Source organism: Triturus cristatus, chromosome 7, assembly GCF_964204655.1.
Source record: "Triturus cristatus chromosome 7, aTriCri1.1, whole genome shotgun sequence".
Lineage (NCBI taxonomy): Eukaryota > Metazoa > Chordata > Amphibia > Caudata > Salamandridae > Triturus > Triturus cristatus.
The window spans coordinates 155,494,940-155,567,028 of record NC_140590.1 but is presented as its reverse complement, the minus strand read 5'-3'; the positions used below and the strand labels follow the sequence as shown (position 1 = coordinate 155,567,028).

Here is a 72,089-nt window from a genome sequence, read left to right as displayed (position 1 = left end):
AGCACGCCACAGCTGAAGAGGTCTAAGGGCAACAGAATCCGAAAGATAATGGATTCCGAATTCCCTGTGCACCAAATCCGTTGATGCTGAGATGGGCAAGCAAAGTAATCTTTTTAGGAACAGGTTTTCCTCCACTTGTAAACTCCCAGTCAATACATACCCCCAGACACCTGCTCCATAAAGGGCAATTGAGAGACACCTCATCTGGTAAATTTTCAACATATCTCCAAGGCGCCTATCCCCAATTTTGGAAGCGAATGTAAACACCCCGTGGGCACATTTCGCCATTCTGGTCCTAACATGGGTGACTTCGCTGGACCAGCTACCTGTCTTGGAGAAAGTGATACCTAGATAGTTAAAAGTGTCTACCGTCTGGACCCTATGCCCTTCGATAAAAAAGGGATGCGGTTTTTTACGACCCTTACCACATTCCATAACAAATGTTTTTGATTTATTAATCACCAGCTTCCTTTCCCTAATGAACAGGGAGAACCCGTCCATTAGGCGTTGTAAGCCGACAGGGGTCCTGGAAAGAAGGACGGCATCGTCCGCGTAAAGTAGGACTGGGACGTGAAAGTCAAGTATTTTTGGTGCGTCTGCCACAACGGTCTTTAGAACAGAGTCAACCTCATTGATAAAGAGTGTGAAAAGCAGGGGGGCGAGCACACACCCTTGTCTAATTCCGCCCCTAACAGTAAACTTTGGGGTACATTCCCCCCCTGGGCCATATCGGACGCTAGAGCTAAGATTGGCATAAAGTCTAGCCAGGAAGTAAACAATACCCTCCGGTGCCCCCATTTCAAGTAGTTTCTCCCATAGGATCTTGTGATTAACCATATCGAAGGCACTGCTTAAATCTGCAAAGCAGAGGAAAAGGGTACCTTTCTTGGCCATGGTATATTTCCCTATAAGTAGTTCTAGGTTGAGACACTGTTCTACTGTGCCTCGACCCTTCCTAAAACCATATTGGGAATTAGCCAAGATGTTATTTGATTCGGCCCATTCTTCTAATCTAACAAGAAGTACCCGACTCATAATTTTCACGGAGGAATCTAAGAGGGAGATTGGGCGGTAGTTCTTAGCATCCCTCTTCTCCCCCTTTTTATAGATAGGAATTATGATAGATTCCTTCCAAGTAGGCGGGGCACCGTAGCAAACAGCTGCATTAAATACTTTAGTCAGTAACGGGCCCCAGATCTCTGGTTCTTTTTTATAGACGTCGACCGGCACCCCATCTGGCCCCTGGGCCTTCCCTCCTTTGCTAGCGATGATACAATTCTGGACCTCGGTAGGGGAGATGTCTAAGGGAATGGATGGCCAGTCTCCTCCTCCTACGTCCAAGGGTTTAGCTGAGTCAAAGATCAAGGAAAAGTGAGAGACCCAACTTTCCGCACTAACGTTAGCCGACAGTACAGGTGTCTCCTCATTCTTTAGGAAAGGGCAGTTGACTGTTGCCCCAAATAAAGAAGAATCAGAGGTTTCGGCGGCCTGGTCTAACTTGTCCCATGCCTCTTGCCTTAGTTCGGCCTTTCTTTCGGAAACTGCAGCCCGGTAAGTAGCCCTAAGCTGCCTGATCAAGGGTGTGTCCCTTTGTTTAGCTGCCAGTGCCTCTTTAAGGCTCTTAAGGGTGGCGGTACTGGCATGGTCGAACCACCCCCTTTGCTGGCTTAGGTTGCCCTTAAGTTGCTTGGTGAGTTTAGCTTCTATGCTAAGATTAATGTTAATAAACTTGTACAAGATTACGTCTGTCAGCTCTTTGCTCACTAGGATAGCAACAATTTAATTTACACAATTGGTAATAATGGAGTTGGACAACAGGTCTGCCTTATCCCCCTTCCACCTGATTCTAATTCCATTGGGTCGATGTGGTTCAATGTTATCAACTATACATGGTTTGGGGCCTTGATTGGCCTTCCAGAGCACCGTCTCCATGGTCAGGCAGTTATGATCACTGATTAAGTTATCAACTACCGAAGGGGCTGTACACCATGGGTTAAGACTAGAAGAGATGCAGATGAAGTCAATAACAGTACTAGCATTTCTACCCGTAAAAGTAGGGAGGGTTTCACCGGAGGCACCCCTCCCATTTCCCAAAATCTCCATGTCATATGTCATCAGGATTTTGTTTAATGAGTCACCATATGGGTTATGAGGGAAATGGGAGACTCCCTCCCCCCGACAATTTACGAAGCCACAGACCCTATGAGCAGAAGATGGGCAAGCAGAAGTATTAAAATCCCCCAACCAAATAAAATCAAAAGCGATATCATTTCCCGTTACAATATTTACCAAAGCAGACTCCAAGGCAAACACTACCTGTTGCCTAGTATTATCAAATACATTGTTATAAAAATTGATTAAAAGGATATTTCTATCCTGCTCCTGACAAAGCCATAGGATCTGGGAATGGGCCCCAATCAAAACATGTTTCTTTACAGTAAGTGGGACATCAACTGAGATCAGTGTCAGAAGGCCACCCTTGGCTCTTCCCGAATTTGAAGCCACTGCCGGTAATTGATAAGAAACAAAACCATTGTAATTAATGGGGTCCAGACTCCAGGTTTCCTGAAAACATATTATGTTAAAAAGATTAATAAAATCAAACCAACCTAAACACTCATCCTTATGTAATAGTCCCGCAACATTCCAACAGGCAATAAAACACGAGCCAAAGTTAGCTGGTTGAGTGAGCTTATTCGGTGCAGTCCAATCCCTACCATTAATAACTGGTCTATCGTATTCGAGATCCGCTACGGAATCTATATGGCTAACACCAGTACCAGTGATATTGGTTGGCTCCTCACTAACTGGTACCCCAGGGACCGTACTAAAACTACACTTTCCCAAGAGAACGTCCTCAAACCCTGAAACAACTGGGTGGGATTCCAGTCAATCATTACAGTCAAGCCCACTCAGTAGCTGGAATCTATTAAACGTGGGGATAGCGGGGGCGGCACACAAGTTCTGGTCTCTAGGCCTACACCGATGGCGCTCATCGTCAGATTGGGTAACATGGTCTCTATAAAAGTACCCAAGGGGCCGCAAAGAAATACCTTGGTCACTTGCAGGGAGAGATGCGGCTTTGATTAGTACAGTAGAAGTAAGTTGAGGGTTTCGAAAATTAATGACTATGCAATCCCCCTCACAGGTCTTGCGTGATTTGCCAACCCAATTAGTTCTCCTGGTACTTAATATATCCCTTGATAAGGCTACAGGGAAGCCACACTGTCGGTGAAGCCAGTCCACAGTCTTATTCTTTAATGACGAGTGGGATTCTCCATAGCCATGGTTACCGCCAGGCCCCTTAACAGGGGGGACGTTACTCAGGACGGCTACAAAGGGTGCACAGGTCGGTGGCAAATCCGGCTGGGGGCTACCATGGCTGTAAATATTTACGTCATGGCCCATCGGTTTCCCTGATGCTATATTAGATGGTGATTTAGTAGAACCCGGCCGCTGGGGGGGTGTATTGGAGACTACAGATGGAGTTCCATGAACATTCCCAGAACTAAGGTTAGAATTTCTACTCCCAGCCGTCAATGAAACTGAATTAGATGTGGTTAAAGGTATCTCAACGGGCCCCTGAAAGTTATCGCTAGTATTGGCTCCAGGGTTAGCCTTAAAGAGTGAGTCCAATAGGCCTCCCAATCTGGCTACTTCATCAGTAATTGTAGCAAGTTTAGTCAGAAGGGGTTTAACTAGTAGATCAAACTTGGCATCTATAACATTTATTAGCAAATTAAGTTGCTCATCATCAAGAGTGACCTTAGTTCCATCCAATAGCACTGGTTGAACTCGTTGATTTTTAAGCGGTACGGGGTCATTTTTCTTGGCAGGACGATTCCCTCCTCGCTTGGGCTGGGTGGTTTTACTGTTATTCCTACATGTACGTGATAGTCGTTGGCGTCCAGAGGCCGTCAAACTAGGGGTTGGTGAATCAGGTGTAACAACTTGGACAGATTCCGGGTCGTTAGAGGGCTCTGGGGTACCACTATCCATACTTATAGTAACCGTTGGAGCTCCCTGAATTGTACAGTCCGTAAGATCTAAGGATGTACTAGCATCCTGATTGGTACTAGGCTGAGGGGCCGAACGATTGAGCGGGTGGGAACTCGTACTTTGTGACCCCGGCCGTCCTAAAGACTTCCTGCGTTCTTGGTTGATTTTGTCAACCATCTTGACCAGATAGTTATCCATGGTTGTGGTCGTGGCTGCTGGCTTAGCTTTAGGCATAATGGCTAAGACCGGAACCAAAACCTCACTACAGATCTCTCCGCTACAAACAACAGACTAAAAGCTTTCACTGAGTATATCTGCCTATCCCAGATAAATTAACACGTGCAACCACCAAACGCCTTAATAATCAAACCAGATGTCAGTGGTAGCTAGTCAGGACTACCCACAGTAAGGTAACAAAATAATATCGAACAATAAGCCGGTCAGCGGCCCCCTCCTACCCCCCCTGTCCCGGACTGTCCGCCCTTTGTCCGGGCTTCGTCCTGGGCGTCCCGCGGCGCGTCCCGTGCTGCGGCACCCTGTTATATTAATAGGAGAAAAGGGCCAATGGGCGTGGAGGCGGGCCGCGACTCAGGTGCGGGCAGTCAGGCAAGCATGCACGGCCTCCTGGGAACCGTAGTCCGTTCCACGGCCTCTCACTCCCTTGGCAGCGGCGATGGCTCCAACGAGCAGCTTCTCCCGGTGTGTCAGGGCTCCGAGTGACAATTGCCCCAACAGCGAAGCGGGACCCGCGCCAGCGGGTTCCGCGAGCAGTTTTCAAAGGTTGTAGCATGGAGGCGGGCCGCGACTCAGGTGCGGGCAGTCAGGCAAGCATGCACGGCCTCCTGGGAACCGTAGTCCGTTCCACGGCCTCTCACTCCCTTGGCAGCGGCGATGGCTCCAACGAGCAGCTTCTCCCGGTGTGTCAGGGCTCCGAGTGACAATTGCCCCAACAGCAAAGCGGGACCCGCGCCAGCGGGTTCCGCGAGCAGTTTTCAAAGGTTGTGGCGTGGAGGCGGGCCGCGACTCAGGTGCGGGCAGTCAGGCAAGCATGCACGGCCTCCTGGGAACCGTAGTCCGTTCCACGGCCTCTCACTCCCTTGGCAGCGGCGATGGCTCCAACGAGCAGCTTCTCCCGGTGTGTCAGGGCTCCGAGTGACAATTGCCCCAACAGCGAAGCGGGACCCGCGCCAGCGGGTTCCGCGAGCAGTTTTCAAAGGTTGTGGCGTGGAGGCGGGCCGCGACTCGGGTGCGGGCAGTCAGGCAAGTATGCACGGCCTCCTGGGAACCGTAGTCCGTTCCACGGCCTCTCACTCCCTTGGCAGCGGCGATGGCTCCAACGAGCAGCTTCTCCCGGTGTGTCAGGGCTCCGAGTGACAATTGCCCCAACAGCGAAGCGGGACCCGCGCCAGCGGGTTCCGCGAGCAGTTTTCAAAGGTTGTGGCGTGGAGGCGGGTCGCGACACAGGTGCGGGCAGTCAGGCAAGCATGCACGGCCTCCTGGGAACCGTAGTCCGTTCCACGGCCTCTCACTCCCTTGGCAGCGGCGATGGCTCCAACGAGCAGCTTCTCCCGGTGTGTCAGGGCTCCGAGTGACAATTGCCCCAACAGCGAAGCGGGACCCGCGCCAGCGGGTTCCGCGAGCAGTTTTCAAAGGTTGTGGCGTGGAGGCGGGCCGCGACTCAGGTGCGGGCAGTCAGGCAAGCATGCACGGCCTCCTGGGAACCGTAGTCCGTTCCACGGCCTCTCACTCCCTTGGCAGCGGCGATGGCTCCAACGAGCAGCTTCTCCCGGTGTGTCAGCACTCCGAGTGACAATTGCCCCAACAGCGAAGCGGGACTGGAACAATTATCTATCAAACATCCGAATTTTGGATCTACTGATAGCAGTGGCATTTCAACAAATTACTAAATATTGGAAATACTCATTCAAGCTATCCTTTCAAGCTTGGTGGTATGCAGTTTGCCATAACCACAGACTAGATTCAGCTTATGTGTATCTTATTTCTCTGGGTTGCAACGTATATGGTAATAGTCCCCAGTTACAACGTTTATTAATCTTCATGCAAGACATTCTTCCACACGTACTCCCATGGAGAAAGCAGTTTTAAAGCCTCCTTGACATTCCATACTTTACAATAATGACTATCTGGAATATAATGTTATAATTTTATATATGCTACTTGACCTTTTACGTATCCTTGTGTATCTTCTTTTTTCTCTTCCTTGATGTTATAACCACAACTTTATATATGATCTTATGTTACATTGTTCAAATTATATATTAATATTCTTTTTGAATAAACTTACTTTTTAAAACTAAATAAACACTTTCTAGCACTTGGAAACCTATAGCGCCACATTTGGTCGTGCTAGACCGAGATAAAGTTTCAAGCTGACCACGATGGAGCCCTGCTCGGAAACCCCTTGCTGTAGGCCTTGGTCAAAACTTTATCATCGGACTTAGAAACTTTTCTGTAGCTTTTTGTGCCTTGGTCCCTCGATGCTCTTCACCAGACCGGATTTTGTAAGGGTTTGCCTGCTTGCTTTTCAGGGAGCAGTCCGTCAGTCTCTGGAAGTCAAACCTCCAGAGCTTTTCATCGGGATGAACCTGGAGTCCTGGTTGAAGGTGGCCGGCTTGGCTCTCGCTGTTGAGTCGGTCCCCTTATGGACCTTTTCCAAAGTTGCTCCAAACTTCTGGAACATCTTCTTGAAGTTCCTCTTGAGGGTCCAAAGCGTCCAAAACACAATCCAAGAGTCTGGAAGCTCCAAGATGGTTCTTGAAAGTTTGGGACCACAATTCCCACTATGCACCTAGACAAAACCCTTACAAATCCACTGGACATATTCCAGGCAGTTGATTGTTGGTGTTGATCATCCAAGTGAGCTCTGTTTACCTGCAGCTTGCAGGGAGTCCACTTTTTGATCCTTCTGAAGCAATGTACACCCACAGGGCTGTAGTTCCAGATAATGCAGCAGGCACAGTCATTCAAAAAGCAGGGCCTGATGGTGAAAATCATGTTTCTAGCTTGGCAAACCTTCCTCTTCTCTTAGTTTCAAGAAGCAGATCTGAGAGGCTCTGTTCCTCTCACATATGTATTCAGTGTTCTCTGGGGTCAAGCAGGAGAGCACTCCTGTCCAATGAGGTGCAAGGCAACACTCTAGAGCATGACTGCTTCCTCCAAAGTGTGGCATAATCTTTTCGCAGAAAGCACTATTCTTCCAAAATGCAGTATGGCTGAAATCTCAGAAAAGGAGTAAGAACTAGTAAAACCAACCTACAGTATGGCTAATTTCCATGGCTCTACTTCCCCTAACATCTGCAGATTCCTTCCTTAAGCCTCCCATCTGTCAGAGGAGAGGGGGGAGTAGCTGGACCTGGCATTCTCTGCCTTTCCTAAACCTCCTTTGAAGATTCATGCTTTACGACGCCTCCCCCCTGCTCTGGCATTCCTGTGTAGCAGAGCTCTCTCCAACAGATAGCATCTCTCGGGGTGAGACAACTATCACTTCATCAAAAAAACCTGGTGTAATATTGTACCCTTTACTTAATGTTTATAGCTGTTTCTTTAAGAGCCTTAGTTATTGGTTAAACAGCACCATAGCAATGGAATGTATGTGTGTGGTCAGCAAGTCAGTTGCACTTGACTGGATCAAGCTGATGGATGGGACATTTCCTTTTCCTGAATAAACTTATCTTTGTTCATCATCCTGGAGAATATTCTTGATTTTACAATGGTGACGATGGTCTGAAACTACCCTACGCATCCAGCATTTCTCTTTTATGGATTTGTCTCAACATGAATTCACATTCAGAAAATCAACGGTTTCCACCTCTGTCCTGCAAAGAAATTAACTACTCTCATGTGAGTATTTTTTTTTTTTAAACAACTCTGTGAGCATCGCCACATGCCTCACTCTGACAAACTATAATTTGACGTTTAAGGGTTGGGAGGCTTCGATGTGCGCTCTCTTTGAGTTTGTGGAAAACATTTAGCCACTGTATTTCTTGGCTCTTCCAAGTTTTTCTTTGTTTTTTTTTATAATTATTGTAGTGACAGCAACATTTCATGAAAGCTGGTCAGTTTTTGTAGTGACAGCAACATTTCAGGAAAGCTGGTCAGTTCTATGCTCTTAATGGCATTCTGATCTACTGCTTTTGAACTATTCTTCCGTGGAGTGGTTCACTTCATTTGAAACTGGCAAGATTAGAGACAGTGTTTAAATGAGAAGCTATTTATAGCTTTGTTCAACATCCAAACACGTTTGAAACCTAACATTTCTGTCTGAACTTAATGTGCAGTCAAACAAGGTGCCAAGCTGTCGAGGATTATTAATAGATCTTAAAATAAACAAAGGTGTGCCTACTGCGAGCTCCAAGGAAAGATATTATAAGTGACAAGAGCGACCAGCGCCTGAGTTAAACATCTCTTTTACTTGTACTCGTAGCGTAATAGGTGGAAATTATACTGTTCTTTAAATGTGAGTCTTAGATCAAGCGTGAAGAAGGGCTGTTAATTATTGCTCTTCGTAAAAAAAATAAAGCTCATCAGGATCGTGCGTGAGAAGCCCATTGAGAAGTGTTTTGACGAGGTTCATAGATAAACAAAGCGCGCATTGCAATGAATCTACTGGTTCAACTGTCGGCTTGGATTTGCTCGAGATGACATTGGAAATTCTGCTGTTAATTGCTCTTCGTGAAAAAAAACAAAGCGCATCAGGATTGTGTGTGTGAAGTCTATTGTGAAGAGTTTTGCGGATGTACATAAATAAACAAGGCGCGCATTGCCCTTAGTCTACTGGTTCAACTGTCGGCTTCAATTTTGCTCGAGATAACATCAAAAATCAACATGATGCCTCACCCGTTGTGGTCTCGCGCCTGAATTCCACAGATTCCATTTGTGCAGCTGTAACCACCGATCCCATTTGTGCAGCTGTAAGAACGAACTTCTTCAGAGTTCTTTCACGCTGTCTTCGGTGAACTCCACGTTCCACTGCGCTACGTGTGCTTGCTTGAGGTCACGTAAGCACCATTTTTAATTTTTTTTAAAAACTTTATTAAAGTGAGGGAAGTCAAACCAGACAGACTGTCAACCTTGAGGCGTTTTCAAGAATACGTCTTCAAGCAAAGAACATCAAAACTTTGAAACTGTTTGTAGGTGTGGGTCCTCTATATTATTCAACAGCGACAAGAACACTTTCAAGTAAGAGATGTTATCTTAAAGGAATAAAGGACTTGACCTCTTTAAAGACTTAAAGAATGCATTTCGCTTTGGAACCACTCGTAGGATCGCTTCATGTATTGTTAATCTATAGCGCCACCTAGTGTTTCTTTGTAATAACTTTTTCCATAATTCCTTTAAAGCATCCTTAATAATTTTCCTTTTTCAGGTGGCTTTTCGGTCCAGGATTGTGGTGCTTTCTAATATTATTTTTGTTTTCAGAGAGTTATGCAACATTCCTGTAAGTTTTATTTCTTGGTGGGTTTATAAATAACAATTTCATTTATTTTCAGGTGAGAGTGTTAGCATCCACAGTTAAAGTTCTTGAACGGTTGCATTTTACCTAGTACATGTGGATTAGATATTTAACTACACGGAACGGTTTCACAACTCTCTTTGGGTTGTAAATATCTTTACGTAATTGAGTTTGCTGATTTTTGCTTATCTGCTCTAAGCCTTGTAAATTCATATTTATTACCTTTTAGCTTGTAAGAATGCAGAATGTTGCCACACCACCTTTTTTCCTTTCTTCGCTAGGAGATCCACCCATAAAGTGGCAAAAGTGGAAAAAGGTGTTTGAAAGGTACGCCAAGGTGTGTGGCACCAATTTAAGTGCAGAACGAAGAACTGCACTTTTGCTGCACTGTTTAGGGTCCGAAGGGCAGGAAGTGTTTGATCACCTTCCAGACATAAATGACCACACATTGAATGAATATCAAATATGTATTCTATAGTTGGACAGACATTACTTACCTAAAGTGAGCACCATCCTTGAGAGATATCATTTTGGGCGTAGAACCCAAAATGATGGTGAAAGCGTAGAGAACTATATCACGTCTTTAAGGAAATTGGGATCTTCTTGTAAATTTGATGCCTTACTTGAAGAGAGAATTGGGAACCAATTTATGCTTGGTTGCAACATACAGAAAGTAAGAGATGATATCTGGCAAAAAGATGATCCCACTCTAGATTAAGTGATTAACATAGCTAAGCAGATTGAACACTCATTAAAGTGCGTTGAAATAATTACTAAACAGGAAAATAAAAGCAATGTCGTACATGAAGTTAAGACCTCTTCTAATGGTAAAGTCTCCAAGAAAAATATCAAACCGAGCAGTGGTGGTTCAACTTTGAGTAAAAAGTCTAGTGTTCAAGGGAAATGCTTCCGTTGTGGAAATTTTGGTCACCTAGCCAATGACAAAAAATGTCCTGCCTTGAAGGCCACTTGTAGTAATTGTAAGAAAATTGGGCATTTCACATCTGTCTGTCATGCAAAAAAGAAAAAGGTAAAAGTGAGTTCAGTGTCTCCACAAAATATGTCAGATAGCGATTCGAACTCGGATGTTGACTGTGGACAAATAGTATCCCAAGTATCTGACAGTGATAAGAAAGGGCCATTTGATGATATAATTGTGGATGGGATGTCTACTCGGGTATTATTTGACTCAGGAACAAAAATAACTATTGTATCTAGATACTTTTACACTCACTATCTAGAAGTTAAAGTAATAATTTTGAAAGCGGATATCAAACCTTATGCATATTTTGGAGAACCCATCAAACACATTGGGTATTTCCAAGGTGTGATTGAATATAAAGGAAGATTAGCTTCTGGGAAGGTTTATGTTTCTCACAGAGGAGACAGCATCTTAAGCTGGTTCCACCAACGAGATTTAGGTGTTATGCTAGATCCCAACAGTAATCCCCCCATTTTACTAAAAGAGAGGGTGAATGTGAATGAGATTAATGGGCGTGAAAATTATATTTCGTACACTGAACATCTCAAAAGCTTGTTTCCCAGTGATTTTAAAGACAAGCTAGGTTGCTTGCAAGATTACACTCACAAAATGAAATTACTTCCTGACGCTGAACCCGTTGCTAGTAAAGTTCGAGGGGTACCTTTCTCAGTGCGGGTGGAGATGAAAAGTCAATTAGATAAGTTGAAAGATGAAGGCATCATCGAAGAGGTCGAAGGCATGCAATGGTTGGCCCCAGTGGTCGCAGCCAGGAAATCTGATGGTAGTCTGCGCTTATGCATAGACTTACGCTCCCTTAACAAACAGGTTGTGGTGGACAGATATCCCCTCCCGAAAATCTCGGACATGCTCATCTTACTAAAGGATGCCAAGATTTTCTCCACAGTAGATCTAAAGTCAGTCTATCATCAGATAAAGTTAGATGAGAGTTCCAGAGATCTAACCGCATTCATCACCCCATTTGGCACGTTCAGGTTCCTTAGACTGCCTTTCGGTTTAGTCTCTGCAGCATCAGTTTTTCAGAGGGCTTTTGAGAAAGTGTTGCAGAATCTAAGTGGTGTTAAGATATATCAGGATGACGTTCTGATCTTTGCTCGTAACATTGAGGAACATGACAAGATTTTGAAAGAAGTTTTAAGAAGATTCTATGAAAACAATCTTACGGTTAAATTAAAGAAATGTACATTTAGAAAATCGTCCATTGATTATTTACGTCATACCATTTCTGGCAAAGGTGTAGAACCTAAGCGTGAATTGATTGAAACTATTCAGAATTTAGCCTCTCCTACTAATAAGGAAGAAGTTATGAAAATTCTGGGCATGACAGAGTACTACAGCAAGTTTGTAGAAGGGTTTGCTGAGAGAACAGTTAATATTCGGAAATTGTTGTGCAAAGGAGTTGATTTTCATTGGTCTGAGTGGTGTGAGGATTAATTCATTAACTTGAAAAAAATAAGGATGTTCCCTTTCAACACATGCGGGAGGCAAATGAAGAGAGAGAGGCAATTGCCAGGAAGCAGAATTTTGATTCCAAGAAGTCTGTTAAATCAACCATTGTTAAGGTAGGAGATTTGGTTATGATAAGGGCACCCGTGGGTAAGAAAAGTTCTGGACTTTTTTCAAAACCCCACAAAGTGGTCAGGGTTTTAAGAAATGCGATAAAGACTGAAGACTCTTGCATATGGAATTTAAATAGGGTGGTTGTTTTGAAAAATAAAGCACTTTTTGATAGAAAAAATTTCAAAAACAAGGTGGACACAGGTGAGCCAGATTCCACACCTACTCCTATTCAAAGGCAAAGCAGGAAAAGATGTGTAACTTCTGAATTCAAAGATTTTGATATGGATTTTTGAGATATGTTACCTCTTTAATATTTAGTTTTTTTTGTTGTTTGTTTTTATTGTATGGGAGGAAGGTGTGTAATATTGTGCCCTTTACTTAATGTTTATAGTTGTTTCTTTAAGAGCCTTAGTTATTGTTTAAGTAGCACCATAGCGATGGAATGTATGTTTGTGGTCAGCAAGTCAGTTGCACCTGACTAGATCAAGCTGATGGATGGGACATTTCCTTCTCCTGAATAAACTTATCTTTGTTCATCATCCTGGAGAATATTCTTGATTTTACACCTGGCTAATCCTGTTAACTCTGACCAATCAGAGAAGACCACAGGAAGGCAGAATGTCGGCTTACAGACAAGAAAGTCTTATTCCTTATTTTCTGTATTGTTTAGGATAAATTCAACAATAGCATATTGTTTGATTCATCAATACCATTCTCCTAAGTCCATAAATGATTTATAGCAATATTTATGCATTTATAAACTATTGCAATATTATCCTATGTGGTTGGGGATCCACAATGAGGAAATAAAATATACAACACTAAGGCATATACAATAAATGTATAAGGACTCTTCTTATAGTTACATCACCCCTACCACTTGGACACCTAGGGAAGACCTTTGAGGTTCTGAATATGCAAAACTAATGTAGATCCACTCTACAGTGCCCATAGCACCAAAGTTGATTTTGGGAGGCACTTTACTACGACGGGGGAAGTGAAATATGTAATTTCTCTATCCCCAGGGAATATAAAACATATTTTATAAGGGCCATCCTTATAATGACATGTCCTGCCACCCCTGGGACACCCAGGAGAGAGCTTGGGAGTTCCTAATATGCCACATTATTGTAGATTATCACTTGTTATTTTCCCCTACCACCAAAGTTGAGTTTGGGCACAATTTACATTTAAAAGCGTTGCTGCAACACAAGGCTGCTTTTAAAATGGCCTCTGACTCTCAGCAGTGCACACATGCAAGTGCAACAAATGCTGCAGGCCTCTAAACTGCCATGTCCTATTATATACTAGGGACTTAACTGTATTTTAACCCCCCTTGTCCTATTATCTACCAGGGATTTATAGGGTAGGTCATGCCAATCTTAGCAGTGCCCTAACAGATAGTGTACCCTAATGCATGTGAGTGTTTTCATTGTGTTTTCAACATAGCACTGGGCCTGGTTATACAGTCAGAGTCAGTTACCACCAGTATCAGTCAGCAAAAAATGGGTGTGCACAAGGCACACAGGATAACGACTTGGCATTTAAAACTACTTGCAAAGCTGTACTCTCCTTTATTACACATAAGTCACCCATAGGTAGTCCACAGGTCAGGGTGCTGTGTAAGTAAAAGGTAGGACGTGTACTTTTAAGTTTTGCATGTCCTGGTAGTGACAAACAGCTGGATTCATTATATTGTACTGTGAGGCCTACTCCTCTCATAGGTTAACATTGGTAATTCCTTAATATGTATTCAAGCTGTAAATCCTGATCAGAAAGGAGTAGCTGCATCGTGTTCTATATCTTTTAACTCCAATGATAAATGCTCTTTATTGGTAACGTTTGATTTACCATTACTATTTTAGAAATGGCACTTTTAGAAAGTGGACATTTCTCTGCTCTTACTGCTCTGTGTGCTTGCAATACATGTCTGGGGTGGGTGACAGCTACACTTTGTGCATTCCCTCTACACAGCCACAGACACAGGGGGCCCGATTCACAGAATTAACTTAAGACAAAATCCTAAACTTACTACTTTTGGTATTCACAGAATGCACTTACTACTTTTGGTATTCACAGAATGGATTTACGACTACTAACTTTATGTCCGCACTCGGGCCGGAAATTCCGTCACGGAGGCGGAGCTTCTGGCCCGGAGGCAGGGCTTCCGGCCCAGAGGCGTTGCTTCCGACCCCGAGGCGGAGCTTCTGGCCCGCCGGTGGCAGAGATTTAGCCATGGCCGAAATCTCCACCTCTGGGCTGGAAGCTCCGCCTCTGGGCCGGAAGCCCCGCCTCCGGGCCGGAAGCTCCGCCTCCGGGCCGGCATTTCCGGCCCGAGTGAGGACGTAAAGTTAGTAGTCGTAAATCCATTCTGTGAATACCAAAAGTAGTAAGTGCATTCTGTGAATACCAAAAGTTGTAAGTGCATTCTGTGAATACCAAAAGTAGTAAGTTTAGGATTTTGTCTAAAGTTAATTCTGTGAATCGGGCCCAGGAAGCTTAGTCTGTCTGAGTACTCATCTGCATCCATCTACATTCTGGTGGCTCTTCTTGGGCATGAAAGGAGGGATGGGCTGACACTCACATTTAAATATGTAGTAGACTGACCACACAAAAGGACAGATTACCCCCCACAGACAGGTTGGAGCCAGAGCTGAGGAAGAAAGGATACTTGTGTACTTTAAAAACCCTTCTTTGAAATCACCTCTATTTCAAAAGTACATTTGGGTATAAGTACTGGGTCTCTGACGACATCAAATCAGTCACTTCTGGACCTACAACTGGACTCTGTCAGAAGAACTGCAGTGGTGCATTAAAGACTGACATTCTGCTACACTGCTGACCTGGAAGTCATGCTATTCTCTTCTGCTTCCCTGATGCCTGTTGCTCTCTGACTCTTCTGAAGAGAGCTGGACTGTGCCTTGCACTGAAGCAACCTTCAAGGACTTGTTGGTTTGCCTTCTATTGCTTGAGATACAGGATATCAAAGACTTTACCCCTGCGCCTGTCCCTGGTTCACTGGAAGTGGATCCAGATACTCGCATCAATGAAATTAACGTATCTCCAGTCTGTATGTAGCAGAACAGGTGCATCGACACGGTTGCAGGAGTAGAATCAGTGCATCGCTGTTGGAACCAATGCATCACCTTGAGAGTCCCTTGCATCGGACCTGCACATCGTCACCACGGCAGTGTGGAGAGATCAAAGCATCCTTTGACTGCATGGAGAAACCTGGTGCATCACACTTTGGAATCAACGCAGCTTGGATCTGCCCTTCGTCAATGCAATTGACGCATCACAACCACTACAGGATCGACATTGATGCATTGCTCGACGCATCACTTGACTGTGCCCAGCATCTCACTGTTGCAACCACGATAAGGTACTTTGCTCAGAGGGGCCTGCGTGAGTCCTGTAGCCATCCTGCGCTCCATAGCCATCGGCCCAATCTATTGACTTTGCCCCGGTCCCGCGTGGCTGGCTAACCCCCGTAGGGGCTTATAGTTCCTAAGCTGTAGAACTCTTTTTATTCTTTATAAATTCATAACTCAACTTCTTCTTATTGGATTTTTGTCATTTTGGTCTTGATTTATTTACAAAATCATTGTCAATTTTCTAAACTTTTGTGGAGTCTTTTTGTGTTGTTTTCATAGTGTTACTGTGTGTGTGTGTTGCAAAGATACTTTACACATTGCCTCTTTGGTTAAGCCTGATTGCTCTGTTTCAAGCTACCAGAGGGTGAGCACAAGTAAACTTTTAGAGCCTAATTTACTATATTTTGACGCATGGCAGTGCAGCAAGCCTTCCTGCTGCACTGCTGTGCATCAAAATAAAATGGCAGGAATGCGCTGTATCTACAAGATAAAGCGCATTCCTGCCCTTCTCCGCTATGCCAGTGCACAAACAGCAGACGTGCACCAACGCAGACACCCTTGCGTCATGTAACAAGGGTGACTGCATTGAAGGGATGATTGCCTCTGTGCAGGAAGGGAGACCTTGTAAAATATGAATATATATTTTAATGTTAAAATATCTGTAGTCATTTGTTTAAATATAATTAACTTTTTAAACTTGTCCATGTAGTTTGCCCTTATGGAGATTTATGCCCTAGTGCAGAGATCTCTACCTATGTGTGAAAAGTTGCTACTAGTAACACTGCTAAATTTGGCTCCACCTTCTGGTTTAGGGGGTGGGGACATCAAAGTCTAAACGCTGGATTAACTTTCAATTTTGAAATGGTGATTAGCCAAAAGTAGTGAAGTTATTCCAAATCATTAGTGTAAAGTTACGTGTGAGTAAATCTGCATGTGTACCTTTACCGTTGTGATTAAAGCCTGTAAGCTTGTGTGTTGCCTTTTGTAGTGTGCAAGTAGTACTGCACTAGCACTACTGTAAGTACTACGAATACAGTTTGTGAATCAGGCTGAATAAAATCAGTATATTTACCAATCTAAAAGCATATTAATAATTCTGTACAATCTAAAACATGTCCACAAATTCTGACCTAAACATGTGTATAAGCATCATGTAATCATTCTGCATCTATTCTTTAAATAGCGAGTTCTTAGATATTTCCTCTGCCTTCAGATTAAGATGCGACAAATATATGAAGCATGCGTTATATCTTGGGGAGGAGAGCAACATAAACTACTAATCCACTTTTATTTTATTTTATCATTCAGATCATAATTCCAATCAATTGAGAGGACCTTCATTCAAAAATGTATACAAACACATCTGATCTCTGGTGGCAAATTTGTCATAGAATACTCTTGCATAATACATTCATGAGCCCCTTGACTCACTACAAAACGAGATGACATTCATCAATAATTACTTATGTCCTGATGAAAATTAGATTTAATAGTTATAACGATTTCTTAATATGTAAGTGAGATGTTTCAGCTTGTACATTGTCCAGTAGAGTAATGTCATCTTTAGTTGCTATCAGAAACACTGATTGTCTTTTGTCTATTTTGATAGCTTGTCAATAAATGGAGCATATTCTAAAAAGGTTCATATAATTGATACCAACGTATCAACCTCACAGTCCTACGTAAGAGTGCCCAAAGTCTTTTTTTTGTCCAGTTAGTCCTATGCCCTAATGTAATGCCTTTCCTCACTAGAATACAAGAAATGCCACCAAAGTATTCCCTTAATTTTAGTAAGTTAATTAATTATTCATTGAATTAAAAGACTGACTTTCTGAGCCATATAGCAAAGTGCAGTACTCATAACATCATTTACAGTTTCTTTGCAATACCCTATTTGTGCCATTGCTCCAGAAAAAGGCAAGACCACCAATATATGTATTTACACATTTGGTGCCCATGAGGGTTTTGAAGAATGTAAACATTCCCCGATATACATAGTATTTAACATGAATTTACTTTTTGCAGTATTTACTTTTAGACTATTTGTTATTGTATAATCACCCAAGCAATCTCTTGTCTATGGGTGCCATATCTAAAATGATATCTATATACATCTAACTATCTGAGGGATGTGTCATCAGTTGGGGTTTCAGGATGAGTAATGCTCATGTGCCATAGGGAGGGGAATTGGAAGGAGAGCTAATAGACATCCTTGAGTTAGTCCACTCAGTGGGGGGGCATGCTTGGTAGAAATATTTGCTGAAACGGCCATACGGCAGTAACATATATTTGTCAAAAAAGCATGCACGTTACTTTAAAAACTACAATTAAAGTGATGTTATGTTTCATTGTGTTGGTCTCCTCAAGGGACATGGAAAGCTCTATTTAAATAAATATGCAATACAAAGAAAATGGTTGAAAGGCCAAATATAAAGCGCACTGAAATTCAGCACTTATTGTGAGCTACATAAACAATATATTGGTCCCTGACTAGGCTCTGACATGACATCACTGATAACATCCCAAAAAAAATCATTGATGACATCACTTATGAAATCACATGACATCGCTTATGACACAATCAATGATATCGCATATGTCACTCCCACTAGCTGTTTAGCAAAATATGTCAATTCTATTCATTGAAAAGCTCTACAAATGTCTTGAAGAGACCCTAATTATTTGTTAATAATATAAAAGATACTATACAATATATTCCAAGGATGAAAGTACAACACTGAAAATAATAAAATAAAAAGACACAAATGTAAAGTCTACGAAAAAAAATGTTCTGAATCAATTTCACGCCACTGATCATGCCGTCACATACATATATATTCATTTTTGCCCCATCAGCCACTCTGGTAGTTGACGATGTTGTTTCTGAGTCCAATATTCACGTATATGACTAATGCGATCCAGCCGACTGTAATGGCGATTCCAAGCCCGAGAGCCACATTGTTGAGCGTCAGTGCCGTGCGGGAACTGCGATGCGCCTTAGCAGCGTCACCACGATTATTGGCCTCTCGTGTCTGTAAGACAGAACATACAGTAGAGTTAGTTCTAAAGAAGCCACGGGGGACTTGACGTGATGTATGTGCATGCAGCCATGTCCCAGATGCATTCAGCAATCTACCAGCATCCCTGCATAGACGTCCATTCCTCTTATGAAACAAAAGAAATATGAGTTATCTCAATAAACTTTCCAACCAAGACAACATTTGGGAATATGACTATGTCAGACCTCCCATCTGTGATACTTTAAGTAGTGATTTGATTAACCAATTAACTTGTGGCCACATAGCAGTGAACCCCTTGGGAACACCTTGGGACAGATTTACAAGCCCCCTGCGCAATTGGCGTCACTTTTCCCATGTTAAAAGTGACGCAAAAGTGGCGCAAGGGGCTTGTAAATCTGCCCCCTTGTTTGGGGACATTGACTAAGAAGCTAGGATTGGGTGAATGCATCACACATAACTTGAACTACTTGTCACTTGTTCCACCCAGCAACCTCCTGCTTTGGTTGTATCGCAACAGAAGAAGGAATGTATGCCCCATGGAGAGGGAAGGGCGATAAACACTGCTGACCTCAACCATGGTGACTGAGGTTTGTGTCCACTCGTGTCCTACTGTCTGTCCTACGCTGGCTCTGCAAACTAGGCCAAGTACAGTCTTTTCCACTGTAACTCTCAGGGTGTTAGTGAGGGCGTGTAGTCACTGATTTCTCAGGAAGGCACAGAACTCAAAGGACACAAAGACACAATACGGTATTGTACAGGCTAGTGGTTGTTTTTAAGGAACAGAAAGTACTTGTAATCTCACAGCAGAGCTCAATACTGCACAGTTCAATGGATAAAACATACAGGGCTGCATATGTTCCGCTCCGTGGGGCTGCACTCCAAACCCTTCCCTGCCTGGTTATGATCTTTACCTGTTATTGACAAGATTTACACTATTACTGTCCCGCCTTTCGATAGCTCTAGGATAGATTGAGCTCAGGTGCAGTTAGCTCAAATTATGTTAATGATTCCAACAGGCAGCGCAGTTCCAGAGTTCATTGTTCCTTTATCACCGAAATAAAAGTCTTTATTGGGTGCGGAGGATCAACCCACACACATTCATGTCTCTACTCTGCTGTCAGATTATGCCCTGTGGTTTACCTTGCAAGATCATTCTTAACATGCTGGGTCTTTGACTAATGCAGCCTCCTGTCTTTGTGCAGTGGCAGCATCCTTTTTGGGCAGCATCAGAAGATGAACTTGGACAGGTGAGCCTTTGTGGAAGTGCCTAGCTCATCAGTGGCGGCTCTTTAGGTCAGCTCTGGGCAGGCACTCAACAAAGGAAGTTGCAGCTCCCAGGCCACTCTTTCTTTTGGGGATCACTTCGAGTAGTGGCAGCCCCTCAGCTGATCGGGCTCTCCGCTTAGTGGTAATCCAGCCCATCACATTTCATCAGTGCTGGCAGCACCAGATAAATGGACCAACCACAGCTGCTGGGTGATAGACTTAGGGCCGGCTTTAGCGCTGGTGGCACCCAGTGAGACAATGTTTGCTGGCTCCACCCAGTGACCACCTCTGCCACGGATTCCCTCACTACCACCCTTTAACAGTGCCCCTCAAGTTTCCATAACCACTCTCTCTAAGATGCCTTTAGTTTGTTTTATAGCGCTGCCGCCACTCATAACAGTGTAGGGTTTCAGAGCACTTTACATCACACACACTACAAAGAGACAATCAATCATAGGTGTGTAAATCAGTGTTTGGGACATGTTACAGAAGACAGAGGACTAGGTTAGGAGTAACGTCATCCATACTGGTAGGCAAGAGAGTTTAGCAATGCTTGGTCTGGAGAAGAACAAACTAAGAATTTAAAATGTAACACCATGATTGGGATTTCTCTTTTGAAAATTAGAATTGATTTCTATCCAAATGAACCCTTTTTCCAACATCCAAAAATCATAACGCTCTAATCTATACCATGCAATTTGCATGCAGCTCTTTGATGATAGTTGATAGATCACTGTTCTACGTTATAACTTATAAACTGCAAGTAACAAAGGATCTCTCGGACAAAAGCAGTAACCCACTGCCCTATTTACATTACATTATATGCACTTTGTGATCTGAATGGTACACCTTCTTTGCAGGAGGCATAATTACCCTCTGCGCAAGCCTTACCATTAGTCAAAACGTCCACTAGAAAGCCACCGGAGATATCTTGGCATTTGTATTGTTGCCTGAGAATTGCTGGAGCCAGGAACATGGCAGCAGGTGCTTTTAAAACCATAATATACTTCAAAAACGACGCCCCCACATTAAGTCAGCACCTGCCGCAGTCACACCGGTCGCACCACCCTACAGCCGGCACTGATAATCCTTCTGGTTTAAACTTGACACAGCTTAGTCCATGATCTGTTCATAGGGGTCAGGGAGGCACCTTTACAGCACAGGGCCTATATTGGCATTCTCTGTTAGGTTGCCTCCTTTTTTCTGAGGTTCCCCCTTACCAGGAACACACACAGGCCTAACTTCCTGGACAGAGTCTCCTCTTGTAGGGCCAAGCACATTCATATTCTCTGTCAGCAGACAGGCAAGCTTCTATGATTTTCAGGCAGACTTCCAGTAGAAAGTGATTATGTCAGGTGATGTTCCTTCACCTCTGGAACACTAGCTTTCAGGCAGTAAATAGCCATAGTTACTCAGCCATGGGTCGTGAACATTCCATAAAGAGTGAAGGTCTAAGAGTGTGTCCCTGCTGCAGGTTAGGTGGACAGTGGGGCCAAAATAAGCCATGATGCCAGGTTCATATGCAGTTGGACACTCAGGACAGAGGTACAAACCCTTAACCCTATGAAAAGGGCATTTGCTTCACCAAAAGACAGGATGATTGTAGAGTTTTGGGAAGACATAGCAAAGGTGTTGTAATTAAGCAATAAATGCATGGTCCCAAGAATTTCCTGTAATCAGCGTCTCCACTACTCCACAACATCTAAGCAGTCTTGCCTCAGCTGAGCCTTGTCAACATTCGGAGGCAAGCTAACAGGCAATTGTCAGAATGTTCCACAGTTCTAAAGGGACAGAGGAAAGGAATATACTATTATAAAACAACTACATTACAACACATCTTCCCCCCCAAAGGTTTTTACAAAACATAAATCCCGACCCCATGTATTACCAGGACACGACCTAGAAAGGATAAAACACAGATATGCACTGGATCAAAATACACAAATAAGGGGGAAGGATGGGGAAAAACAGTTGGCTGGTAATAATGGATAATCCCCTAACCGCTGATCATTAGCTCATAGCATAATCTTTCTGCCAAACCAGTGTTCTGATTTGCCTTCTCGAGGTTGTCCTTATGGGGGCATCACACAAACCCTTTGACTAGATGAGCCGACACTAGAGTGTACTGCTGTAGCATTATGTTTCACCAGTCTGTTTATGCTCCAGCAGAACCCATTTTCCATTAGGGCAACATTCTATTTGGTGATAGCAATACACATAGGTTCAAAATACTTAAAATCCATTTCACCTATACACAATGTTTTTCCACATACACCCAGTCACCAGCTTTCTAAGGTTGATGTTTAGTGCCTTGTTTATTATCATAATAACTCTTATATTTTACTTGGTGTTGGGCAATATCATTATTGTCTAGAGTAGAGTTGTGCTCATTTCTGACAACCCCTCCCAACCAACTGGGAAATGGTTTAGTGCCTGGTTTTCGGGACTTCAGTGCGGAGAACGGTGATACCTTAGTGACAGAATTTGGAGTGGTATGGTATACCCATATCATATCTTGAATAGCATCCTCCACCTATAATTGGTAAATGCTAGCAATTGGATGCACTCTTTGACCATACAATTAACCCTCTCCACCAGGCTGTTGGTGCGAAGAAAATATAAGGCAGTCTTGAAATCCTTAATGTTAAGATGAGAGAGGATATCTGCCATTGTGTGTGAAGTTGATTGGACCGCATTATCAATAACTAGAGTAGCTGGTATTCCTTCTGTAGAAAACGTGTCTCTTAAAAATGCAATCAGGGTCTCAGTGGTTACTTCATGAACCATTCTGGTGACCACCCAATGAGAATGGTAATTGACTAAAACATTTTACCACACCACTGCGATTAATAGGACCAATTATGTCTAGTGCTAGTTTTCCTCATGATTTATCAGGAATGGCTACAGGAGATAAGGTCCACGCAGAGAAACAAACCACCTCACCCATGGTGCTTAACATCTCATGAATGCAGGGAAGAGGATGTCTCTCTTTCCTGATGCTTCTGTTAGGGTTGTGTAAGTCTACACATACTCTAATATCCTTACTCTGGTGCTTCTTGGCGATAACAATGGGGACCAACCAATCTGAGCTTTTAATAGGTTGAATGATACCAAGTGCTTTCAATCTGTTAAGCTCTTTTTCTAAGGGTTCCTTCGTAAGATGAGGTATTGGTCTGGCTTTCTGTATGGCAGGTGTGTACCCTGGCTTTAATTTTATTTTATATTGAAAATCTTTTAATAAGCCCAATTTGTCACTGAAAATTTCTGGAAATTTCTTCCCAATCTGCTCACCATTTATAGATCGGTTTACGATCAAAACTTGTTCAGGGTTGTTAGGATCCAACTTGATTCCAAGCTCTTTCTGATGCTGCCAAGCTAGCAAATTGAATCTCTCTTTAAACGTACAACTTATCCACATTAGACAGATCCTTGAAAGTTATGAGGGACTTGAACATACCCTTGAGAGGAATGGGATCCTTATTGTAACCACTGGGGGCAATATCTGGATCAAGTAACTTAACCTCTTTAGCATCCATCTACTTATTAAACTCCGTGACATTTATAAAACTAAAAGATGAGCATGAATCTGCGAAAACTTTCACAGGATTACCATCAAGGTGAATATCACATTCAAGGTAATTGAAAGAATGGATTACCCCTTCATCATTCACTTGTAAAATCATTTTCCTTACAGCTTGGGTATTATCTTCAACCTTTTTGTCATCTATAGTTTGTCATTTCTCTCTATTTTCCTGCACACTCTCGCAAAGCAACCCTTCTTGTTACATTTACTGCAGGTAGCCGTCCTAGTCTGGCAATTTGTGGAATTAGCCAAATGATTATTACCACCGCAACAGTAACATCTCAGCCTGTTCTCTTCGTCAGTCTTGGATTTGGGAATACTAGTATTCTTGATTTTATACACCTCATCTGCAGAAGCTTCCCCACAAATCTCAGATACTTTTTCAGACATAGTGGTGGAACGGATCTCTTTCAAGCAAAATGCTGCATGTTCAATAGACTTATCGATCTCTAAAGCTTCCTGTAAATTGGGTTACTTCTGTAGTAGCTTCTCTTGAATTCTAATATTGTTGATACAGAGCACAATGTGATCCCTAATAAGAGAGTTGTTCAATTTCCCAAAACTGCACAAACTACTCAAACCCCTGAGAGCAGCTACCTAATTTTGTATGCTTATTTGTTTACCTTGAGTGCAGCAGAAAAATGTATGACACTCAAGAACTGTGTAAATTGTGTCACCAAATTGCTTTCTTAACTTAAGATATGTGATTTTATAAACATAGGGTTCATCACCCTCATCATCTTCCTCCCTCTCTGGCTCAGAGAGAGATTCATAACTTTTCCTGCCATACATGCCCAAATTATGTGTTGCTTTCTTATCGGGCAGAATTTCTCACCCCTAATTGCTATTGAGTTAGACTCAAAAATATTAACCAATTCCTTCCATGGAACATTCGGTTTTCTTACCTCATTCAAAAAAGGAACAGGCTGGGACATACTTGCAGCTGCCATCATAGAAGCTCAAAAATAAAAAAAATGAAAATACCTGTAAAGCACCAGTCCACTGAAGAACTATTCAGAAAGAAGTACCACAATACAATACCGATTGTACAGTGTACTGCATAAAGAATTAACCACTTAACCCTTTAAGACTGACTAGAAAACTGCTAAGATTTTAGATTGCTTATAGCTGTCTGTCATCGTGAAAATGACAGACTAGACTTTAACAGCTTTACTCCAAAAACGATAAGATAGAAAATGCCCAGAAGAAGATCAGAGTCTGTAGGTTGAAGTGTACCAATATTTTAAAACAAAGAAAATGAAGGTGTGTGTGACACTGTGATAATAAATGGCTGAAATACCTCACGAGAGAGAAAAAGAATCTGCCGTCCCAACGGTAAAAGCATGGGAACATTTTATTACGACCTTCAGTGGGAAATTTGCGATTAGGATAGGGACCAAACCAAGACAATCGGAATATGAGCTAACAAAAGTGAAATGCAGCCCAGAATCAAAGAGTCTAACATGCACCATAAATCAAACACTGAGACAACTTTGAAAAACACCAGGGAACTTGGACTTGCAGTCGACCATTCGGCATATGAAGGTATTACTGACAAGGAGGAAGTGGAGGAAAATAAGATTAAAGAATGATGAACTGTGTGCCAAGTTACTGCACGATGCCAAGCAAAAACACAGCGCTAAGTTTTGGCAAACGATCCACAAGATAGAGTGACTGAACCATCCAGGAATAAGCTCCAATATAACAGAGGCCGCTTGGGTAGATTATCTCTCTGCCCACTTCAACAACAATAGGCAAAAGGAGGCAGAATCGAACAAGGAAACGAGTATTGCGACAATGGATAGTAAACCCCCCAACAGGGTAGAGGTGACACAAAATCGCACTATCAAAGATCAATTGGCCGATAGTTCTAATACCCATAAACAACAGGGGAGCCTCCTGGCCGCCGATTTAGATTCATTAGCCTCCATTAAAAAGGAATGGTATGCACCCACGGAAAAACAGATGAAATGTCTGATAGCCAGAGATAGAGCTATGGGTGCCCCTGACACCAAAGGCATCCCTCCGATGTTGTACAAACATGACGTCGACTTCTGGAGCAAGGCTTTATTATCAGTCTTTAAGGGCATAAACTCTACAGCCACCATCCTGGAATCTTGGAAAGGATCAATTATCAGTCCTATTTTTAAACAGGGCAATAGAAACGATCCAAACAACTATCGACTAATCGCCCTTATCTACATAGATGCAAAATACTACGCAGGAACAATCTTGGATAAGTTAACTTCTTGGGCCTCAGAAAACTCCATCATTCCAACCAATAAAACTAACATCTTGGCCCTAACACTGTTAATGGATGCAGCTAAGGAATCAACAACACCCTCTTCTTTTATTTTATTGACTATACAGCCGCCTTCGATCATGTTGACCGAGCCAAACTCTGGGAAAAACTTGAAAGCTGGGGCTTACCTAATTCACTCTTGGATCGGCGTAAACAGTTACACACAGATACCTGGATCAGGATTAAATTAGGAGCAGGGACACATATCTCAAAATGAATCAGAACCTCAAATGGCGTCAAGCAGGGTTGTGTCCTTGCGCCGCTTCTTTTTAACCTCTTTTTAGCTGATCACCCAGGGGAGCTGGATAGCTGCATATCCCACGCTCCAAAATTGGGAAACAAGTTATCGTCAAACCTGATATATGCTAACAACCTGATTTTGATTAGTCGGACTCCCATTGGTCGTCAGCATCTTTTAAATACGACAAGTAGTTTCTCACATCGGAACGCCCTCCAAATAAATCTCAAGAAAACTAAAATTATGGCAGTTAACTATCATAAAAAGAAGAATAACAGCTGGTTCCTCGATGGCCAACGTTTGGATCAGGTAACGAGTTATAAATTTCTGGGAATACTAAGGGACCATAAAAGCTCCTTTAAACCTCAGCTAGAGTCCATGCGTAGAAAGGGAACTAAAACTTATTTAGCACTGAAGTCATTGAAGAGACGGCTTCCCGACCTCACGCTTGATCCCTTCCTACAGGTTCTGCTGGCCAAACTGCTGCTGAGACTTACATACCGGAGTGAGGCTCTTAAAGGCAAAGACCCGGCAGCCCTAGGCGTAGTAATAGCCAATTTTTATAGAGCAATTTTCCATCTTCCAAAATATGTCTCCTCTGCTCAAATACGGCTGGAATTTGGGGTCCAAAGACAAATGGTGGTGCTTATGTAAAAAGTTGGCATAAAATCCGAAGTGCAGAGGCAGGATCCCTAAAGTCCCACCTCTGGTACGCCTTACTTCATCATGGAAAATGCTCAGCCAGGGATTACCTGTTTGAATCCATTGAGCTACTGGGTCTGTCTGAACTCTGGGCCATACCAACAGATCATCTTTCCTTCAAAAAAGCAGTGAAAAAGACAACGTCCATGTTATCTGTTTTCAAAGACAAAACAATTCTTACTAAAAAGGCACACGGCTGGATAGTGCTCAGTGATTATGCAAGGCTCAAACCCCAATCCTACTTGAGTGCAGGAGTCAAAATAAGAAAGAAGGAACATTTTCTAAAGCTGCGATTGGGGATAATTGCGATTAATCCCCACCTCCCATCATGGGAAAGAAGAGGAGGTGCACCGACTTGCCGTCTATGCGGAAGCGGGTAGGAGGACATTATTCATGTAATCTGTAACTGTCCCAATTTAAAGGATATAAGATGCACCTTGTTACATCCCTTTTTCAGGTATTATGGCACCCGGTCCTGCAGGCAGGCAGTGAAGCTTTGCTTCAACCCTGTTTACGTTCAGCTTAACTGTTGGCTAACAAACATTTTTGAGACGGTAACCAAGAGACTAAAAAATTTGTCGTTATCTGAAGTATGTTAAAAATAAGACTACAAGGGTATCAGAAGGGAGTCGCCAAAAATAAAAAATAATTAATAACACTTTACAGTTGTACCAGCACTTGTATTTCTTGCCTAAAGGTCAAGAAAACACTTTTTATATGTTAAATGAACTTAATATCCTCCTATAGTTGCATTAGCATTTTAAATTAATAATACCCAATAGCTTGAACAATGGACTTGGTTATACTGTGTCATGCGGCATGTAAATCAATGGTAGTTATTGCCAGCTCAGCACTATGTGAAGTATAAGTATTTATGTGTATTGTCTTACAGAACAGCCAATTGCACAAACTGGGATTATTTTTACTGATGATCCTTTTAATGCTGTTTTTAAGCTTAATAATTTGTGTACAATAGGAATATTTTTGTTAAGTATTTGCAAAGATTTTAAATATTCAAGCAAAAATAAATATTACCTTACCTTACCTCACCAGTTCCAGAACGCCTCAAAGATGATGAAAGGTTTGCGCATCACTGCAAAGAAAAGGATTGCGCATACTAGACAGTCCCAGGGAGCAGAGTTGACTGCAGCTGAAGGTTACGACAAACAAGGAAATCGAACAGAAACCCGTGAAGAGGATAGGCTGGAAGGAATCAAGTTGTGCCGGTCAACGAAATGGTCAGGCACCAAGGCTTCCTCCGAAAGGAAACCCATGAGGAGAATGGGCTAGAAGGTCCCAAGCTTTGCCCATCAGCAAAAGGGCAGGCACCCAAGCTTCCTCAACACACTTGCAGTCAAGTCGAAAGGAAGTCCTTGAAAGGAAGGGGCAGCCTACAGATGGAACACGCTGGAACATCCTTGCTGAGGACGGAAAATGAAGACAGCTGCTCTCAATGCCCCCAAGAAGATGACAGGCCAAAGAAAAGCTGAGGCCCTCAGCGAAGAATGGGATCCCAATATATTCCGTCAGGCGTGCCACTTCCCCCGTGCTTCTTAGAACTTGCTTCAACTTGTTGAAGTTCCAAACAAACCACCGGTCACACAGCAAGATGAAGCTCCAAAGTAGAGAAAACACTGCCCCGCAACTGCCGAACGAGGCTCACCCGCAAAGAAAAACAAAGAAAGTAACGGCAAGGACTCCAAGTGTTGCACAGCATTCCAGAAAAACCAAATAACAGCACCTGTTTGTGAGATGTGCGTCAGGATAACCATACCATAGTCTGCATGATATTAATGTTTGGAGAACCAGAAGGGGAGGAGATGGTAGATGCCCCCTTTCACAACCCACTCATTGCCAGTGTTGTAATTAAGCAATAAACGGAGGGTCACAAGAATTGCCTTTATTCAGCGTCTCCACTACTCCACAACATCTCAGCAGTCTTGCCTCAGTCTTGCCTCAGCTGAGCCTTGTCAACATTCCAAGGCAAACTCACAACCAACTGTCAGAATGTTCCACAGTTCTAAAGGGGCAGGGGGAAAGGGATATACTATTATAAAACAACTACATAGCTGTCAGGCAGGTAATAGCCATGGTTACTCAGCCATGGGTCATAAACATTGAATAAAGGGGGAGGGTCTAAGCGTGTGTCCCTGCTGCAGGTTAGAAAGACAGCAGGGCCAAAATACAGCCATGATACCAGGTTCACATGCAGTTGGACACTCAGGACAGAGGTACACACCCTTAACCTTATGCAGGGGGTATTTGTTTCACCGAAGGACAGGATGATTGTGGAGTTTTGGAAAGACATGGCAAAGGCTTATTTTCATTATATATGTGGCTGAGACACAATTACCTTTCTGCCTGTTTTGCAATCACCACATCACAATGATATATTGAGAAGGGCAACCCTGGTTAGCCACCTTCAGCCAATGCTTGTTGAAAGTGTTAATCACATTTTGCGTCAACCCACGTTGGGTGTTTGAACTGTAATTCATAAAATATGTGGTTTAGCTGTGGCATGTGGTATTTCATCATCAGAGTACCATGTGTGTTTGCATTAGGGCACTCTTTTCTTTTCTTCTGTATATCTTTTTCACTTTTTATCCATTAGCTCCTGAAGGTCAGCTGTAACAACAGGCGTTGCTGCCCTTTTCGTGTGATTGTGCCGTTGTGAATGAATAGCTTGTGATGTAATCACGAACTGGCACGTTTGGTATGCCACACTGAAGGAGCTAGAGGGTGCCACTCAATGTGGCATCTGTCCCCATCCTCCAGTGATAGCCACGTCTTCAGAGTGCTCTCAGCTACTGCTTCCCCTCAGCTGGGGAGGCAGCAGGTCGGGGCACAGCGAGGGTGGGCAGTGGTGGCAAGTACAGTACAGCAGCACACCAGTCAATTGGTTTTATATTTACTTCAGTAAGCATTCAAGCGAGTTCTTGGACTTTCAATGACGCTTAACCAGACCAGCATCTGACAGCCCCCTAGGCTGTATTCTCGTCACAAAGGTCTCAGCCTCGTTGGGTGTGCCAGTGGAGGTCAATATCTCATATATAATACAACATATTCACCAATAGTATTTTTTGCATGACAAATGCACGTGCAAGGAGTGCCTCGAGTGCTCAGTTTAGCTGGGGTTTTACATCTGTGATTTAGTCCACCTACCTCCCAACCCATACCTCCCAAGTGGGAAACAGCTGGAACAACACAGGTAGAGCCACGCATGCCAGAACACTGCAAGCGTTACCACGCTTGCCTCCAAGATGGCGGCCAGGTGAGCTGTGGATGGGTCCGAGGCGCTACAGACACCAGAGAGGCGGGTGAAGATGGAGCAGCTGCCCGAAGAGTGAGTGATGGCCGGGAAAGAAGCACACAGTGGGCAATGCAGGCATCTGGGGGCCCCACAGGGCAGCTTCATGAACCCCTAGGTGCCTGACCTCAACATGGAGGCCGCCCAAGGGTAAAAGAACAGCTCCAGACACAATAAGAAGATCCCACACCCACAGAAACTCCACAGAAAAGTCGACCCTACAAGGCACTGAAGGGATATAATCCCCTGCAGGACCATACTCAAAGCGGGGGAGATACCCCGGACAGGGGGGAAAAGCCTGAAGGGGACGTCCGGAACTCCTCGCTGGTGGATCGGGAGAGACCTAGCGCGAACCCACTTGTTGTCCGCTGTGGTAAAATCCACCTCTACTCGGGGAATATCCACGGTAAACCTGGGGACGCAGGGATAAGGGGGTCACTCAAGATGCCAGACGGGGGACACTGAGCGCACAGACCCACACATAAGCCCGAGCCTGGATGAAAATCTTTGACAGACGGTAAAACCCAGGTTTCGGAAGAGCGGCACACACGAGGGGGAATATAGCACAAAACAAGGCGCTACTCGTCTCCGGAGTGGCCGCTCAGTGGACACTAAGGACGCTATGCCACCTAAAAAGACGCAAATAAACAGAGTCTCCAGCTACTTTACTCCTATAGAGACAAGGGGGCCACCAACAGAAGGCGGACAAGAAGGAGAGATGGCGCTAACCCAAGGAAACCTGTTAGCCTGGTAGGAGGAGGAGCCTGTCCCCAACATGGCCTCGCGGAGCAGATGCTCCATGGCGAACCCCCTCACCAGCTTCCTGAGCGGCGTCCCGCCACACTGTTATCCCACCCAAAACAACGATTCCTCAACCTGAATGCTGGCTGATCTATACCGTGACATAAGAGCACCCAGCGGAGCTTCCAAGAGAGGTACAGCTGCAGGAGTGATGGAGCAGGTAAAGCAAAATTTTGTATACCTCCTCTATTTTGCATGAAAATACTAATTATATAACCTTCTTATATTATAATTTGACTAACGGTTTGATTTGTTATATTGATCAACCATTCGCATTTTTATTAGACACCAACTATACGTGGGACTTATTGCTATTTGTATGGCAGAATAACTCTAATAACTAAATTATGTACGCATATTAATAGTAGTACATGTGGTAATAGGATATCGCATGATTTATGTTGCTTTTGTGATGTTTGCGTTCCCGTTTTGGACCGTAAGGGTGAGTATTATTACTTTAAATGTCGCTAAAAGCTAGGAAAATACTAAAACATAAAGGAATTAGTGAGGTTTTAACATTAGAATCTTCATTTCTTTGTATTAATTACTCTTTTGTGTTTGTTTCGCTTAAGTTGGCATCTGGGCCTACCAAAATATGGGGTCCAAAATGGAGTTCAAAAGTGGCCACCGTCTTGTGAGCCCGATGCCTACTGCGCAGACTCGGATGGCTCCGTAGACCTCCGGGCGACCCCAAGTCACAGTGTTCCTGGTCAAGGATAGGAACATGGAGGACTGCCAAACTTCAGTCAGTAAAATCTGGTCTAAATGAACAATTGGGACATACAAGCAAAACTTTTACAATGTTGCATAAGGGCAACAGGGACAGAGGAAGTGAACCAGCAAAAACCATGAGAAACTCAAGGAATGAAAAATCGGACGCTTCCAAATAGCCATTCATCGGCCTTCTTAGCCTAAGAATGTTTCATGTTATCCCGAATTTCATTATAAAAAGGGTAGTAGAATAGGGAGGGGTTACTGATGATGATGATGCTGATGCTGCCTTCTTACTCGATGACCGCAAACCCCTATCGATCCCACAGGCGATGACAGATGCCTGCACGATTTCTGGTCCTTTGGAGATCTTTAGGACTGTAACGTGCTGAGCAAAGAACTTTCGGACTTTGAGCTTTGGATTGCTTTATTTGGACAATTTAACGGCTAAATTTGGTTATGCAGAGCCAAATGAATTAGGAAAAATCCAAATAGCAAGAATAGGTAACAATAAATGTCATGCGATTTGTGCTTTGATTGACCAAAATGCTAATATTAATTGCAAACTATTTAGATAAACAAATATTTGATTAACAGAAATTACGAGTTTGTGGTTTTTTAATGAGGAGATTAGAGGATTGTGGATCTTAAATGTGTTTTAGCTGGTTCTAAATCACCATCAACCAGTCCAACTAATTGGTCCGTCGACCAAGTGTTGGAGTGCCTTGATGTTTAAGTTAGGATTCTATAGGTGGTGATGCTAATGTATATTTTGTAAAATAACTTTTCTTCCCTATAGGTAATAAGGTACTCCCCCACATGTCCAGCGCTTGATTCTATCATCCCTCCTGTGTGCAGACCCGTGAGTGAAGACGTGAGAGTGTTGGTGTTATGGGCCCACCAATGATTGCATGTGTGAATGAGCTAGTGTGACGTCGGGTCTGCGAAGCAGGGAGGGTAAGTTGTAAAAATTTGCTCTCTTTCTTTCCACGGTCTTGCGCTGGATCAGGAGTATGCAGGGAGACTGTTCCAGATTAGGTAGGGAAGGAGTACTCTGAAACACCCAGAGTCCCCCTACCACAGGGACCGTGCTCAAATGCCCAACACTCACCACTGCTGCTGTGAATGGGGAAGATATGCGGACTTTGGAACTGTCCCTTTCACCTCTCCTTGCTCCACTCTTGATCTGGGGGCGATCTGGAGGATGAGGCGGATGGAGTTTACTAGCAACACTGTGACTGGTGCTCTTGAGGGAACTTTAACAATGCCTCCTGGGCAGTAACCAAAACTGTCTGCACTTACCGCTGTGCCCGAGCAACTTTGGCTGATGCCCAGAGGAGCTGTCATATGCAGCTATAGAGGAGTTGGCTCTGGTTCACCCCTCAGCTGGCACCTACCCAGCCGGACATCCGACATCGTTTTTCTCACCTCCCCGTTGTGTTTTCCTACCTGCATTCCCTATCCCCATTTACCATTCCTCCTCTACCTCTTCACTCCGCATAAGACGTGTGTACGCGCTAATAATTCTCACATTGTTGTGTAATCTTATGTTTTTTTTTCTTTTCTCCTATGCCTATATTTGTCTATGTAATTATGGAACCTGTAACTCACTCCCTCTTTTGCCCCTAGAAGCCAAGAAGGTGGCAGTTCAAGGCCTGATCCAGTCCCGCCTGGACTCAAATAATGCCCTGTATGTTGGGGCCCCCGAGATGACTCTCCGGAAACTCCAGGTGGTGCAAAACTGCGCAGCACGCACCCTTTTACAGATCCCACGAGCCCAGTCAGCTAGACCTGCGCTAAAAAGTCTTCACTGGCTACCAGTCAAGTACAGAGTGACATTCAAGGCACTGTGCATTGCGCATCAGGCCTTTTGGAAAACGGGACCTGCAATCAACAGCAACCTCGTCACCCCCTACCATCCTAACAGGAACCTCCGCTCCACTGAGGCCTTCCTGGCAAAGGTGCCTAGAGTGAAAAGAGCCAGATCCGGGGGCAGGTTGTTCGCACTGAACACAGCCAAACTCTGGAATTCCCTCCCCCTCCCACTCCGCTCAAATCCGCACCTACTATCATTTAGAAAAAAATTGAAAACCTGGCTATTCACCAAAGCCTCCGAGCTCTAATCTGTCACTCAGTATGTCTCCCCGATCATACCAGCGCTTGGACGCCCTTGGGCAGCAACCGCGCTCAATAAATCTATTTCAATTTCAATTTCAATTTCACTGATCCTCATGTAAAGCGCTCTGATACCTCCGGGTCTAGGCAGCACTATATAAAACTTTGCAAATAAAATAAAATAAACAACGCATCTGCCTTAACCACACATATGCCTGGTTAAACCAGATAGCGATCTAGTCTTCAGGATGGGTGGAAAAGCATTGGAACAGGCAGCTCCTGAGGTGATAGGTAAGTGGGGCTGGGGCTGGGTTTGAGAGGGTAGTTTTTAGGGGTCGGTTGGGGAGAAATTTTTAGGCATGGGGGCGGTTTTAGGGCTCAGGGCGGGTTTGAGATCAGGGTTGTTTGTTAAATTTGGGGCAGGTTTTCAGGCCTCAGGGCAGTGGAATGGGTAGGGGTAGTTTCGGAGAGGGGAAAGATATCAGGGCTGGGATAGGGGGTCAGGGCTGGGTTTGGGGGGGGACTTTTTAGGAGTGGGTTGCGGTTTTAGGGTTCAGGGCGTGGGGATCGGGTAGGTTTTATTATGGGGGCAGGGTTTTAGGCCTCCAGGAAGTGAAGGGGTTAGGGTACTTTTAGGGACAGCTCCTGTAATATATGGTAAGGGGCATGATTTTAGGCTTCAGGGAAGGGGGGTGGAAAGGGTAGTTTTAAGAGTAGGTTTTAGGCCTCAGGGCTGGGGAGTTTGAGGTAGCGGATTCGAATTTTAGGGCTTGGGGGGGGTCAGAGAAATGGCGACCTTAGCCACGCATACCCCCTAACCATTCATACCAACGAAACTGCATGGTAAAGGCATGCGTAGTAAAGGAATACGTGGCCAAGATGCATTTGTGATTCGGATTGCATGGTAGAGGCATGGGCGGGTTAGCCATGCATACCTGCATTAGAAATATCATGGTGACAATAACGCTGGCCATCAATTAGCATTCAAATTAACTGAATGATGCAGTATTATAGGTGAACTGCTTTGACCTTATATCACATCTATCACATTTCGTTGTCTCCATTTTCAGACTGTGTGACCCAGTGTATATGGTCTGAATTCTTGGCTGTTTTGTAACTGTTCCAGCGAAACAACCCTATCCTTGAAGAGACATCACATCACCTTTCGAAGATCAGAGTTCCTGTTTTCAACCAAGCTTCTGAGGAAAACCTTTGTACAGCGATCCTTGACAGCTATCAATGGGATATGCCATTGTTAGGTTGACAAGAAAAATCAAAACACCCCCTGAATTAATGTAACCAATTATAAGTTTATAGAAAATCCTGCTCCAATTTTGGAATAAAATGAGGATGCACCTCTTTAAACAACACTGATGCCTATTCCATTACAGATTCAGGACTTCACAAATCTGAATACAAAGAAAAAAACCTGACTAGATAAACTACTGATCTGTTACTTCAGAGTTTGTATTTATCGTCTCATGTTGTTCCTGTTCTACTCTTTGCTTTCGGGGTAACACCCCTTATCAGCCAGGCTAGCTTGAAACCAGTGGCACAGCACGCAAGGGACCCACGAGAAACACTGTCAAGACTGATTTGCATATGGCTGGGTCAAAACTGGGGTGGCGTAGTGAGCAAAAGAACAATGGATTTAACCCAGATCTCTTGTCTGGGGTTGAATGTTTGATTAATTCAGCATTCTGCCCATCTTTTGTTGCTGCAGCACTTTTTGCCCTAAGTGGGATGGGTGTGCCCAGACATGGGTGCCTCGCTTGCTGTGCCTCTGGATTCAAGCTAGCCTTGCTGATGAGGGGTGTTACCTCGAAACCAGTCCCAGGATGCTTGTTTCCGATCCAGGGAGGACCTGGCTTGGCAGTTTGGGCTGGACTGTTCCCATGAGGAACAGGGTCAAGACTGATGTGCATATGGCTGGGTCCAAACTGGGGTGATGCAGTGAGCAAAAGAACGATGGATGTAACCCAGATGTCTTGAGTGGGGGTGAATATTTGATTCATTCATCTTTCCATCCATCATTTGTTGTTGCAGTACTCTCAAACTAATGCACTGGTCTACAATATAGCAGCGGGGTGTGTACATGTGTAAGAGCAAAATACCCATGCTATATGCTGTGTTGGGCAGAACCTAAATGTGAATGACAGTTTAGTTGACCAATCGATGGAGGCAGCAGTCCAAAGCCTGTATCTGTATGTGTATTTAAAAAAATTTAACAAACAGTAGTCCAGCAAGACAAAGCAGCCTCAGAGGCCAGACATAAAAACGATTAACCTTTCAAACACTATATCATGTTCTGTGCAAGAGGAGGAGCCCTGAAAAGTCAGCCCTGCGGCACTATGACCAGGTCCTTCCTGGGGCTGGGGAGAATCAGGCCTTATGACTTTTTTCCCTGCACAAATGGCTAGCACAACCAGCGCTCAGAGGGTAATAACAAGAACAAATCATGTCCTGCATCACTTCACAACAATGCAACTTGCAAAAACTTCGATCAAAGTAAGAAACAAAAACCCCCTCTCTTTCAGCTGGGAATATTACCTCTATATCCAATAAGGGGTAACAGGTCAGCTTCATTTAGACATTGCTTGATAGAAGTACCATTCACAATTTACATAAACCTACACTATTCCCAATTGGTGTTGTACCTGTCATTAATGGTTTACAGAGTTTAAGCACTAGATTTCATTGGTAGAGTAGCTTATGAGTTTGCACAGAAAAGATTTTACTATTAAAGCATTTGCTCCTCAAGGGCAAGAGAAACCTTAGTGGGTGGGTCCTTTCCCTCTTGGAGGATGATGTCACAGGACGCGTGCCACTTCTCATGTGTCCATGAACTAGTGCTTAATTTGAGCCGCTGGGTTCCGGTGCTCGGCATCAGCACTTAATTTTCAACACTGGGGCTTGGAACAGTCTGCCACATGGTGGCGCTGTCTGTCTAATTTAAAGATAAGCACAACAACAGTTGTTTATTAATTCAATATATTTTTTTAATGGCTATGGACTGTCACCCAAGCCATTCCTATAGCTTTGGGGGTATGGAATAGACTAAATTGTCACACTTGTAGGATTGAGATGACTAGTAATTGGCAGTGCTGGGAGGGGCAATGTGTGGTGCAAATTGCAGTGGCCTCCTGATGAGGGTCCGGCACGTATTTGTTTGCAAGTCAAGCACTTCCATGAACTAGCAAACTTGGTATGTTGTTCTGAAAGAGAGGTGGTTAGACTGTAACCCTTCTATCCACACACTGTAGAGACAATCACCCCTGCTCCTCTTAAGATAAATAAGCAAAATAATCACATGCCTAGGGCATCAAGGGAAGGGGGGGCACCACTGAAATTTTCCATTGCTGGATTTACAATGGACCATATGGTGCAAACCTTCGAATGGTGAAGCTGAACCTATAAAGAGGAAGTATATAAAAATAAACATTATTTTCCATCTTACTATACGTTTTGTTTCATTTTGAAAAATAAAATTGTATCTTATAGTTTATTATTGTTTATATTTTGAATTAGATATATGTGGGGGCACCAAAATATTTTAAGTGCTTAGGGCTTTTAAAGGTCTTAATCCGGCCCTGGCTACCTTGGACATTACCACACTGGACCACACCTCATGCCAGTGTCACGTTCAGACCCAGAGTCAACCAAGTTAGCCCATTATCCCGCATTGGCAGAAGATTACTCGAGATGGTTTTATTTTTTGGTAAGTGGCCCTTTATGGGATGCAAGCAGAGCTCATAAATACTGACAATCCTTCAGCTTTAGCTGTGCACACTAAGGACCTGAATACGAGCCTGGCGGACCACGGACTGTCGGACTCATGGGGGTGTGGCGGCAGCGGTCTCCTGACTGCCCTATTATGATTAAGGCGGTCAGGCCATCATTGCTCCACTGCAGCCACCAGGGAACAACGCTCCCTGGCGGTGTTGCGGCGGTCAGAAGATGACGGTCCCGCCAAATATATTACTAGTTTCCTCTCTGCCATGATTTTCATGGCGGTTCCTCCTCCATGAAAACCCTGGTGGAGAGGAAACAAAGGGGGCCCTACAGGGCTCCCTTGTTCCTCTGCGCCATAGGGTGCATCCCTTTGTGCATGTACCCCAGTTCCTGCACGGCATGGACTTTCCAGTACATGCCGTGCAGGAACTGTTTTTGGCGTTCCCATTGCGGTGCCCATCTCCGAGGTTCCGCCTTGGAAACCTAAAAAAAAGGCTGCCAGACATGAGTTACACTCGTAATCTGGCGGGTGGCCCGACCACGGGTTTGGCGGTGCATCGGTGGGGCAGACCCGGCCCTGTACCGCCAAACTCTTAATAAGGCCCTAAATCTCTATAAACAGTGTCCTAGCATTCAACTCTAACCCAGCCTACACCGCTGAACAGTACCCACCGCCTAGGGCACTAAAGCCACTGCCCCCTCGTTAAAGTCAAAACCTTTGCATGTTGATCTAATAACTGCTATTTCCTGTTTTTTACCCCTCAGTCACATGAGCATACACCACAGCCTGCCCCCACTAGTCTCAGGCTGCCTCCTATTCCATCCTTGATCAGATCCTTATACGTCTGGCGTCTAACCTTACCAGTCCTCCCCCACCTGCCTGAGTTACGCATGCAAGAAAGGGCAATCCCATAACCCTTGCCAGCTTGGGCATAAACTATCTCTTCCTGTCTACTTCCTGCGACAACCTGTATTCATCTATAAAAACATTCCCCGCCAGATATCCTGCTTCCAGACAGGGCTCTGTAACTTGCACAGGAGAGGGCGGTGACTACATTGCTGTGCCAAGGGATTTAATTATCTACCGCATGCACAGACAGAATAGTAATGACACAGCGCCAAAATGGCACCAACATCATTTGCTACGTCATCCAATGTCACGGTGTGGAAAGGGCTCTTCCCTTCCCTCTCCACTGGCCCGATTTGCCTCCTGGCTGCTTGGTAAACCAAGCAGCCAAGCTGGGTCCTGTACAGTGGGACCCAGGGGCTATTGCTGGACACTCAGAGGACCCAGGGAATGGGGGCCAGAAAGGTGTATATAAGGAAAGGACAAGGCCCACAAGTGGATTTACAACCTAGAATCTACAGCACTCACTGCAGCCACAGGCCTGCTGCGCCCATAGAGCAGGCGACGGGAGCACTCTCAACAGAGGTTCCAAGAGCTGCACAGATGGCCTGGGGCTGCTCAGAGCCGCTCGGGTGTGGCTTGGGACCATAGCAGGTCAAGACAGAAATGTTTTATGCTGCTTATGTGGGACACTCCCAACACTGCAGAGTGTGTTTGGGAGACATTTACATGTCTTCTGGGTGGCCCGTTAAATGACTCTACATCCGAGGAAGTGGAATTGCTCGTAGTAGCAGCATGTTTCATCCCTCCATCCCCAGCATTATATAATGCATGAAACCCAAGAACATGAGTACCCTAAGATTATGAAGAATACCCCAGCCTTAGAGTCGCCACCTGGTGGAATTGCCTTGATACTGTATTTAATGGTGACTTTTATTCAAGATCAGTAATCATGCTGGTACCTTCAGGCTCATACTTATAAGAGGAACTGTGAAATAATACATTTCAGAAAGCTGAGTGCTATACGTGAACAGACAACTGTTTGACAACCATTACTATGGCATATGGCCTATTGAGTGCTTGCCGCTGTCCGTGCAGTAATCAACCATGGTGAGGCCTTTCTCTGCACCGGGAGGCCACTGATGCCATCCAGACACACTCTCAGACCTCTCTAGGTTGAAGCAGCGCTATCTCATCCATGCTGATGCAGCACCCATGCCTCAGTAGCATTTTCTGTGTCCAGGTTCACTTTCGTGTTTGGTTACGTTATCCACGTTCCTTCAACAATTTATGTGTGATAAGGTATAATGAAAGAGGTGGATATGAAAAGATACAAAAACTATGCTTTAAGGTACTTCCCACTTTTTCTGTGAGCTGTGGAACCTAGCACACACGCAAAAAGGGAAAATCGAGGAGAAATGCAAACATTTCTCCTCATTACACCTGCCTCAATGAGGCACAGGATTTTGGCGTAAATTCCTGTCTACAATTCTATGTAGATATGGGATTTCTTTCCAGACCCATGGTGCATGGGAATGCCAATCCATCACCCATGGACCACCCACCCCTTTGACACAAAAAAACGCAAGGAAGCCCAGAACACAGCTTTGCGTTACTTTTGATTACAATCCAATGTAAATCGGGATTTGCCCTGGATTGTAAATACCATCACACATTTTTCCCGGATGTGCATTAAAAAGTGACGTAAAAGCAACGCAAATTGTTTGTAAACCTGAGCCTTGGTGTGCACATGAAATGCAGCAGTTTCCGTAAGAATAGTGTGCATAGACATGACCAGATGAACAAGCATTGAAAATGCAATAGGTCTCGCCTTTGATTAAGTTAAAGCCATTTGCTTTGCTAATGGTATTGTATAGCAAAGCAAATGGGTTTAACTTAATGAAAGGCGAGACATATTGCATTTTCAATGCTTGTTGATACAAGTGCCCCCAAGATATTTGTTACACCTCTGCATTGGGGAACTGGGACCTCTACGATTGCCTGTCTCTGAGATTAGAAGGCAGCTCTGGGCCTGTACCTGACAGTAATGCTTGCCATAACAGACTGATCTTCCCCAAGACCCCTTTTTAGAAGAAAACTTTAATCCTCACTATCATTAACCACCACAATAGAGGAAGACGATCCTGAAAGCATACGATATACTTATCACATAATATGCGTGAACTAATAACCCATGCAATAACACAACATGGTAGCCCCACTGGCCAACAGAAAAAGTTACTCTTTTATTTAAAATACACATGAGCGCCTGCATACCATAACATGAGTTATTTTTATTTTTAAAAAGGAGTCCATAATATTTCCTTCCTATACAGAGACCGAACATGTTAGATGATAATTGTTCTTTGAAGGGGTCACAAAACTTTTAATGAAGCTAAAAAAAGACGTCTTTCTCAAACGACAATGGTGCCGATGACGTCATCAATGTCATTTATTCTGGGTTTTGGCTCGACAATGAATAAAGACTTCCAGGGCAATAGAGCTGTATTACTGTGCTACAAATCACGTGAAGAGATACAAAAAAGCACTGCCATAGCCAATAGGTCTCGCTTTTGGGACCTTATAAGTATTTAGTTATGCAGCGCAATATCCTTGGTGCAACAACATCAACTGTTGCATGGCTAAACACTTATAAGGCCCCAAATGCGAGACCTATTGGCTATGCCAATGCTTGTTGTCTTTGGTAAAGGCTGGGAGACTTGGCTCTTTCCCAATTTTAAACCAAAATGTTATATCCAAGGCTCTTCTGCATCCTCCCTATCTGCTCTGCACCGGGAAAGCACTTGGGGTAGCTGTGCCCATTACAAATCTTTAGCAATAATAGGGAACTCGGTCTGTTCCTATTGAACACTAATATTTACAGTAGTCCTCCTGTGGTGTCCAGTGCCTATACTCGGCACTGTGCAGGTAAAGCCAGGAGCACCAATAAACCGGTGTTATCTTCACTGCCTATCAAATGGGAGGATTCTGAAGAAATGACAGACATCGCACGGAAAGGTTACTGTGCAATGATGAGGTCATGACCTGCTTTGCCCCGTCTCCTCCCTCCTGCTCACAAGCAGGTTACCTTTCCTCCTTCTCACACACTCCCCCTGCCCCCTCCCGCCCTTCCATCACCTGGGCAGTACCTCTGGCTCCTGTCTGTCACTTTGAAAGCACTTTGCGCGGCTCTTCGGAGCGCACCCGAGCCTGCCTGCCGCCGGCCGCGGCTGGTTAATAATGTGCGTGAAGCGCTGCGCTCGCGTCGATACGGGGAGGCAGAGAAGGGGCAGGAAACCCCTGCAGGGCAGAAGAGGGAAGGGGAGTCGGAGTGTATGGCCGCCTGTGATCGTGCCCGGTTCCCTCTGGCATCTGCTCCGAAAGGGTTCCTGCCCCTCACTCCATAACCCCTTTCTCACTCCAGTGAATTGTGCAGGCATGTCAGGCCTTCTTAACCCACACACGGAAGTACTCAATACACTTTCACAAACAAGCCGACGTACGCTCACAAAATGACATACATTCGTTTTAATGTTATGATGAAACTTTTGACTGTAGAGAAGAAAACATGTCTGTAGCAAATCAATGCGCACACAATTATAACGCTTTACCAATGGCATATTTCTAATAGAGTGTAGCTTAGTTCACTTACACATGTTGGAATTGTCCTATTGTCATTATTGCACAAATGAAACAAGCATTTGCAATGCAATAGGTCTCGCATTTATGCAAGTTTAAGCTATTGGTATTGTAAATGGCTTTGTGTTTCATTTATGTTTCAAAAACCAAAACATAAATAAAAGGCATTGTGATTTACAATGCCAATTGCTCAAACTAGGGTAATTGCGAGACCTTTTGCATTGCAAATGCTTGTTTCCGTTTCAAATTATGCCAGCAGTAGCATAATACACAAAGATATTTCTTTCACGAAGGAAGGGTGCAGGACCAGGGACACCTAGTAACAGCCTGTGGTACTGCGCCCATTTCTTCGTGAAAGGAATTTCTTTGCGTATTATTTTTTTTTTTTTTTAGGATTAGCGGTTATGATCAAATACGTTTAGATAATCCAGGGAGGAAAAGGAAACCGCAAACATAGGGAGCAGATGGATGGCTTGTGTGATCAGAGATCCCAACATGCAGACAACGGGAAATAATCGTAAAATAATGGAACTCCAGAGGTTAATTAGCGGAGAGAAAGACATGCTCCCTCAGTGGAGATGAATCCTAAATGAAGCATTGTGTAAATGTGAGCGATTGGCGTTGCAGATGCTAATTAGTTGTTTTCCATTTCAAAGTATGCCAGCAGTACGCAAAGAAATTTCTTTCACGAAGGAAAGGGTGCAGGACCAGGGACACCTAGGGAAAGCCTGTGGTACTGCACCCTTTTCTTCGTGAAAATAATTTCTTTGTTTATGCTAATACTGGCATACTTTGAAATGAAATAAAAATTAGCATTTGCAATGTCAATAGCTGGTTTCCATTTCAAAGTATGCCAGCAGTACGCAATGAAATTTCTTTGGCGAAGGAAAGGGTGCGGGACCAGGGACACCTAGGGACAACCTGTGGTACTGCGCCCATTTCTTCGTGAAAGGAATTTCTTTGCGTATCATTATTTTTTTTTTTAGGATTAGCGGTTATGATCCAATACATTTAGATAATCCAGGGAAGAAAAGGAAACCGCAAACATAGGGAGCAGATGGATGGCTTGTGTGATCAGAGATCCCAACATGCAGACAACGGGAAATAATCGTAAAATAATGGAACTCCAGAGGTTAATTAGTGGAGAGAAAGACATGCTCCCTCGGTGGAGATGAATCCTAAATGAAGCATTGTGTAAATGTGAGCGATTGGCGTTGCAGATGCTAATTAGTTGTTTTCCATTTCAAAGTATGCCAGCAGTACGCAAAGAAATTTCTTTCACGAAGGAAAGGGTGCAGGACCAGGGACACCTAGGGACAGCCTGTGGTACTGCACCCTTTTCTTCGTGAAAATAATTTCTTTGTTTATGCTAATACTGGTATACTTTGAAATGAAATAAAAATTAGCATTTGCAATGTCAATAGCTGGTTTCCATTTCAAAGTATGCCAGCAGTACGCAATGAAATTTCTCTGGCGAAGGAAAGGGTGCAGGACCAGGGACACCTAGGGACAGCCTGTGGTATGGCACCCTTTTCTTCGTGAAAATAATTTCTTTGTTTATGCTAATCCTGGCATACTTTGAAATGAAATAAAAATTAGCATTTGCAATGTCAATAGCTGGTTTCCATTTCAAAGTATGCCACCAGTACGCAAAGAAATGTCTTTCACGAAGGAAAGGGTGCAGGACCAGGGACACCTAGGGACAGCCTGTGGTACTGCACCCTTTTCTTCGTGAAAATAATTTCTTTGTTTATGCTAATACTGGCATACTTTGAAATGAAATAAAAATTTGCATTTGCAATGTAAATAGCTGGCTATTTTGAATAATACGAAAGGTTTTGCACTGTAAATCCTCTGAGCAGCCTCCTGTGTGGCTTCAGCAGTGAATATGTAATTGCGGCAGGAAGCAAAGAACAAACCTGCAGTTTGCCCAATATAAGTTAAAAGGTAGGACAAAGTGAAAGGAAATGCGCATCCACGAGGTAAGAATCTTAGGCAGGCTGAATGGAAGTGAAGTATCTTCTGATACAAAGAAACAGTAGGCTGCAAAGACAAGCGGCCGGAACGAGGGAGAGTAGGCACCCCTCCCCCAACCAGATGGCACACTGCAGGCAATTAAGTGCGAGCAGAAGCGGAAGAAAACTGTAGTTAGGCGCCGCTGCCTCGGGACTACACGGAAGTGACAATAGGGCCAACAGCCAACAGAAATCAAGAAAACAACAGCAATGCTAAATTTAAACCAATCACGAGGGGCAGGAGAAATTACACGGAGGTGAAGCCAATATATAAATTACTTTAAGTCTCGCTGAGACAGCGCATGCAGCGCATGCGCTGCCACACGCGAGACCTAAAAATAGCTTCAAAATGCTTATGTGACATTTAATGATTGATTTCCCTTTAAATGAACACGCGATTACAAATAACAGCCACATATGTACACAAACACTCATCCAAACACTGACACATGTTTAAGCACAAATGCACGCTCATGCGTGCGCGCACACACACCCTTCATGCCTCTCGGACACTCACAAGCAGAAACATACCACACAAATACACAAACAGAAAGGATCAGACAGGTTCAGTAGTCATGTATACACAAGGGTGCATACACGCATGCACGCATGCCCATAGTTTTATAAGCACACAATGAACCAGTTTTACACAAATACGCAATCACATGGATAGACGACATAAAATCAATCAATCATCCACTCTCCACTGGAAGTGCTCGATTCAGAGTCCTATTCTGAACCACTGTGCAGTTCCAAAGCATTCAACTACGGATTACAGGATTTGTTTAAGCAACGTGCTTGATTATTCAGGGTGGTCTAGTTAGTTGGATGGGTCGATAGAATCGATGCTTCATTTTCAGGGTAACTGCTACCAACATGCTTCAAGCAGGAATAATTACAAGCCAATTAATCCTGCGCTCCTATCCTGGAAATCCCTCATGAATGGACACCCCAGGACAAATGTTGGCCAATGGTGATTGCGCACTCTGTACTTGTATTCAGCAATCAAGGGATTCCTTCCAAAGATCTGTAGTGAAAGTGCTCCCTTACCACCCAGACACAGAGCGGCCCCAGATCTCACCCGTGCACACTGCAGCTTTAAGAAAGACATATATATAAGTAACTTGGAACAACCTGAAATGTAGCAGTGAAGCCAGGCCACAATAGCAGAGACTCGTTAAGAACATTGCATCCTCACATATTAACTAAAGCATACCAGTGAGTAGCAACAGAGACATGGAACGTCACATCAGACAAAAAATAGAGAATCAAAGACCAAGTTTGAAACAGAAAAGACAAATAAAGTACATCTGAACAGCATACATCCGATAAGATGACCTGAAGCACTGAAAAATAAGGCTAGAGCAGTCTACAACAAACGTAAAGTCCCCAACAGTGAAAACATCTGGTACTAAGGACTTAGACATATATAACTAGCAAAACTGCCAACATACCCTTCCTCTCGACGATGCTTTCCCGTTCGATTAAAAAAACAAGCATCGCGGCACCGATCTTTACTTTGAATGTTATAAGTAAAGCGCGGGTGCCGCGATGATAAGCGCAGGTGCCGCGATTATAGCAAAATTAAAGAAATAGATGTTTTTTTCCATTTCTTTACTTTTGGTATCATCGCGGCTCCCGCGCTTTACTTATAACATTCAAAGTAAAGCGGGGTGCCGCGATTATGCCAAAAGTAAAAAAATAGAAAAAAAATCTATTTCTTTACGCCCGCGAGTGGTGCACGCGCACACCACTGTGAACATGTGTTTTCAATTATCGCGCCCATTTCTGGGCACGATAATTGAAACCACATGGCCTTTGGTGCACGTAACAGACACCAATATGCCATGGGCGGAGCAATGCGACCACCTTTGGCCTATTGCGTGCTGTTTTAGTAAAAAACACGCACGCAAAGACCAATAGCGGGCCACAAAAGGAAAAGCACACGCACGAGCGTGTGCAATTCCAGGCTCCGTTTCTGAACCCCACACAAAAAGGCTCTCGCTGCGCGAGCCCTAAAAACCTGCTGTGCACTGTCAGTGTGACTCCACTCAGCACTGGCCATCTGCCTCTACTGCTTCTTCAGTGCTGAAATCCCTAATGATGTGTATGGTAATTCTAAAAATCACTACACAGCCCTTACTAGTCAGAGATCAGTGGCTTACAGAGCTTGTGCAAAGCACCGCCGTCCTCTTATGCACATCCTCCTCGGCGCTATACAGGGATAGGCACACAGTTTGCACGGCACCGCGTCCCAGCCTCCTACAATTGCGTCGCCGCCAAACTTATCAGGCTTCTTACAGCGCTACGTCAGTGCTCAAACTCCCAGACTTCGCTTGGTAATGTCTAAAACGTCTCATCTGACAGGTTCAGGTGTGTAAATGTTTGTTTTATTTTAGTCACATCATTTGACACCCCCTTGATGAAACCTCCTTATCCGTCATACTCGCTCTTGTACCACGTCACCTTCCAGCATTGATATCACCCGGATTTACAACTTTCCTGCTCTCAAACTGAGCTCAAATGACGCCCCCCAGTCAGGGTCTGCAGCAGTTTCTGCAGTCTCAAATGTTTATCTCCACAGCCCTCATCTATTACCCATGCGTATCCACCTAAAGAGTGGAAGTCACAGTATTGAGGCTTATCACGATGGCTCTGCACTCGTACTTAATTTTAGTAAAAGTAAGTGCCAGGACCCTTCATGGGAGGCACTGCAGCTTGAACCACCCGTTGCCCCAGCCAACGTTTTACCACAATCTTCAGTACTACACAGCACAGGACACTAAGATTAAATAATCTTAAGCAAGAGGAGCGGCGCAAGGTTTTCACACCCAGAAAGAGGTAGCCACAATGCAAGCTTCTTCCTCATAGAATATGCACATCTGAAGCATATACTGTGCACTCAGCTCTCGCTCATAACCGGCACCGAAGGTGATGGCAGGAAAAAGGATAATTCTTTATATAACAGGTGCAGCAATGTACCCCTCTCTATCTGCTCTGGTTCGGGATGGGAAGCAACAGTGCAAGCTTCCTCCTAACCAGACAAGGGAACGGCAGTGGAAGGGGTCGTCCTTCATAAAATAGATACAGGGTCGCATCAGCAAAACGAGCTTTCCTCTCCCACTGAAAGGTGACTGTAGTGGAAGCTTCTCTTCCTGCAGAACAGATCAAACACTGCAGCAGTTGAAGTGCAAGCTTCAGTCGCTCACAGAACTTGTACAGTCAAGGTATGAGTGACAAGCAGGATACATATAGGTAAATGGAGCAGGTGCTTAATCCTCAGAAGTGCCTGTGTATAGAGGGTTTAGTGAGTTAATACATGAGCACTTCCGCCAAGTTCTATGTCTGCACACTTTATGCCGCTCCTGCTTCTGGTGCAATATTCTCTGTGATGTTTCTGTCACATGGTGCATGCATTGATGTAACTCCTGATGTCACATCCTGTAGTTTTGCTGCTATCCAATCATATAGATTCTCCTATCACCATTAAATTGGACTTCCGTCAATGAACCTTGATGCCCGGTATGGGCCTGTTGTGTTTGATAAGATATACCATAGAGAAACGGGCATTGATGCTTCACGTTTCCGTCCATGATCGAGCCTAATGTAGGCAATAAAACCCCCAGTGTTTAGATTATGGGGCGCTGGGACACATGGCGAGATTCTGCTAGAAGAAAAGAGAGGTCAGATATATTCAAAGACCAATATAGTATACTACAGATCCAGGGACACCCTTTCCACTGCCTGTAGAGGGGGTGGGGAAGTAATAGATGCTCTATTAGATTCGGGGTGTAAGCACTCTTTTATCCATCAAAATGTAGTTTGCCCCACAAATCCTGCCAGGTACAGTTGATCAGTTTTTTCATGAGTGTCGGAGAAAGGTCCCTTAAGGAGGAAGAGGGATGGCTAGTTGTTGCTCCCTTTTCTATCGAAAAGATTCCTGATTTAAGAGGGGAATGTAGACAAGAGAGCAAACAAGGGATACCCCTGAAACCTGCTTTACTTCCACGTGAAATAGGGCAAAGGGGACAAACCTCAGAGCTTTCCAGTCAGAAGGCCCAACCCTAAAAAATGAAATGCCTGAAAACAAGTTTAAAAGGGAAACTTGGAAATCCAGGTAGGGCCTCACTTCTTTATCAGAGGAGGTTATTGTATAGTTTGCGGGAGAAGGCAACAACCTCAGCTGTTGGTTCTAGAACCTTTTAGAGAACGAGTCCTGTTTTCAGCTGATACTCATCTACTGGGGGACACCTTTTTTGTCTTGGAATTTATGCCCAGATAAAGGGAGATTGATGGGAGCATCCAGAATGCCAGACTAAAAACCCATACAACCTCCATCCAGTTCCTCCTACCGAGAATTCCTTTAATCGGGGTCCCTGTTCAAATGGTGGGCATGGATATAGTGGGACCTTTTCCAGTAGCCGGTATAAATACCTGCTGGTTAAAGTAGACTATGCCTCACGTTACCTGTAACCTGTAATGAAATAGATTCTGCCATGGTGGAGATAGTTTCACAGGTAGGATTCCCAAAATAAATCCTAACCGATCAAGGAACACTTCTTAATTTTTTTAATGGTTGACCTTTGTAGTTAATTAAGGATCCAACAATTGAGAACCTTGGCCTATCCTCCGAAGACACACTGCCTCCGAGGACACTATAATGGCACATTAAAGATCACCTTAAGGAAAATGCTAGGCTGTGAAGGCCGACATTTGGGTAACCTGTAACTTTTGACCTTTATTCGGTCTCGCCTAGTGTTGCAGCTTCCATGTAGCTTCCACGCTATCTTTTATTTGCTTTGCGAGGCATGCAGTATAAAAGATATCGGGGAAGCTTCATGGAAGCTCCGCCCACTGGCTTGTGTTTTTGTCCTCAGTAAATGTTGTCTTCTGATTTACTTTGAGGCTTGTTAGTCTCTCCTTATAACGACTATGTCATCATTTGTCACCTCCCATGGCTATTGGCCCCTTTACTTTGAGTGTTACACCCATTATGTGGCCTGTGAGCACTCCTTTTGTGCCCCCTTTTCTCCCGCCGGCACTCCAATTTAAAAACACAGTGGCTCTCAGGAGACGGCGAGCAAATATCTAACAGTGACTTGGCAGCAACTCCTTCCCCTCACCCTCCTGTCGCTGGTTTTGGGAGGGGCACAGTGCTCTTTCTGTTACACATTACACGGGCACCAAAGGCTTTATTCACCCGGTGACCCTTGCCACTGGGTTTTCAGTTGCCAAGTGGGGAAGGGGACGGCAGCACGTTTGCTCTTTGAGGTGGTGTTTGTCGCCGTGTCTGTTCTGACAGCCTCTTGCACATGGGCTGCTGGGTGGTAAAGGGAGCTGCCTGGCTCCTGCCGTCTCGCTCCGAGACTGGTGCTCAACGATGCTCTCTTTTCTCCACTCTGACAGCAGGGCTGTAGCGGTGGCAGTTGGGAGGTCGGGAAAGTGCCGTTTTGCCACTGCTGCCTTAGGGACAGGAGATGCTCGTTATTTCTGTGGCTCCGACGTGGAGTGGGAAAGCGCGTTGGTGCATCTGAAGCTGCTGCTACAGAGGGCGGCTGGCTGGCGCTAATGGGGAGTGGAGCTCTGTGCACTTGTTTAGTAGTTGTTCCCCCACCGTTATTTTTCTTAGTTATTTTACCCCGCCATTAATTTCTTTCTGCTGTTTTTATTTGTTGCTGTTCCACTGCTTCTTCACGCAGAACGCATTAAGGTATTGAACAAAAATCCAGGACTGGAAATAGTGCCCGTGATGACCTAAACGCAGGTGGTCATACTAAATCGCTGCAACAAAAGCAGACATTAAGCCCCCTACATACGGATTGCTAACCTACATGTTATAAGCTGCGCTTTGTAGAGGTACATTTTCGTTATTTCAACTATCGATCCACATCTGCGCCACACCCTCAAATCTGTCATTCATTTGAATGTTAAAACCTCTGCTTTGTTTTTTCATTATAACTGTGTCCGAAACTCACGATTCCACCTTATTCAAGATGGTCGTTAATGGGACTGCGTCCTTTCACACATGTGGTTTATCTAGTGTTTAAAACATCCACAAAATATTTACACGCACACTAGTCCTTCTATACATTCTATAATGTCAGATGTAAAAAAAGAGGCGGGTCAGTCTTGTTCAATTGGCCATTAACAGGCAATTCTGGAATGGGGCGTAGTTTATACCTTGATGTGTTTTGCACGTTAAATGAGGACCTATCTTATTTCTTGCACTTGTGGCCACTGAGGGGATCTTGAGTTGGAGCTCAAAACCGAAGAGAACTGCACCGAGCGGCCCACAGAGAAGCCACACAAGCATGATAGCAGGGCCTCGAGAGAGTCACTGGCATATGACAATCACATATATATTTAATTTTAGAACACTCAACTTTATATTTGATTTTCCTGACACTCGCCTTGAGAGTTCATTTTAAAGGTGCGTGATTTTTCTATTTCCAGTGCTATAAAACACTGTTTTCAATGTCTCCACCTAGTAAACAGTGCTGCAGATGGTACTAGTGAATTTACAGATTATCCTACGTAGCTGCCAGATAGCCACATGTATGGTTTGACACCACCAGTCCCTTTTCAGCCACCATCATGATGCATTCTGAAATTTGTAGGTTTTCTTTCAGTATTGTAAAAGAAAGCTTAAAAACCTGCAATTGACTAAAAGGCCAAGAAGACCATACAGCGGTATCTAGTGCTCTCTCCAACGTAGCTGTCAAGTTTTAGATTGCCCAGCTCTCCCGTGATGCTGCATCACTCTCGCCTCCTTTTGCCTCATTTTTTGCTGAACTACTATCAATTTCACCTCTCCCGCACATACACTTTCTCTCTTTCTCACACACACTCTCACACACCACACTAATTCCCAGAGACATATATATCAACTATCTCTAAAGTTGTCTGTCACACACACATTTTCTCTCAAACTTACGCACCCAATTTATACTCGCACACACATTTCTCTCGCACATGCTTTCAGACACCCCTCCCTTCTGTCACACACAGTTTCACCCTTGCTAACATACACTCTTGCTCAAACTCGCTCACACACAATCGCAGCTTGCCCTTTCTGATACATTCCAACACTGGTGACCCTCAACATTTTTAACAGATGACAAAAAAAAAACGTTTTCATTCTTCATTCACCCCCTAAATGTGTTGCTTTATTTAAACCCCAACCTTGTAAAGAATTCCATGCTCAAACAATACATTTTGTAGCACCCAGTATAATATGTTGCATGGATAAATACGTATAAGGTCCCAAAGGCGAGACCGATTGCATTGCAAATGCTTGTGCTTGTTTTCTTTTTTAAGGCACGGGGAGATTTGCAGAGAATCCCAGGCTCGAACCTGGTTCCCCAGCTTCAAAGTCGGCTGCTCTGACCGTTAAGCCACTTCCTCTTGGGCATGAAACCCCTGAACACGCTGCGTGGTTTTTATTCAACTGTTCTTTACTTTACCACCGTGCTGGGAGCTCCAGGAAATGAAGTGGAAGGCAGATAAGATCCGGGGCTGGCAGCCTACGGGCTCAAGCTCCCTCCCACCCACGCATCCATAATCATCGCCACACTCGGTCCCAATACAACAATACGCCTGCTTACTCCCCAGTTCCTTGCCGCATTCAGTGCCAGGACTTTCTCTGGTGGAGAACTCTTAAAATAAGCATTAAAAATGCAATCGGTCTCGCCTTTAATTAAGTAAAAGCCATTTGCTTTGCTATACAATACCATTAGCAAAGCAAATGGCTTTAACTTAATAAAAGGCGAGACCTATTGCATTTTCAAAGCTTGTTTTTTTGTAGCAGTCGAGGCGTCTGAAGTTCAACACATAACTCGGAATTTCTCCGAGTCAATGCCTGAACTTTAGACAGAACGGAAACAAAGAGAGGCGGCCTCTGCTCGCTGTTTCTGACTTGTTCACTTTAAAGTTCATGCATAAACTCGGTGAAAATCCAAGTTATATATTTGATCTTTACACTCTCAAGCGCAAAAAAGCAGGCACTCGGCTCTGCAAAGGGCCATTATCGTCTTATTTTCTCTTCCTGGACACACACGCACATTCACCTTGCCTAATGCACCGTATCCGAGATTTGTCACCCCAACTTCAGGTCGCAATCTGAGCCTACGATAAAACTCTGAATCCATCCCAGCCTTGAGCAATTTGCAACTCTGAGGCCTGGAATACATTGACGTTTTTCCTACAGACTCCAACCCTGTCCTGCAATGAACTGATGCCCCCCGTCTCGCTAGAGCTTACACGCCCCTACAACCGATTAATCAGAGAAGTGAAGGGATCATTTGTTAGAAGCTTACATTTATTGAGTAGACGAGAGCTGCTATTCCGATGGGCAGGCAGCAGCACAGCATGGTGAAAACCGAGTACCCGAGGTAGTCCTTCTTGTAGACCCTCGTTGGGGCGACCATCATGACCGGCTGGGTGAAATTCTCAACATTTTCCGTACTGGGATATCCTGAAGTGTATGGGGGAGATTGCCCTGGAACTTGTAGGTTGGTAGGTGGGATGTGCACGTCACTAGCAGGTGGATAGTTACCAAGCAGTGGAGTTGTGTTAGGCACTGGTTCTGCTCCAACCATGGTAGGATGCTCCTGGATTGGGCCTTCTGAGCTATCCTTGGCAGATTCCCAGGCGTCCATCATCCGCTGTAGATTCTCCTCCCTTCTGGCTTCTGTTGGGTGGATGAGGCACCCTTTAAAATCCTTCCTTTGCTTCCTCACTGGCTCATGGGAGCATATCACCCCATGGAAGCATCTCAGAGGAAGAGGGGAGCCTTTATAAGGAGTTCTTTCAGGCAATGTTGACTTTCACTCAATTCCTGATATGTCTGCCAGAAAGGAAACTTCACTGCAGGTTAATATTTGACATTTCAGTTGGATGACAGTTGATCTCTCCTTTTGAAATGGGTCAAGGGTGCAATCAGGCTGTGGCACACCCTGGGTACAGCGCTACCTCAGCCCATTTTATGGTCTCATGAATAGGTGAGCGCGCTGTGAACCCGCTGCTACCCCCTTTCACTAGTACTTTTATCTTTGATTCATATGCATATTTTATGATATGAGCCTGTCCCTAAACAAAGCCAGACTGTTTCCATGTGTAGTTGCGCCAACTCTGGGTTCATTGCCTCTCCAAGCACAGGCCACAGCCAACTTGAAGGGAAAATATATGGATGGGTACCATAGCTGTGCATGAGAGGCATTGTGGATTCCTTGAACACTCAGTTTCCAACCTTTCTTGGCTTTCTTTTAGTGTCTGTGATGTCTCAGTTCCCACAATGGGGTATCCATGGCTGAAGCTGCCTACTTGATTCCACGCTTCCCCCTACATCAGCGAAGACACAGTCATCCAAACTGTCTTCCACAGCAGCGCAATTGTTGGAAAGTGGGTTACTGGTTGAGGGGGTGAAACTCTACTCAAGCAGCACCCACAATTCCTGTCAGGTTGAAGTCACAAGCAGACCCCAAATTTACCTGTGCGCAGCCTTAGGATAGCTTGGCACGAAAGCAGCGTGGCTTAACTTCGAGTCAATGTGGAAAGTATCCATGCAGCACTTCAAACAGTAATAAGGTGAAAACACAACACAAGGAAAATCCCACACTAATTTATGAACATAGAGTAAAATTTAGTAAATTATTTGACACCAAAAATGACAAAAGTCCAATCAGTAGAGTCAGAGATATGCAATTTTAAATATTTCAGGTAACTAAAGTAGCCCGAAATCACAAAATGCCACTTGCTGCTTTCTGTTCGTGCAAGACCAGGTGAAAGTCACAAGTTCAGACCCTCTGCGATGGAGCATGGTCCGGACACAGGGACCAGGTTAGGCCAGCTGAAAGAGTTACCTTCAAACTCCAGTGCGAAGGGTTCCATTCATGGTGGAACGGGCCTTGAGGAGCAGGGAGAGTGTCACGGATGGCGGTTGAGGTAGTGCGAAAAGCAGGCCTTACTGTCATGTACAGTCATATATTTAGTGTGAGGATCCTTTTGGGTGTAGACAGTCATTACTAGAGTCTCATGTTTGCAATAACTGGGAGTTGTCGATGCTGTAGCGGGCAGTAGTGATCTCGCTCTGCTGGGCGTATTTGGGGGTTGCTGTGGCAAAAATAGTCCAGTTCTCCAGTACCTCACGATGGCTGGTAGAGTGAAGGGCAAGGGCTTGGTGTGTGGGCCCCTTCACGAGGAGCCCAAAACTTCAGGATTTCTCCTTTTCTTGAGGAGAGAGCTCAACTGATGCCACACCAAGAGTCCAGGACCTAAGGGGAATATCTTGGAAGCCAGGTACTCACCCCAGCAGTGGCCATCAGGGCTCAGGTAGGGAGCCTCTGGAGCTTGTTATGACCCTGTAGCTCTAAACAGGAGTCACTTCAGCCTTGGTTGAAGGGTGCCAGTCCAGTCTTACTTCTCAGCATGCAGGACAGCAGACAGCAGAGCAGCAGTCCTTCTGGCAGCAAAACAGCACAAGAGTCCTTCTTTTGTAGTATCCACGGACCAAATTCACAAAACTAATCTGAGACAAAATCCTAAACTCACTACTTTTGGTATTCACAGCAGGCATTTAGTAGTAGTAAAGTTAGGATTCGAGGAGTATACTGAAGAGTTGGATCTGAGGGCCCCCTATTTATACCTGGTGCCTTCTTTGAGATGGGAGAAGTTTCTACAGAATTCCCTTTGAAGTCCTTGAGGTTTCCTGCTTCTCCTGTCTTGGCTCAAAGCTGACTCTATGAATAATACAGTGGTGACAAATACATTGTGTACTGGCAGGGCACAGCTTATTCAGTTGTAAGTGGGGCTGTGCCCAGCTCCGCCTCCCATCCTGCCAGTTTATGGACCATCCAGCCCTGCCAAGTACCAAAGAATCAGGGGTTAGACTAATGCATTTTAGCGCTGGCGTGAACATCACCGCAATAAAGGTCATTAGTCACACATAATTACAGCTCCTCCAACTCACTATGGGCCATATTATCAAGGAATGGCGATAACATTATCGCTGCTTTAGCGGCAGGAAACTGCCCCTAAGGCGGTGATAATGGGCTTGATAATATGCCCTTGTGAATTCCCATTGAAGCCCAGGTTCACACCAGAACCTGAGCTTCTATGGGAATTCACAAGGGCATATTATCAAGCCCATTATCGCCGCTTTAGGGGCAGTTTCCTTCCGCTAAAGCGGCCATAATGTTATCGCCGTTCCTTGATTATATGACGCCAAGTGCAATGAGACGCCGTAATCCACTCACTTTGTGCCCTGCCATGCTGCTGCCTCAGCCTGTCACTGCAGGCAATTTTAATCAACTGGCCAAGCCTGGATTCAGAATGATGGCCCCCGGGGGAAGTAGGGTCGAATCCCAGGGGATTCGTGCAGGAAGGACTAGGCTGGAGGTCAAGGGGTGGAGTCTGGGAGGGGTATAAGGGTGCAGGAGAGGAAGATTTTTCTCTTCCTGCATCAAGCACCGTTGGGGGAGGATTGGATTGAGTAATTGGAGAGTAGTCAGGGCCTGGTTAGTGGTAGTTATTGGCAGGAAGCAGTCAGTTTTGTCGACTGTGCTGCACGTGGGTGGATCAGCTGAACGGAGACTTACTTCATCGGCCGGATGTCGTCGGAGGCTGTGCGCGAGGCCCTCCGTGTTCTGGGGAGCGCGGGCTGGGAGGATCTACTCTGGCCAGGAGTCCTTGAGCAGGCGTGGGTAGGAATGACGCGGACGCCTCAGTCGGCGTCCGCGGGAGTGGCGGTGGTGGCTTGCATGGAAGAACCACCAGCAATTTCAAAACGTACGTCAGGGCGGGGGCGGGGTGCCTTCAAGCGAGAGCTAGCTAAGCGTGGAGGCAGGCACAAGAGCCTGCATGCGTGTCTGTCCATTAACGAAGAGGCCGGGAGGAGCCTTTGCTTGAAACCGGCAGGCCTGGGGGAGTGCACGGGAGCCATCCGAGTGCTTCGGATTGCTCCCAAGAGGCCGGGAAGGACTCACGGCGGCAATTAGAGCCAGCTTAGCAAGGCACCGGGACCAGCAAGGCGGCATTCACGAAGGATGGGAGGGGGGCCGCTACAGGGGAATTTCCGCGGGTGCCTAATTTATCTTGGGGGGGGGGGGGGTCTACTCAGGGCCATGAGGTGGGACAATGGCTGGATGCTCCCATTGATCTCTCGGTGGGGACTCCTAGGAGGACAGCTCAGCTGGGTGGGGGGCTGGGGGTTCCCCTGACAGGGCTGGTGAGGGCCCGGGGGGGGGCAGGAGACAGGCCTCGCAATGATGTTTGCGGGGGGCCTGGGGGGACAAGAGCCATATGATTCTCCTGCCCAGGTGGGAGGGCATGTCCCTGGAGGACAGGATCAGGGATCAGTGGAGGATTATTCAGGAGACAGAGGCCCAGTGGGGGAACTCTGCGTGGCCAGGGAGCAGGGGGGTGGACGACTGGTTGGAGGGGCCCCCCACGCCCACGTCGGAGGAGGAAGCCTGGGCAGAACAGGAAGCTCAGGGATTGGCCTCAACGGGGAAGTAGTTATGGGTGGAAGAGTCTAGCAACCCCCAGGCGGGGGCAGGGACGGCCAGGACAGCTTTGAGGCCCGATGGTGATGGGGCCCTTCCAGGTTGGAGCATCCTGGGGGGGGCGTCCAAGCTGGTGGTGGCTGGCAAAGGGGTAGGGGTGCTGGCAGGGCGCAACACAGCTCCGAGGCACCGGCCAGAAGCAGCCATGGTAGCCTTCCCTCCATCGAGGGAGCGGGCATCATCAGCATGTGTGGAGGAATGTGGTAGTGTGCGGTCCAAGAAAGGCAAAGGTGTGAAGAGGGCGGTGCGTGAAGTGTTGTGAACTGGGGCGGCGGTCGGAAAGGGGGGAGGAAGAAAGGATGCCGGTCGGTGAGTGTGGGGGATGGTTCTGTGCGGGATTCTAAATCGCTGCCCTCCAGCGTTGCGGCGCCAGTGAAAGTGGGAGATGGTGATGGGTCTAAAAAGTTGGTGGTGGCTAGTGTGCAGATGGACAAGATGGAGGGATCGGACAGGACGGACGGGAAAGGGGAGGACAAACACCAAATGAAATTACCTTACATGGGCTTGGCGATACCACTGGGGTCCCATTTATCAAACAAAACAAAAGGGAGAATTCGGAGACACTAAGATGTGGATGTATTCAAACTCTTCCATAGAGAGATTCAAGCCAAGTAAGGCTCTAAAGAGGAGGAATGGGAGCTTACAAGGAGGCCTAGGGTCCCAGTCAATATGGAGAATTGGACGTCTGTCTTTTTGAAATATGCTAGCATATATTGTGAAAAGCATCTAGACAGGGCCATAGCACTTCTAAAATACATGGACATCATTAGAAAGGCTCAGATGCATTTCGGGGGGTTCGCATGGCTGAGCTACAATTTGGAGTTTTGGGCAAGGATTAGTGTTAACCCGATAAGCCCTGGGGTGAGGTAGATCAGGAATTGTGGATGCAGTGGATGTCATCCACACAGTCATCTGCATCGACACACACAGCGAGCGGCCTGCTGGTGACGTATCAGTCTTTTCCGATGCGTCCCGCCCAGGTCGGGCGGGAAGTGGACATGTCAGTTCAAGCAGCATGGGGGCACAGCCAAGGCAGGTGGGGTAGCAATACAGGGGCCTGTTGGAACTTCAAAAAGGTATACTGCTCCAAATACCCCTGTAAGTTCAAGCATGAATTTTCCAAATGCGGGGGCAAACATGCGATTACACAATGCTTTACCTTGGTTACACCATCAGAACAATGGCGGGCTACGAGGGGCAGGGGACAAGCTGGGCAAAATGGCTCCTACCCCAGTTAAAATCGAGACCATGGGTCCGTGGCTCTCTTTATACCCTGACAGGGAGGTGGTGCTGAAGTTGCAATGGGGGTTTACAGAGGTGGGAGAGTCATTGATGGGCCTACCCACCCCTCAGGGGGTGTGAAGTGTGAATGATGAGGGTCCGGGATTCATGAGTACGATGGCAGTTGATGCAGGGGAGGATGTTCGGAGATAAATGAAGAAGTGGATGGAGAACTGAAAGGGGTCATGAAGTGGAAGGTGAAGAGAGATTAGAGAAATGTGAAAGGGATGGAGTGGTATGAAACGTTGAGGTTGGGGAATTGTTATGGTTAATTTGTTGTTATTGTTGATTTATTGGGTAAGCAGCCTTGTCCTAATAAATGGCCTTTTACGCTTCAACAACAGCTTGGAGTGGTTATTTGCGCGAGAGTACTATTGCTACGGTCACCATCCCAGAAAGTCACTTTATACTTTGTTACAGTTTCCTCACTGCACCAGCAGCGGTGAGCGTGGCTTCCTTTTATTAAAAAAACACATTGTCACTTGGTCCAAGACCAGCCTCTCCGGCTCGCGTCAGAGAATAAACTGACAAAAACAAAGATGTGAGACCCAACTTTCCATGGTTCTTGTGCCTTCTGTTTTACATTGTGCATGCTGCATCGATTAGCTATGTGGCAACGCTGGTATTCGTTATCTTCATCCCCTGTGCCCCCATAGAGCCTCCGAAATAAGGTGGGGCTGCAACAAATCATGTGTGTGATTGTGGAGCGGCTCCACATTACTGGCGCGGCACAGGATGCTTTTTAGTGTGCGTTGTCCTTGCTCCTGGGCCCAAGAACCCCTGCCCCCAGATATTTCACATTTGTCAGCTGGATGATGATTTATAAATTAGGTTGTTGACACTAAAATGTGTCAAGAACTTTAAGGTAAGCCTGCCCTCACCTCGGAGAATGTACAGTGGGTCTGGGCTGGCGCAGGTGCATAGTTAGGTCTGCCGGGTCTGCCAGTAGGGCTGCAGCCTTTCCCAGATAAAGGTGCTGGTCATTTGTTGCTGTTTTAATAGTCAGCAAAGGCCCATCTGTGATACGTAATAGGGCTGTAAACGAAATTGTCCGTATTCCTTTGTAACATGACTTTTTAAGTCTTCATTTACTTTAATTATTAGTAACACATCATTATCTAGTTCCTGAACACATTAAAAAGTGCTTTCTGTTTACATTTGATGTTCAAAGTATGTACAGATAAAGGCTCAAAATATCGGCTTGAGGTCATTTCTACATTTTTGCCCCAGCCGGAATACTAAAATACTGGTTGTGCCTGTAGAAAACTGTCCAGGTGCAAACCCTATCTGCCAGTGACTACGTTACTCGGATGACCGATTTGGACAGCTGATCGGCTGGCGGAATCTGTCTTTGGGGGCCCGTAGCAGGCCCCCCTTCAGCCTGGGCCTTCTGAATCGATCCTGTAGACTACCCATGGGACCCCTCTTCACACCTATGTACATTATGGCAAGCACCATTGGGTGCCTGCCACAGGGAGCATGGTTTTCCCCAACACCCTTTTTTTCAAAAGGAGCCTGTGTTCTCGTTCGGAACACAGGCTCCCATTAAAGTCAATGGGAGTCCGAACGAACGATGTTGGGAAGCATCGTAATCGGTACTTCGGACATGCAGGACCCGATTTGTTCGGAAACAATTCCGAGACCGATTAGTTCAGAACAGTTTCCAAACGACATTGGAATCCGCCTCTCAGTCATTGAATCTCACTTATAAGTACATTAAAACCATGGAAATGTCACACATAAGCAGTCTGAAAACTTGGTGGCTATGACCATCTAGGGAGCTCTACTGTGGGCCTGCCTTGGAGAAATAAACAAAGTCCAACTGTCCATTACACACAGTCATGTGACCCAGTATACAGGCTTCAGGCACCAAATAGTTAGGGGTGGAAAATTACAACTTTCTTTAAGAGGCATTTTCAAAATCGTAACTTAAAATCTGACTTTACAGTTAAAGAAGATTTTGAATGACAGTTTCTCAGACACCAAACTTGAAATATTTACCCGTTCCTGATCAAAAGTTAGCAACCCAATGTTATCCAGTGGGAGAGATAGGCCTTCCAGTAGTAAAAAAATAATTTAAGAGTTTTTCACTACCTGGATATGTAAAAGTTAAAAGTGCATGTCTAACTTTTTAAATACACTGTACCCTACCCTATGGGCTATTTAAGGCCTACCCTATGGGTGACATATGTATTCTAAGAGGATGGTTTGGGCCTGGCACAAGGCTTATTTCGCCAGGTCAAAATGGGACATGTTTAAAGGGTTACTTAAGTGGGTGGCACAATCAGTGCTGTAGTCCCACTTATAGTATTTAATTTAAAGGCCCTGGGCACAAGTAGTATGACTTTACCAGGGACTTATAAATAAGTTAAATGTGCCAAATGGGTTTAAGCTAATTTTATCATGATTAAAAGAGAGAGCACAAGCACTTTAGCCCTGGTTAGCAGTGGTAAAGTGAGCAGAGTACCGAGGCCAACAAAAAAGAGAACAGCAAAAATGGTGGAGGAAAGGCAAAAGGATAGGTGGAAGAGCTGACAGGTCTAACAGCAAACCACCAGCAACTTTCAACCAATTCAACATAAAAGTAGACTTGATTCACAATCAAATGATAAGAAACACCCACAGACTTGTTACTTAATTGTAGAGAACACATTTAACTTCATATGTATTACTGAAATGCAGATTTCAGATAACATAGACCCCTTCTTTAATGGCATGGTATCTCTTAAAAATAAGATAATCTTCTATAGCTGAGGGTATAGGAACAGTAGTGCCAAAAATACACTTTAACGTGAGGACTTGCATTGAGTTAAACAACATAGTCACACATTTTCTGATCAATGAATCAATCAATCAGTCAAAACAATCAGGGATTTTTAGAGCACGCTACTCACCCGTAAGGGTCACAAGGCGCTGGGGGAGGGGGTTCGGGCAGCTCCAAAGTCATCCGAAAAGCCAGACCTTGAGGACTTTTCTGAACGTTTGCAGTGTATGGCTTCGTCTGATGCCGAGGGGGAGTTCGTTCCAGGTCTTGGCTGCGATGTAGGAGAAGGATCCGCCTTCCATTCCGGCTCTGTGGATGGGGGGGATTTCGGCCAGGGCTAGGTCAGCGGAGCAGAGGTTTCTCTTGGGGGCGTGGCAGGAGAGTCTGTTGTTGAGGTATTGGGGTCCGGTGGCATGTGAGCAGCTTGAAGGTCACTCTTTTTTCGACAGGGAGCCAGTGGAGGTCTCAGATATGCTGGGTGATGTGGTTGTGTCGTGGGATGCCGAGGACGAGTCTGGCTTCGGTGTTCTTGACGGTTTGGAGTTTGTGAAGGAGAGATTTGTTGATTCCAGCATAGAGGGCGTTTCCGTAGTCCAGCCTGCTGTTGATGAGTGTGTGGGTGATGGTCTTCTTGGATTTGTGGGGATCCATTTGAAGGTCTTGTGGAGTATGCAGAGGGTGTTGAAGCCGGTGGAGGAAATGGCATTGATCTGTCGGTTTATGGTGAGAGAGAAGTAGAGTATGATGCAGAGGTTACGTGTGTGGTCCATGGCAGTGGGAGGGTTTCCAAGGGTGGAGGGCCACCAGGTCTCGTCCCACGCGGTGGGGGTGGATCCGAGGTAGAGGACTTCTATATTCCCCAAGTTGAGTTTCAGGTTATGTCGTCCTTCATTCTTTTCTGAAACTGTGCCTGCTGATGTCAGGTTCCTTGGTAAGGGTGAGGATGAGCTGGGTGTCGTTCGCATAGGATACTATGCTGAGTCTATGTTTTCTGACAATAGTTGTGAGGGGGGCCATGTAGATATTGAAGAGCTTGGGGCTAAGGGAGGATCCTTGGTGTACTCCGCTTCTGATCTCTGTGGGTTCAGAGAGGAAGGGCAGGAGTCTTATTCTTTGAGTTCTGCCGGAGAGGAAGGAGCGGATCCAGTCCAGGGCAGTTACCTGTACGGTGGCGTTGTGGAGTCTGGTGGCTAGTGTGCGGTGGGAGATGGTGTCTAAGGCTGCTGAGAGGTCTAGTAGGATGAGGGCTGTAGTGTGGCCTTGGTTGAGGAGTGCGCGGATGTCATCTGTGGTGGCTAGGAGGGTGGTCTTGTTGCTGTGGTTGCTGTGGAATCTGGATTGAGATGGGTCGAGGATGTTGTTGGATTCTATGAAGTGCGTTAGCTGGGTGTTGACGATTTTCTTGGTGACTTTGGCGGAAAAGGGGAGGAGAGAGATGGGCCTGTAGTTCTTTAGGTCCGTCGGTTCTGCGGTGGGTTTCTTGAGGAGGGGTTTGACTTCAGCACTTTTCCAGGCATCTGGGAATGTGCCTGTTCCAAGGGTGCAGTTGATTGTCTGTTGTAGCTTTGGTGCATTGGCAGAAGCACCTCTGTGGAAGATGTGCGGCGGGATGGGGTCAGTGGGTGCTCCAGAGTGGATGCTCATCATAGTCTTTGTGGTGTCTCATGTGGTGACAGGGGTCCAGGTGAGGAGGGTTGGCTGGGTCGGCTGGGTGACGTTGCTGGTGGATGATAGGCTACCCACTGCACAATTAAATTCGATCCATTGGGTATAAGGGCAGTAATTTATCAATGTCAAGGATATGACTATACCTTCCTAAATGGGAACATTTAACTAGTGCTACAAAGGATAGTGACATCGTGTGACTGCAGCAGATGGATGGATCGACCTAAATAGAACCAGTATAAGGGATCATGAAAATCTTTAAATTTTTCGGTTTGACTAAATATTCCATTGTCTACAGCTGTCCTGACTATTGAACCAGCACTTGTGCACACAATAAAAAAAACTTAGTATACCACCACAAATGGTTAGGCTTTTTCAAGAGCGTGCCCATTTCACATGGGGTCCTTATGTGGCTGTCTGTTGCATTCCCAAACCGGAGTCACAAGTCCCCCTGTGGCTGCCTACACTTTTATGTGCTTAAGTGGTTGTGGTGCTGTAGGGTGGAATAATTAGCGTTGCAGTAGGGTGGTTTGAAGGAGGTCTCACGAGAATCAAGAGAATCTCGGCAGCCATTTTGAATATAAATATAACAACCCCTAGTTTTCTCTTCCTGAGGCATTTTTGTATTTTTAGTGGAGGAGTGGAAGATTTTCTCTGCTAGCGATTTTGAGATGTTTTTCTGACCTCGTGTTGGACATCATTGCCTTGGAGAAGCAAAGAGCACGTTCTCTTGTGGATACTTCTGGAGGTACTTATTTCTTTTGAATCAAATACATTTAGAAAACAGAATTGACCCCTAATGTTCATTGTTTCACAAATGTATGTTCTGCAGACAGTGTCTTATATTTACTAACAAATATTTACCTCTAAAAACACAATCATACGAATACAAAAAGTGTTTCAGTACATATAGAATTCAGAGAAGAGTGCAATTTCATTTCAGGAGGTATTTGGATTGTGAGTGATCCCTATGGAATGACAATTTCTAGCAAAGCTCCATATTCTGTGTACATGATTGAAAGTCTAATGCGTAATGCTAAGAATGTGAAATATTAGCAGTGTGATTGGTGCATCTGTGCATCAATCTATCCCAGGTAAAATGTAGTGTTACGTTGTTTGTAATTGTCAAGCGACATAAGAAAAGTGGTTTATTTCTTTGGCTCGACCTGTATCTTGTTTTGGTCCAGATATCCTTCCCCGCTGTACCCTTCCTCTAATCCCTGCCCTCTCCTAGCCATATTGATAATCTGTGATAGAAAATATAAGTCTGTACTTCTTGAAGATGGGATTCTGGAATGTACTGTTCCTGAGGATTCCCTTTGGTGACACAATATATGTTCACACCACTCTGCCCAACTAATCTATCTCACAGTGAACCTACCTCATAGTCCAAACACATAGGGCAGTTCAAAAGCACGGATAGGGCAAATTTCACAAAGGCCTCAAAACTGGGAAATAAGAAACCTTATGATAGGACATCTCCTGTGGCTATTGAAGACACTCATTACTGTAACATCTCATCCAGACCTGACAGGGTTACAGACTTCAAAAACATCAATGTGACATCAGTAATCCATCTTTGGTACAATGCACACTTGGCTCTGACAACTTTACTAATGCCAGTAGTACAGATCAAAGACAGAGGAAGACCTGCAACTAAAAATGTACATACGTGAATAATAGAAAGCCAGCAAATTAGTAAAAATGTCATATAATTGAAGTGCACCTATTGATTCTACATAACATGACTAATCTGAAGATACTAGGTATCAAGACATTCAAATTCCTAAGAGTACTGCAAAGACCAACACACCTTCTTTCTGTCAACTTAACATTATCATCATCATAATTATTTAATACCAATGACAACAACAACAGCAACAGAACCAATAATAATATTAATAATAATGTTATTAATTACAAAGTGGACTGCTTACTGGGAACTGAGCGTCCTGCAGTGAACTTGGCAGAAATGCACTCACAGAGAGCACTTGAGGCTAAGAAATGAAGGAAGATGTGAAGAGTATGGTTTTAAGATTATCCCTGAAAAATGAGTGTCCAAATATAGATGATAAATAGAAAGAGCCTTTTAGTCTTTGGCTGCCAGTGCTGATAATGCATAGCCATCAAAATGTGAGAATGTGTCAAAAAGCGCTAACCTTGTAGTCCAGTTTAATGTGAGTGATGTATGCTTCCACACTTCACCATATCCACTACCAGCCCAGCACAGTTTCAATATGCTAGTGATAGTAGACCTGGGGAAGGAGGGATGGGATAAGAGGGATAAAACAGACACACTTGTGGTTACCATTCTGGCCATGCATTCTTCCGGGCACAGTTGCTGATAGTGCTTATCAGTAAGATAAGACTATAATTGCCCATTGTAAGAAATTGGGTCATTAGCTCTGCAGGGTGCAAGCCCCACTCAAATAATAAACACAATCCTTGTCAGGACGAACCACAAAATGTTGCTAAATTAATCTATGCTTAACCCTCTGGTAGCTTGGTATCCAAGCAGTCAGTCTTGACTTAGAGGCAATGTGTAAAGTATCTATGCAGCCCACAAACTGTAATTAAGTGAAAACACAACACAAGAAAAACTCAAGCCAATTTAGAAAAATAGAGCAAATTTTAAGAAATAAAATGACACCAAAACTAATTAAATCAAATCAGCAGTACAAGAGTTATTAATTTTGTACTTTCTCACTGAAAAATTCCACCTACAATATCAAAGAGCCTAGACTGGGTCAAAGTCAAAAGTTAATGGCAACTGCAATGGAGTGTGGGTTGGATACAAGTTTGGATCGAGCCCAGTCTCAGTTTACCTTCAGACTTGAAAAAAGTCTTGCAGAAAATTTCTTGAGAAGGTAGAGTTCAGCAGGGCAAGGCAGTAGGCTGTGTCAGAGTACGAGTCGTCAACGCTAGGGAGCCACTGAATAAAGTCTTGTTGTAGCTATTGCAATGGCAGGAAAAGCTCTGGGTGGGAAAAGCTGGATTTCCAGACCAAGGAGATTGCTGTCATTGGTTTCGATGGGAAGCTGGTCTTCGTCAAGCTAGCGAAGATTTCTACCTTCAGACATAGATGTTTTTCTGGAGCTTAGATTCCACCAGGTGGGAGTCCATTGTCAGGAGATCCCACTTAAGAAGATATGTTGCTGTAGAGAAAAACGTGGTGGGAGCATCGGCAAAGTCAATCCCACTGGTGATGCACCCTGGTCAGATTGGCTTGCAGGTAGGTCCCAGTCTCCTGTCAGTTGTAAGAGCAGTTTTTTCAGAAAAAGTTTTTAAGTCCCAGGTTTTGGATTTGGGCAGGAGAAAGCCACTCTGGCATCACACCAAAGGTTCAGGGCATGGGGAGCACCACTTGGGGGTTAGGTCTCACTCTGTCAGGGACAAGCAGGGAAGTGAGATACAGCAGTCTTTTGAGCATGTGATGTCTCTGTAGCTCACACAGGAGCTTCAAATCACTCTTCAGGTCTTGGGTTCAAAGAACAGTTCCAATCTTCCGTCCTCAGGCAGCAGGGCAGCAGAGCAGTACTTCCAGTATCAGGACAACTGGGCAGTCCTTATTCTGAGTCTTCCACAGGTCCAGGCGTGATCTGATATTGAGTCTGAGAGTGAAACATTTTGTCCCCAGTGCCAGCCTTGGTTTGGGGACAACACCTGTCCTAATCCCCTGGCCTTCCTGGGTTTGGCTCTCAAATGTCTGGGGTGACAAGAAGCTAGTGTTAAGTCCTTTGTGGTGCAGGAAGTGAAGACCTTTGAAGTGTAATTGGGGCTAGATACAGGTCTGCCCTCAGCCCCACCCTTTCCACACCTAATCCCCTTTGTGTGACTGTTTGGGAGGACTACACAACCCCCAAAAGCAGAGTCATGTTGCCTAGGCTTCTGTCAGAAAAGTTCTATACATTTGAACACCGAAATGCCAACTTTCTAAAAGTGGCATTTATAAAAATGGGAGTTAAAATTCAACTTTACCATTAAAGAGGGCTTTAAATTACAATTCCAAAGAGTCCACGAAGTATTCGCCTACTACCCTGCTTTCAATCTAAAGTTACACTTTATTAAATGTAATAAGGTAACCCTAAGAAAGTCAGTGTATTTTCAACTGCTAGGACATGTAAAACTTAAACTCACATGTTCTACTTTTTAAATACCATGCACTCAGCCCTAGGAGCGGTTACGGCCTTCCTTCGGGGTGACCTATACATTTTAGAAAGGCAGGTTTAAAGGCCTGGCAAAAGCCATATTTTGCCATGTTGAAATGTCATTTGGAACGGTACGCACTACAGGCTGTAGTGGTAAGCCAAAGACATGTTTTAAATTGCTAAATGGGTGGCACAATGGGTGCTGCAGGTCCACTAGTAGCATTTAACCTCCAGGCCCTGGGTACATGTAGTACCATTTACTAGGAACTTATAGATACATTAAATGTGGCAATTAGGTATAGGCCGATTTTACCTTGTTCGAGGGAGAGAACACAGTTACTTTAGCACTGGTTAGCGGTTGCTAAGTGCACAGAGTCCACGACCAACAAAACATATTCAACAAAACATAAAAAAAGATAAGTATATGTATATATTGTGAATATCACCGTGAATTTAAAAAAAGAAAACAAGGACAGTCTTCTGTGTTTGTTTTTAATGAAGTCCCCCCCCCCAGGTGGGCCAAGTCCCAGAGACATTCATCAGTTATAAACATAATGGAGGGAGGAGCAATTGGCCCCCTTCCAAGGGCATTTTTATGTCCCTGCATCCACCAACTCCTGCGGCTACTTATACATAGAGGGTGTGGGGCGGAGACTCACCTGGGCCCCAGCGACCACCACCTTCCCGGGGCTTTTGTGAAAAAGGAGGGGGGGATGCACCGACCTCTCTCCTAGGGCTTTTGGAAACCCTGAGGCCCACCACCTCCCCAAGGCTAAAATAAACAACATAAAGGGGGTCTGTTTGGACCCCGGTCATTGGGACCATAACCTCCTGGGGGCCAACTCCAAAATTTAAATGTGGAGGGGAGTCGCGCAGCCTCCCTCCTGGAGCCATCTATGGCCCTTGGGACTGCCACTCCCCCAGGGCAGGCTCCTGCTATGTCCCGGGATGCCCACCTCCCGGGACACAGCTGTTTGCTTTTGGTTGGTAGGAGCTTTGACAGCTCCTGCCAGGCAAAAGCATACACTCTGCTTCCAGCAAGCGGGTATTGTCAAACTGTTTCTGTTTGCCGGAAATTGAGTTTGTATCTTTTGCCCCACCCACAGACATGCGGGCAGGGAAAGAGATGAAAGTATTGCTCCCACACACAGGGAGCTGTTCACACAGGGAGCTGTCTTCCCAACAGCTCCCTGCATGCAGAAGCAATGCCGGCTCCTGCAGGAGGCGAGGAGCTGTCTGGGACCGTGGGGCCTTGAAGCTCCTCCTGCTGACCCCAATATGCACACTGAGTGCCCTGTGTGGGCTCCAGGGCACAAGGGAGGAAGAGGTCAAGCGCCAGACGATGGGGGTCCGTGGAGCCAAAATTGTCCCAAGGAGGGGCCACAAGGCCACCCTCCCCCAAAACACTTTGGCCTGTCCCCGGGCGATGACTGCATGGCTCCCTTCCCCATTAAGTCTACAGTGCTGCACTGGCTGCTGTGTTCTTGTCAGCGCACTGTATTTGTGCTAACCGGTGTGGAGCAACAGTGTCTATGGCACTGCACTGGCTGCTGTGCGCTTGACAGAGCACAGTATTTTAGTGTGTGTTCATCAGGTGCAGAGTCACAGTGGCTATGGCACTGCACTGGTTGCCAGATGCTTGTCAATGCACAGCATATAAGTTGTGTTTACCATTGCAGCACGACAGTATCTGTGACACTGCACTGTCTGTTATGTGCTTGTCAGGTCATAGTATTTAGGGTGTGTTCCCCTGATGCAGAGCCACAGTGTCTATTCTACTACCTGGCCAGTGCACAGTATTTGTTTTCACCAAGTACAGACCCACAGTGGTTATCACACTGCAGTGGCTGCAGTTTGCTTGTCACTGAATATTATTTAAGTGTGTGTTCACCTTGTACAGAGCCAGTGTATAGCACTGGTTGCCCTGCGCACGTCAGTGCACAATAGTTTAAGTTTGTTTCCAGCCATTGCAAATCCACTTTGTCTGTGACACTGCTATGGCTGCACTTTGCTTGGCATTTTATGAAGTTGGCTCAGCATCCAGTAGGCTCTGTCTAATGTTTAGTTTGGGCTAATACTGGGATACTTTTGTGTCTAATGGCTAATTTCCAGAATTGTTCCCAGTTATTAGGTTGGAATATACCTGGGTTTTCTTTTTCCCATTTTTGTACTGTTTGCAGTATGAGTTTTGTTGATTTTATTTGTAGGAATTTGTAACTTTTTTTCCCATTGCCGTATGCATTGGATTATAGAACGATCTTCATCCATATGTGAAAGTTTGTTTATAAAAGTGATGGAGCAGGTAAAGCTAAATTTTGTATACCTCCTCTATTTTGCATGAAAATACTAATCACTTAACCGACTAATATAATAATTTGAATTAACTGTTTGATGTGTTATATTAATCAACCATTTGCAACTTTATTAAACACCAATTACACGTGGGACTTATTGCTCTCTGCACGGCAGAATAAAACTAATATCAAAATTTTGTATGCCTATTAATAGTAGTATGTGTGATAATAGGATAACGCATGATTTATGACGCTTTTGTGAAGTTTGCGTTCCCATTTTGGATCGAAGGGTGAGTTGTATTGCTTTAAATGTTGCTAAAAGCTAGGAAAATACTAATACATAAAGGGATTAGTGAGGGTTTAACATTAGAATCTTCATTTCTGTGTAATAATTACTCTTTTGTGTTTGTTTTGCTTAAGTTGGCATTTGGGTCTACCAAAACATGGCATCCAAAATGGAGTTCAGAAGTGGCCACCGTCTTGTGAGTGCGATGTCTACTGCGCAGACTCGGATGGCTCTGTAGAACTCAAGTCAGAGCACAGTATTCCTGGTCAAGGATAGGAACATGGAGAACTGCCAAACTTCAGTCAGTAAAACTGGTCAATGAACAATAGAGACATACAAGCAAGATTTTACAATGTAGCATGAGGACGACATGAACAGAGGAAGTGAACCAGCAAAATCCATGAGAACCCAAACTAATGGGAAAATCAGACACTTCATCAAATTGACCAATCATATGCTTCCTCAGTCTAAGAAATATTTCCTGTTATCCCCAATTTTATTATAAAAAGGGTAGTAGAATAGGGAGGGGCTAGGCTACCTTCTTTCTCTCGATGACCGCACAACCCTATTGACCCCACAGGCGATGACCGATGTTTGCACGATTCTTGGTCCTTTGGAGATCTTGGGACTGTAACGTGCTGAGCAAAGAACTTTCTGGACTTTGAGCCGTGGCCTGCCTTATTGGGACAATTAAACGGCTAAATTCGGTTATGCAGAGCCGATTGAGATTAGAAAAGCCCGCTAGCAAGAATAGGTAAATATAAAATGTCATGCGATTTGTGCTGATTTAGTAAAATTCTAAACTTTGATTGACCAAAATGCTAATATTAATTGCAAACAATTTTTAGATAAACAAAGAATTGATTAACAGAAATTATGAGTTTGTGGTTTTTTGTTGAAGAAATTAGGGGATTCTGAAGCTTAAGTGTGTTTTAGCTGGTTCTAAATCACCATCAACCAGTCCAACTAATTGGTCCGTCGACCAAGTGGTGGAGTGCCTTGGTGTTAAGGTTAGGATCCTATAGAAGGTAATACAAATGTATATTCAGTAATATAACTTTTTCTTCCCTATAGGTAATAAGGTACCCCCCCATGTCCAGCGCTTAATTATCATCCCTCCTGTGTGCAGAAACATGAGAGACACGTATGAGTGTTAGTTTTATGGGCCCCACCAATTAATGCGTGTGTGAATGAGCTAGTGTGACGTCGGGTCTGCGACGCAGGAAGGATAGTTGTAAATTTGCCCTTTTTCCGGTTTTGCACTGGATCAGTTCTTCTGGTAGCAGAATGATAGTTATAATTGGCTAGTTTGGTGATTATTGCTTATTGATTCCTGATTTTGATAAATGATTATTGATTGCGGATGTTTGGATGAGTATTGATTTATGTACTAACATTCTATGTTGAGTCGCGTTGCGTTTTCTGTTGTTTTTGAAGACTTCTGGGATGTAGGAAGTCGGATGGCCTGTGGCAAGTGAAGTCACATGGTGAATTGTTTGTTGCCCTGTAGGTACACAGGGAAAACGTGTGACGATTGGAGTTGCACAACGCATTTTCTGGGTTCGAATTGGTAACATCGCCGTGTATTATCGTTAGGGACATTTCTGTCTGAAAGAGGTGTATGGGTATCGAAGGCCACCTGTGAAATTTTGGTCTTAAGTAACAGGAGTCCATGGTGAGTTCTGATTACGCTTATCACTGGAAAGGTAATAGGTGTTCCCTAAGCTGGTAAGAAGGATAAAGTAGAGGGAAGTGCTACTTTATTAACAAATGAAATAATTCTGTAGTGGGGCAGATGTAAGCGCTGCTCTCGGGAAAGACAGGATTCTGTGTGAATGAACTACATTTTCCGTATAAATGTGTGTAAATGAAATGGCATTCGGCTTAATTGTGAAACTCTGGTCTTAATTCTCAGGAGCAGTGTAGTCTCCAACAGGTGTTTTATCTCCAGAGAAATGATTAGTTAATGCTCGCAAGAAGGGCAAGGTAGAGGGAAGTGCTACTTTATCGGCAAATGTAATAATTCCGTAGTAGGGCAGAGGTAAGTGCTGCTCTCGGGAAAGACGGAATTCTTGTAACAAAGGTCAAGACTATCTCTTTTGTTAGCGAAACAGATAATGGTGGTGTTTTTATGTCGCTACTAACAGATTTTGAGTAAAGAAAGTGTAAGAGAAAGTTTGCCGATAAATTTTGTAAAGGAGGGGTCAGCAGAAGCAGGAGTAGCGAGAAAAAGCTGACGTCAGAAAGAAAAGACCGCGCTGTGATTGGCCAGCCATTAAGAGACGTAGACGCTCCGGATTGGTGCTTTAGTGTACGCCGCGCTAGCAGTGGATAATTACAGGGTGACGTAGACGCTCCGGATTGGTGCGCTAGTGTAAGTCGCGCTGGGATTGGAGAATTGCAAAAGTGACATAGACGCTCCGGATTGGTGCGTTAGTTTGAGTCGCGCTATGATTGGATAAGACAACAGAATAGTCGTAGGAGAAATCTAGCGATACTGAAAAGAGAAAATGATGTATTACGATCCACCAGAAAAGGAGAAAAAGTCCTGGTTTGGAAAGATTAAGAACTTATTCAAAAAGGATAAACCGATTGTGACTAGAGAGGGACAGTTGCTTCCTCCACCGAAATCACCCGCATCCTTCATGGTGGCGAAATATGGGTATCATACATGTATTTGGCTAGACAATTGGGCAAAGTATACAAAAGATGATGGAGTTTTAGCATTTCCAGAACATGGTTCATTCAATTTAGCGGTATTGAGGAATTTAAGAGAAAGAATGATGAGATTAGAACCGAGACCTAGACCGACTCAGTTTGAAGAATTGACAGAATGGGAAGATGAGATGTATGAAAGAGAACGACAGCGGAGTGGCTGAAGGTATAAATACATGTTTGGTAGACCGTGTGGGCAAGAGAATCATGATGACAGAATGAGGAGATGACGAAGTGCAAATATGGCTGATGGGATGTTTCCTATGAGAAATGCTGAAGAGACGAACAGTAGAAAATGTATAGAGAAGAAAAATAATACAGGATCAGAAGGTTACAAGTATAGTGTGCATGAGTCGGAGGATGATGTACTTGAGGACATGTTTCATAAAATCCTCCCCCGTATCAACCAAATTCCACTTTATTGACACCAAGTGCCCCAATAAAAGAGACACCACAAAATATAAAATTTGAGTCAATGCCACCTGCGGTGGGAAAAAAGAATCCTTTTAGAGAGTCGGAAAATACATCAGAACTACTTTAGAGTTAACTGAAAATATTAGAGAATTGACAAAAAATATGGAAGCTGTAACTGTTCCTGTAACAGGACCTGTAATGCCTATTTTTGATAAGCAGAAGGATAGTGAGCATTGTCTAACGATTCCTTACAACAGTAATAAGCAAGCTGGATCGGA

At 44.7% G+C, this 72,089-nt stretch overlaps 1 protein-coding gene across 1 annotated transcript; it reads right to left on the bottom strand.

Annotated features, from left to right (window-relative positions):
• Nucleotides 1-16,682: 16,682 nt before the first annotated feature.
• On the bottom strand, nucleotides 16,683-52,534 carry LOC146809090 (synapse differentiation-inducing gene protein 1-like). The gene is made up of 2 exons (XM_085615890.1): nucleotides 52,000-52,534; nucleotides 16,683-18,438 (listed from the first exon to the last, which is right to left on the bottom strand). Exons 1-2 carry the CDS (start codon nucleotides 52,342-52,344, stop codon nucleotides 18,259-18,261), a joined length of 525 nt encoding a protein of 174 aa, XP_085472016.1. The 5' UTR covers nucleotides 52,345-52,534; the 3' UTR covers nucleotides 16,683-18,258.
• Nucleotides 52,535-72,089: the final 19,555 nt, after the last annotated feature.

What these genes read in the sequence shown, in the direction of transcription:
- LOC146809090 (XM_085615890.1), bottom strand. Translation starts at nt 52,344, where the DNA reads ATGATGGACGCCTGGGAATCTGCCAAGGATAGCTCAGAAGGCCCAATC. An exon ending in CTCTCGTCTACTCAATAAAT is followed by an intron (nt 18,439 to 51,999) that starts GTAAGCTTCTAA and finishes TCTGTCTTACAG; the next exon opens with ACACGAGAGGCCAATAATCG.